Raw genomic sequence first — 72,089 nt, forward strand, 5'->3', positions numbered from 1 at the left:
ATTTGAAATTGTATAGGTCTCGATATTCATATTCCAGTATGGAGGGTGAGTGCTATTTGAAACTGTATAAGTCTCGATATTCATATTCCATTATGGTGGGCTAGAGCTATTTGAAACTGTGTAGGTCTCGATAATCATGCCAGTATGGAGGGCTAGTGCTATTTGAAATTGTATAGGTCTCGATATTCATATTTCAGTATGGAGGGCGAGTGCTATTTGAAACTGTATAGGTCTTGATATTCATATTCCATTATGGTGGGCTAGAGCTATTTGAAAATGTAAAGGTCTCGATATTCATATTCCAGTATGGATGACTAGTGCTATTTGAAATTGTTAAGGTTTCAATATTCATGTGCCTAATCCTGTTAACCAGGTACATGGTTTTTGCTTTAGTAAACAGTTCCTATATGTACTACTACTGTCAGTAGTGAATGGGGGCAATATGCGGACAATGGGTCTTACCTGGGGAATATACGGACAAGATTTATAAGGACAAATGGTTGGGCCTGTACAAGGACACGGGAAGCTGAACGTGTGATTGGCCTATATACGGACAATAGGAATTGAACAGGGGTGACTTCACGGTATTGGACACTGGCAACAATATTGTAAGTGGCAGACTTCATTTTGAACACGCAAAGTTCACGGCAGAAAAATGACTGTTAACTCCTGAAATGTTGCTCTGCTTGTGGATGAGTCATATGTACTAACAGTCCCAAGGCACACCTATGTCCAGCAAAGAAACGATGTCACATTTGTCACCAAATTGTGAACTTGCAACACGAATGCTACATTAAAAAATACCATCCCCAAAAGGAAGAAGAAGAGGATGCCCACAAAAAGAAAGACATTTTTATCTTTATCGAGTTCGAATGCATGCAAGAGACCAGCATTAACATTCCTATTTTCTACGTGGCTCTCAAGAAGTACATCCAAGAGCCTATCTTTAGTCATTGCCTTCGCTGCAGCAAGATTCCTGGAGGACGTGAAAAAAAAATCACTCGGGGACCTAACACGCTGACCGATTTTGCCCAATGGATCTTAGACCATATCGATGAAACGTGTTGTTAAGAGGATATCAAACGTCACGGAGATTGCCATCGTTATGCTACGTTTATGGCTCACAATTTCTCTGGGTACGATGGACAATTTCTTCTGAAATACTATACGGACAAAGCACCGAACGTCCTAAAGTGACTTTGAACGGAGCCAAACTCATCTCCATGCAAGTGGGACAAGTGCAGTTTAAAGATTCGATGAGTTACTTGGCCATGCCTTTGAGTCGAATGCCTAAAACGTGCTCAAATGTTATTTTCTGCACTTTGTCAATACCGAAGCCAATTAACACGCCGTTCTACCCAATGTGCCTGACAACATGCGCACCGAACTTGGTACCAAACTCACGCCTCGGACCCCTTCGACTTTCAGGAAGAAATTAAAGTAATTCGTTCCGACGTGGACATTTTACAGCGATGCTATGGAAGTATATAAAGTGTAGCGTTCGTCATTCGCGCCAGATTAGTATCGATCAAGAGAGCAGTGAGCATCACATAATTAGTAAGCGTATTAGATATGAAAGTAAATATTTCCCAACAAGCTTTGAATGCGATACGAGAGTTAGGCCTGAATATCGCCACAGAAAGGAACATTCGAGCTCAAGCAAGACGGACTACACCCTTGCTAATTCGGGAAGAAAATTCACACAGCAATAACTGGAGAAGTGGTCCTCAGGGACGATCGACGTACATGAGACCACCTAGCACCCAACAAAGGGAGCGAACGATGGATTCACAGATTCAACATGCTAGTAACGTCGATACCATTAGAGCCCCTACTAGAATTGCAACAACAGAGACTCAGCATAGCAATGGGAAAACAACTATGGAGGCCCGTCTCAATTTACCACTAACAACATCAACTGACCCTATGAACATTACTCAAGCAGAGGCACCCAAGAGGGACAAGGAGGCAAAATTTAAAATAACGCAATGGCGGTTATCCTGATCCAAGGACAAAGTAAAGAAAATATAAAAGAAAAATTCTAAAGATATAAATCAAGAACCAAGGAAAATGTCTTGAGTACTTCAGCATAAATCCTACCCATACCAACACCAACATCATCATCGACTGAGGTAAAACAAATTATCGCTATGGCAAGGCAAAACTTACAAGAGAAACCGAACCTCGCCTCAGTGGCAACAACGTTACAGACAGATATAAAATCAACAATAAAAACAACGACACCAGTCATAAATGTGGCACCAAAGAATACCATTACCATCTACACAAATCAAACCTCAAACATCAAAAGAAACCACAGCAAACAACTGAGCAACTGGGGCCACTGGAACCACGACCACAAAGAGAAGGCAACAAAAGAAAAAGAAAAGCCCATAAATTTTGCCTATTTCTCCAGATATTCCAGAACAGGCCAAGCCAAGTCAATTAAAACAACAACAACAACAACAACAACAACAAAGACGGAAAACCCAACATACAGCCAAATAAATTGCAGAAGTGGTCAACTACATATTTCATATTTGACGAGGCCGAAATAATTGGAATTGAATATATGATGACTGACCAAATTGCTGCGCTAAACTGTTTTGAAGACCTAGGACGGGTCGTGGACAAATGCCAAAAGACAGAGTGTTAAGGGAAATTCACTCTACCACGCGATTTACGTTTTCTGCGTACATCACACAGCCTCCACCAACTAGGGGATGAATTCCACCTGAATCTAACGCCATTATTGGTATTAATAACCAACGAACTGATTAAGGTACACAGCATGGACATAATAAAATTAAAATCACTGCCTGAACATGAACACCTGGCTCTCGGAGATATCATCTGCCCGGATATCATCATCGAGACAGAAGTCAGATGGAAGCTTATGCCGCCCAAACATCTGAGGAGATTACTGTTTCCGGATTTGGCTTGAAATCTCGACTTGATAATAATACTATTGCAAACCTAACATGATCCTTTGGCCACCGTTCAAAATTAAAACCATCATTTCTAACTGGACATTCAAAAAAATGTCAACGGTCTCTCAGACCTATTTCTTTGATTTAAATAGGAGAAATGCACACTATGTGTTTTTGGAATTAAATTAAGATAGGAAAATTTAAAACTAAAATCCGAGAATCTAATTAATATTGTGGCTAACACAGAATTGGTAATAGGGAACACCCATTACATAGACAACTGGGTTGAATTTGGCAATATAAAGTGTGCGTTTCAGGTACGTTTTGGCTGACGTTGGTGTCTTCTTCCGGGTCCATCTCCTCCCTACCTACTCGGACATTAAAAGAAGAGTGTGTGGGCCGATTCCCACTCGTCTGTAAACCAGTTGCCCCGAAGAGCGTGTACGCACGGAACCGGGGTGACGCCATAAGAACAGTGCCCAATCCTACGAGACGTCTTATCCTGTAGTATACAGACATTTATTTACATTGAGTGCGTGTTGGGTCCAATCCGTTCATGATAGGCTTTCATACAGGTCGAATGGGACTTATTGTCATACGACCTGTCGGCTAAATCAAACAGCACTCTGTGAGTGCATAAATGCGTTGGGGGATATGGTACCATTCCTTCCCCCTCGAAAAAATTAATCAGACCCTCCTCCCGTCCACGCCCGGTTTTAGGCATCTACCAGTGGTACATGCCCACATGGGCGAAAACGACTTACATCTAATGAATAAATGAATATTCGCGCCATTAGTCCTGTGACCTGAGGCTAAATTAACAACACTCTATTTGAGTGTATTAACGCCTGGGGATTTGGCTCGGATTCCTTCCCCTAGGAACAATTAACATCCTGTTGTGCAGGAATTAACCAGTGGCACATGCACGATTGTGCGAACGCCACTTTAATTTAAATAAACAAACAAACAAATTCGCGCTATTCAAGATTGAATAATCATCCATGGCAAGCAACATCGTTGGTAAAATTAACAAGTTACTTGAGGTAGTCGACGAATTTGGTATGGTGGAGGAAATGTTGGTAAGATTAAGATTAGATGCAGAATGATATAGCCCCCACAGAATCCAAATGGAAATAAACAATTTAAGAAAAGCAAAACAACGGCTGATGGACATGGTTAAAAAGGAAAAGGAGGAAAAGGAAGATATGGAAGACAAAGAAAAATTAAGAAGGCATAATGACAAAGTAACAAAGGAAGAGGAAAAGGAGAAGACGAAAAGTGGAGGAGGAAGAGGAGAAATAGAATAAGGAGGAGGAGGAAAAAGTGAGAAAAATAAGAAGAAAAATGTAATGAAAAAATTGAGAAGATTGTGGAGGAGTAGAAGGGAGGAGAGAAAATAGAAGATGAAAAAGAAGAAACCCAAGGGCCCTTTTCAGGGCCACTCCATTGCCTCAAAAAGATATATATTCTCTCAAGCCTCGTGGGGAGACATATAATGTAGCCTCTTGACTAGGATTTCCTTGTCTCGGTCCAAACCCCAACATAGATTTTATACGTTTCTAACCCTGTCTCTGACCACGTCTCTATGTCCACGTCTCTATTTGTCCCTAGAGTAACGCGTATTCAGGTTTGCCCCATGCCACACTGTTCCGCCTGACTGAGGTCAGCCACTTGCAACATTGCTGCCAGTGTCCAATACCGTGACGTCACCCCTGTTCAATTCCTATTGTCCGTATATAGGCCCATCCTATGTTCAATTTCCCTTGTCCGTTTACAGGCCCAACTTTTTGTCCGTATATTCCTTGTCCGTATAAATCTTGACCGTATATCCCCCAGCGTGTTTTTTAATGGTAAGTTTGTCATTGTCCGTTTATCACCCCCATTCACTCCTGCTGTCTTGTCACCAATTAACAACCATTTTTTTTTATTTGTTTAATTTAGTAGTAGTAGCAGCATCAACAGCAGCAGCAGTATTAGTAAAAATAGCAATAACAGCAGCAGTAATAGTAATAATACAAAAGGCACAACGACTTAGCCCTATTTTAATAATATTTACATAATTGTACCTTTGTATAGGTGATATCAGTTTGATCAGCCATGCTAGTAAGGTGATGCTGAAGATCATCTTGAACAGACTGAAACCACAAACAGAAGAAACAATCGCTGAAGAACAGGCCGGGTTCCGGAGTGGAAGAAACACAACATAACCAATATTCAATCTCAGGGGGACCGCTCCGATGGCCTAGTGGTTAGAGCGTCCGCCTCGGATGCAGGAGGGCGTGGGTTCGATCCCCGGCCGAGTCATACCAAAGACTTACAAAAATGGTATTAATAGCTGCCTCGCTTGGCGCTCAGCATTAAGAGGTTAGTGTTCGGACTAGACAGCCTGTGATAATGTGACTGGGTGGGACATCATGCTTCATGTCTGCGGCATGATGCCCCAGTGCTAGATATCACTATAAACTGTCAAACTGCAGACATCGTAGCGATATGACTGAAATTTTTTTAAAGCTACGTTAAAAATACAAATCACACACACACACACACACACACACACACAATCTCAGGGTTATGTGTGAAAAGTACTCGCAACACCAACATCTATCATGTGTTCATAGATTTCAAAAAGGCCTTTGACAGAGTGTGGCATGAGGCATTGTGGGCCATATTGAAGAAATACAATATGGGTCAAAAGTTGACCAATACCATCAAGCAGCTGTACACCAAGGCTACGAGTGCAGAAATTGTCCAAGGTTCTGTTGGGGACTGGTTCCAGACAACAGTCTAGGTACATCAAGTCTGCCTCCTGTCATTCACGCTTTTCAACATATACTTAGAGCGCATCATGAGCGAAGCCCTGAAAAACCACTGTGGGACAGTCATCATTGGAGGGCGTAACATCACCAACCTCCGCTTTGCAGACGACATTGATGGGCTGGCAGGCAGTGAAGAGGAGCTTGCCACCTTAGTGAAGAACCTGGATGAAACATCTTCCAGATTTGACATGGAGATAAGCACTGAGAAGACAAAGCTGATGACAAATAGTGGCAAACAAATCTCAGCCAAGATTAAAGTCAGATGACAGGAACTGGAAACAGTGATCCAGTTCAAATATATTGGTTCCATAATCACCGAAGAGGGATCAAGAGCAGAAATTTTGTCAAGAGATGCACAAACAACGGCACCTATGTTAAAGCTAAGACCCATCTGGAGAGACAAGAATATCTGTCTAAAAACTAAAATCAGACTATTGCGAGCACTAGTCATCTCAGTCTTTTTGTATTCATGTTAGGCCTGGACCCTGACAGCAGAATTGCAACGAAGAATCCAGTCATTTGAAATGAGATGCTACAGAACCATCCTTGGCATCTCTTACATGGACCACATCACAAATGAAGATGTGCGCAACACCATCAGGCGCAAAGTAGACCAATATGAAGACCTCCTCACCACCGTCAAAAAGAGAAAGCTTAAATTTTATGGCTATGTCACTAGAGACAACAGTCTATCCACCACAGTCCTGCAGGGCAGCGTCCAGGGTGCCAGAAGGAGAGGTAGACAGAGAAAAAAGTGGACTGACAACATCACAGAATGGACCAGGAGAAGTTTTGCGGAGACACAGGCATTGGCACATGATCGAGACAAGTGGAGGGAACTGGTCAGATGTTCAGCAGCATAGCACCTCGACGACCACACTAAGTCAAGAGACTGATGATGATGATGATGATGATGATGATAGATGATAAAAATTCTCGAGACATTGATTTAGTATTGATCTATGTTTGTAATCAAATGAGTGTTATATTTGCTTTCTCCAAATGTGTCTATGTAAACAAAATCTAGATTTGCCCCAAAACCAAACACCAACCCGCCCTCCACAACATTTGTAAGACTACCGATCGGAAGAGAATTTAACGTTTCATTCTTCCATTTATGTGTGCGACCTTTAAAAGTTTCACTTACGGATATAAACACCAGCCACCATCTGCACCAATCTGTTGTTTTTAGCTAAACTGTACTCTTGATAGCGAGACTACATTCACAGAAAAAGGCGAATACAATTGATAATAACATCATTAATGCAACTTCGGAAACCGCAAGCATATAGTGCATCAATTTTAAGTATGAGCGCATGCTATTATTATATTATCTACTGTCCTAATCTTTGCATTTCTTCAGCCACGACTCTTTGGAAAGAATACGGAAGTAGTTTGTTTTTTACAGTGTGGTAAGAGTACTACTATTTTGCAAATATCACATTTTGGTTAATGGGGTTATGTGTGGGTAATGCGTTTATGTGTGATAAATGTGGAGATTTGTGGTTAGGTTTGGGTAATGTGGTTATGTGTGCATAATTTGGTTATGTGTGGGTAATGTGGTTTTGTGTGGGTAATGTGGTTATGAGTGATCAATATGGTTAGGTGTGGGTAATGTGGTTATGTGTGGGTACACGTGGGTAATGTAGTTCTGTGTGGGTAATGTGGTCATGAGTGATGAATATGGTTATGTGTGGGTAATGTGGTTATGAGTGATGAATGTGGTTATGTGTGGTTACGCGTGGGTAATGTAGTTTTGTGTGGGTAATGTGGTTATGAGAGATGAATGTGGTTAGATGTGGATAGTATGGTTATATGTGGGTAACGTGGTTATGAGAGATGAATGTGGTTATGTTGGGTAATATGGCTATGTGTGGTTACGTTTGGTTAACGTGGTTATGTGTGTGTGATGTGGCTATGTGTGGGAAATGTAATTATGTGTGGTTAATATGCAGTCCTTGATAAGCAGTGTTGGTGGAATTTCCTAGCTTTGCTTGAAATGGTCCAAGGCGGAATTACAAATATTCAATAAGGACAACGGTCAAATTCTGGAGGCGGGTGGATAGAAGAATCAATTTAAATGGCCCAGTTACAAAAAAGATATTTATTGCAGACGTAATACTCAAAAGGGCAATACATTACCATTTATTTTTTAATTACCGGAGATTATTGGATTTTACAAGACTCATATGTCAAAGAATAGCTGCATTACAATTATATAAGCTCAGATTCTGAATTAGCTCCGGTAATGCCGCCTTTGTCACTGCAACATGTAAGAAATATACTTATCAAATATTTACGGTATAAATTGTCCTTTTTTGTATAGAAAGGAAATGGTTTCAGTGTGTATGTGTGTGTTTTACACGGTAGTCTTTTTCTCTGTATACCAAATGAACGTATCCATTTGTCTTGGAAAGCGGAAAGGAAGGAAAGGAGAAAAGATACATTTGTTGTTTTATGTTTATGCCATAATGAAACAATCTGTAGTATTAACTGCCCTTTTGAAAGTTGCGATTGTCTGCATTTGTCCTTTTTTTGCCATGAATTGTTGATTTAACTGATCCAACCCCTGCCAAGGCCCCGACAATAATGACTGTCCTGACTGATTCTTTAAATGTGTTGTTTGTTTTTTTTATTAAAAAAACGCAAACAATTCATGTGGCTATCAGTTTTCATCCAAATAATAATAATAATAATAATAATAATAATAACAATGATACTACTACTACTACTAGTTGTTGTTGTTGTAGTATGGATTTTGCATATGAATATTAGCTATTTATGAACTGAAAGAATGCATTTCAACATTTTGTTGTCCATGTTGAAAATTTATGCCTTTGAATATTACTCGCTGTCATCTCTATATGATTCATAATTGTGTATGTGTGTATATGTGTGTATGTACATACGTGTATCGATGGGAGAATTCCACAAAATTGAATTTGTACGATGAGGCTTTGTGTTGATTACCCTAAATTTACTCTTTAATTTTATTTCGATATTCTAGTTATTGTTCAACTTCTAACATAAATTAGTAAAGGTTTCGAATAGTTTATACTGTGAGAACGAAAACCTGCATTCTTTTCCGCAGTGAAATAGTTCTAGCATGAATTAAGTGGTAATAAATCGGTTGGAGTAACCGTATGAACCAGTCTGAAAACAACAAGATCCAGTCACAGGAAATACCGATTACGCATGTGCACATATCTTAGCAACGAATTCAGAAGAAGAGAAAGGCACATACAGCACCAAGGAAAATGGTAAATTTTAATGCTTTTTGAGGAATTATTATTACGTTCTTCTTAGTTTAGGAGTGTAGATATACCAAATTCTTAACGCGCACCGTCGATTCAGTTATGCCGGTCTAATAAACTTGTAATCACTTTCAAACTGACAACCAGAAACTTCAGTTCTCAACACTGAACATTTGCACACTTTTATAGGGTGCATTTGAGCGTTCGTTTTTACTCATTTAAACGTTTGATTAAGAAATTACTATAGCGTCCTAAATTCTTCTATTAATACTTTGTAATATACTTATTTATTCAATGTTTATAACATCCTGGTATTGCTTTTTTATACTATAAAGGAAGTCAATGTTAATGATGAAAACGTATATAGTATTCGTACATCCTTCGTTAGCTTGTACACCCCAACCGATTTTAAAAACGAACATCATCAAGGATATCATAAAAAATGCACAGAACTTAGTCATTTTATTCCTTGATTTATAATTTCTTATCTGATTATCGACAAGTGGCCGCTAACACTATTTACTGGCCTTTCAAAGCAAACGGAAGCTTTCTTTATGAACAAGCAAACACACTGCTCACTGTCCTTTTCTGGTGTTTAGAACATTCCATTTCAGTAAAAACTTTGTCATCTATATCCATTGTTCACAATATGTAGTTTTAATTTGACTAAAACAAACTTAACACATAAAAAGGAGGAATTCTTGTACACACATGTTCAGGGAGGTTTTACTCCCAAATCTACAGAACTACTGAGACTTTCATATTGTGAACCACATCACATCTATTGCTTCAGAGTATTGACACGTCCATGCAAATATGGTGACCATGTTACTCAAGAAACTCTTATTTGATTTGAAACACTATCAAGTTAACAATGTTTGTGACCCCCTGGCAACAATGAGGTTAGAACTTATAAATCAATGAATGAAATTGCTAAGTTTTGTGCAATTTTTTTGTTATCTTTGAAGCCTTTTTTGAAATTAAATTGGCTTGTGGGGTACAAACAAACTTCAGAGTTTGTGAATACTATAGCTAGGCCAGATCTGTTACCCCCCCCCCTCCATTTATTGTGTGTATGACTACAAATTTCCAAGACTTCATTTTCAGGGTTGATGTTTCTTGCTATACTGATTATAGTTTATGGTAAAGTTCAGAAAATTTCAAACCAGAAAGAAGACACTTCTCTGATTTCACTCTAACACATTTTCATTGTGGATCTTTTACTTCCATATCACTATTTATGCAGTGAAATTGTAAAACATGGCAGAATGAGCTCCCGCTGTATAGTCCTAGGAGAAGCAAATACTTTTATTGTACAACAGGCAAGACCTTATTTAATACTCAATTCACAGTTTACAGTTGTGATTGTAAGGTTTGAAATTTTTGTAAAAAAAAATAATCAGTTGAGAAGACACTGAGAATAATTGCATTTATTTTTTATGGAATTTTGGTACCTAAAGGTACATTAAAAAGCATGCCATTTTCACTTCTTCACACATTGTTGTGGGAGGGTTAAATACCTAACATTGAGGGTTAAACACGTAGCAACTTACCACTGCAGCTTATCATGTACATGATGTGTTTCAGGTGTTGGGGATGTTACTTATTGACATTCAGATAACAAATACATGAAGTCAACCCATGGAAAAACTGAATGGTCATAGTGATTTAGAATCAGTCACCAAAGGAAGAATTTTGTATATGCTGATTATATATTTTGAGCAACAAAAAATGTTCAGCACCTATTTGCCTTTATTATTGATGTAAAATGAATCATATGCATTTGAAATTCAGTTTCAAGAATGCCGCATGAGAATTTGATATCCTGATCAGTGAAGAGTAGATATCACTGACTTGTTCACTTTATTTGAAAGAAATTTGAACTTATTTATGCACAGATTTGATGAGAGACACATTTTAATGTTTATCTTGAGTACCAGTAATTTATTCCATGGTTACATTTTTAAAGTAATCAACCACTGCTATTTAAGATAAAGCAAAGAATAGAAAATACAGAATTTACACTGAAATGCAAACCACACGCCTAGTCGTACATACTGTCAATAACAGCATGTTCATGAGGTGAGCAATATAAACTCAGAAATAGCTTAGGTTTTATTGGGTCTACTGCATGCATATTATAACAGGAAAATGACTTTACAAATCAAGGATGTAACATTTATCAACACTGTTATGAAATATTGTAGAGGGTTGGCATCAAAAGATGCTGTCAGTTTCATATCCTAGCTTGGGAATTGTGTCATTTATTCTACACAAAGCCCTTTGATTTGATCAACAATACTGTACTTCATATCTATGGTAATTATTGAATGTGAATCCACAAGAAAGATGCTGTATAGAGCTATTCTTTGTGGGAAGACATGGCAGTTATATTGGAACCAGTCGAGAGAAGGGAAAGGGACTTTCTCTTAATCCTTTCCACATTCTCTCAAGTTACCCAAGAGAAATTACAATTTAGGAAAGTTGTACCATGTTTATGAAGACTGTCATGAGTAAATTGATCTCACGAGTCACATACTCAGTTAAGGATTATTGTACAGTTTCGCTTGCTTGAAAAAAATGAATTTGTTGGGATTGAAATGATGCTTATGTTTGCAATCAGAATAAAGCATTGCAAATATTAGAATAATGGATTACAAGAGCCATCTCTTAATGTTAGATGATGGATTTTATGGATCAGTTATAGAACTTCCCTAGATCTAGCGATTTCTATGTTTTATTCAAGTATTGATAATCATTACATAAGTATTCATAGTCTATCTGTTTTTTCCTCTGATGCAGGAAGTTAAGGTATGTACAGCACTGTATTCATAGCACATGGTACTTGGACATTTTGCAGTTTGGGACTGCTGAGGCATTTGTTGCCCCTTTTTTTCTTTGTGGATACATGCTTTTATTTTAGCTTTTTTCTCACTGAAAGTCAGAGACAATACTTTTTATGAATAGAGTATTTTACTCTCAGGTTTGGAAGTTTATCAGTACACCTCATAAACCACTTAGATGATTGCAATAAAACTTTGCATACACATTCAGCCCAAGGGCTAGTTGGTCTTAGATGAAAATGGACATCCAACATGGTCACCACATCAACCATTTTAAAAATCTTGTTATCAATGCTTCTTCAGGATGTCAACATGGAGTTTTCACTGAAAAAAACCTTTGTATGATGTCTTGATGCTCCCAGACAAAAATGGTGCAAATTTAACTTCAAAATGGCTGCAACAATGGCTGTCTTGAAAGTCTTATTATCGTTTTTTTTTCCTGAATGTTTAGGCATATTGACATGGGATTTCATCAGAAGGCGTCTTATGTGTAGTTCTTTCTGACTGAAAAAGATGTCTGTTTAACATCCAGGATGATAGTGATCTTGAAGATTTTATTTTTGCTGTCTCACCTTTTTTTTTTGTCTAGTTGGTCTTCATCTGAATGAATGGTCATGTTGACATTGGGATTTTCACCAAAAGACTTATCATGATCTCTACTTAAATCTGAATGAAAATGGTGCCAAGTGCATTGAGTATGGTGGCCTTAGCAGCCAATTTGAAAATCTTGTTACTGCTGAAGAATATCAGAGATGGTTTCAACACTCAGCAGTTAAATGAAGAACAGGTAGCCAAAATCTTTCTATTGCTACTCCTGAATGGATTGTGAACCTGGGGTTTCACAAAAAGACTTCTTACAATATCTAGTTGATCCTAATTGTGTCGATCTGATGCCCAATATGGCTGCCATGGCAGCCACTTTGAATATGTTATTGGTATAACTTTTAAATGGAAAGTCGTATCTACATAGGGTTTTCACCAGAATTTGTATAATGTCTGGCATGTCTTAAATGAAATGATTTCACTTGGGCATCCAGTACGGCCATCACAGTGGCCAATTTGAACATCATTACTGCTTCTGAATAGGTGATCATATCAACATGGGGTATTCACTGACAGATTTTTAATGTTGTCTAGTTGGTCATAAATGAAAATGGTGGTAATCTGACATCCAGTATGTCCACCATAGCCACAAATAATGTAAATTTTGTTATTGCTACTCCTTCAAAATGGAAAGTCATATCAGTATGAGATATTCACGTGAAGATTTCTTATGGTGTCTTGTTGGGTTTAAATAAAAATTGAGCTGATCTGATATCAAATATGGTCACCACATTAGCCATCTTGAAAATCTTGCAACTATTTCAGTCTTCTTATGGTGTCTTGTTGGGTTTAAATTAAAATTGAGCTGATCTGATATGAAATATGGCCACCATATTAGCCATCTTGAGAATCTTGCAACTATTTATCCTAGATGGAAAGTCATCAATACTAACTTTTCACCAGAAGATTTCTATCATGTCTAGTTGGTATTAAATAAAAGTGGTGCCAGTCTGACTTCCAATACGACCACCATAGCAGCCATCTTGAAATTCTTGTTACTGCTATTTCACCAAAATATGAGACATATTAGCATGGAGTTGTCACTAGAAGGCTAAATGTGATAACTAGTTGGTCTGGAATGAAGATAGTGCCAATTTGATGTCAATGATCATATAAAAACGTCATCATTAATTTTACTGAATGGATATCTCAGCATAGTATTTTCACCAAAAGTCTTCTAATGGTATACATGAATAGCTTGTCCCAAATGGAAATGGTGCCAATCTTACATCCAGCAATATGGCTGCCACAGCAGGTAATTTGAAAATCAATAGGCTTAGGAATAACAGATGGTTCCTGCGCTTAACAGTTAAAAAGTTACAATAATATTGAATTCCATGAAATTCTTTTCAGACAGTAGCTTAATTCCTTCCAGGGTCTCTTGTTTATGTCAAAAAAGTATATAGTATATTGTAAACAATGAATGAGAAAATTAACCATGCCTTGAATGGCTTAGTTTCACTATGTGTATACTCAGTTTTATGGTTTTATTTAAATATTTACTTGGTGATCGGGTACTGACGTTTCACGTGTGCACAGAACAGTGATAACCAGTCACAACATATTGTTTGCATGGATTGAGTGCACCATCATAAGACATGGGCCATGTTGTAGGTCATGAACAATATGCTAATAACTTTTGACTAAATGTCATCAGTTCTTTTGTGTATTATAAATGCTTTATAAATTATTTTTTAGTTTTAGTCAATTCATTTGCTTACAATACTCAGTTTCACTTCTTACCTAGAACTCTGTAAAGTTATAAGAAAATGCTGTTGCCTCACTTGATTTAACATGTAAACATTTATAATAATATATTTAAAACTTTGTACAATTTTATTTCATATTTTAATTTATTGATTTAATAAAAGGAGATAAAGGGAAAAAGAAAAGAAGTCACTCAGTTGTATGCATCTTGCATATAACAAAATTACTTGGGGAAGAAAACCTTGTCATGCTTGAAAATGGAATGTCTTGACTGGAAATATAATGTCTTGGAAGAATGGCACATCATTTACAAACATTCTCATGTGGCTTATTATTTCTTGATATAAACAGAAAAACAACAGTGGACACCTATCAGCAAAATAACAGCATATTATACTGGTACCTTGCAAGTTCTAAATATTTGTATTGTTTATTTGAAATCATCATGCCTTCAATGTTAAGTAGATAGGGCAAACAGAATTAATTTTAAAAAAGTATGGGGTAGGCTTTTAAACATATATTGTATGTAAATATAAGCCAGTAATTTGAAAAAGTGAGTTGAAGGCTTTTAAATCAAAATTGAGTCTATTATCAGATAACTAAATTTATACAGAGGCTTAGTTTTGTGAATGTTTTATGAACGCATGTATCTTCAGAACTCAGAAGCTCAAACAGCAGCAGACTTTTGTGAAAGCAGAATGAATGAGTTAGTTATTTTACCTGACCATCATTATACTGTAATGATAACAATTTTATTGAAAGGCTTAAAAGTGAATCTTTTTGTATCATATATACTCGCTTATAATTGAAGTCAAACTACAAGCAACAAAGATCCTGATCTGCTGTAACATAATGCACCTGCAGATTAGGGTCTTTGTTGTTTGTAAAACCGATTACCTGTACTCCTAACAAACTGCAGAGATCCAGATCTGCTAGTGCATTATGTGATGATAGATCTGGCTCTGTACAGTTTGCAGGTGGACTCATCTTATAAGCAAGTATAGATAGTTACTTTTAGTATAATGTATTAGTCCAGCATTTCCAGTGGTAACAGCTTGTGTTGGAATTAATGAGATTTTTTTAGTCAAAGAAAGTGTTGCATAGGAATTTATTGCTAGAGGGGAAAGACACCTTTGTTTCATCAGTTTATGTAGATGTATCATTGTTAGAAGGCTGGTCTTTGGATACATATTTTCCTAATTTATCTATGGCATCATGATCACTCTGTTTTGAAAGTACACCAATGCTTGGTGAAGGTCATAAGGTGTTGTTAACGCATAGTTAAGTATAATTGCACAATAATTTAGCTAGGATTTGAAATGATGGTTTGACTTTTGGCACTTTTTACAGTACTCAGTGTTGAATTAAAAATTTATACTGCCTGCCAGAATCACACAAGGGACACATGGGATATTATATTTCAGTTGAAGGGTGGGGGATTGTTACTGTTTTATCTACCTTAGTATCAGATGTTTGAACTGTGAAAACCTAGGTTGCTTTTGTGCCAAAGTTGAGTTTTATTTAATGTTTTAAGCATTCAGCATGGTTATTGTCATAAAAATTTGGTTCTTTAACCATTTACCTTCAAAATAAGTCAAAATAAAAAGTTCATAGTTTTATGTCACTAATTAAATTTAGGAAATGTGATAGCTAGGTAGAAGATTAGACCATAATTTTAAGAAGTCCATTTAAGGTAGAGATCATTCGACAATGATGACTGAATAGACTTTGGTTTAGCTGCATTAGTATTCAGTTCTATAAAAACAATTCATATTTGAGTAAATGGGTCTACATGATCATGCTGACATAGACTTTAACTAAATTGGTTTGTTTGTTTTAACGGCACTTTTAACATTTTACTGGCTATATCCTGCCAAGGAAATATGAGTGCCTCACCGAAAGACACACCAAGGCAGCATACCCAGGCTGGCCTAGATTGGTACTGAACCTATGACTTTTGGATTATGGTCTAATGCTCTACCTAGCTGTTGTAAGTAAATGTTTTAAAAAATGCTACTGGATGCCTACATGACCTGGATGACATCCTATTGATATATGGAATGTTCCTTGTTTTACTTCTTGGGCAGAAAGTTCAGGATTTCATCAAATTTAAAGACAGAAATTTAATAAATACCTTAAAGTAACTTTTTGGATAGAAATATTAGTATAAATTTTAATCTTTAAAATTCTATGTTCATTTTTGTTTTCTTTCTGCAGTCTGAAGTAGAAGAGACACTTAAGAGGATCCAAAGCCACAAGGGAGTGATAGGAATTATTGTGGTCAACTCAGAAGGTATAGAAGCTACTGTATGTCATGGTCAAACAGCTGTAAGAAATGGAGACTTTGAAAGAAATAGTGAATTAGGCCAAACATGTTTTTCATTGCTAACCCTACCACCTTTTTCCCCTATGGTAATGAAAATAACAAAAAAAGACACATTAAATATATATACATGTATAATGTTTTCTTTAAATTAAAAAAAAGACCTGTGTACCTAATTTTAAAAGCAGTGCAATAGGAAACATATTTTTTTGCAGCTGTATTTCTTGGGTACCTAATTTAGTATAATTTGTGGTTGCTACAGACCATACATTTAAAGATCCAGTGAACAGTCTATCCACCAGTTAAAATAATGTCATATTTAATTACCAATAAAAATGTTTGAAATCTGGTCTTGTGCAGTTTGCAATATGGATTCAACTTTGTGAGTACATATGGTTTGGCAGTTAGAGTAAAGCCTGTCTTGAAATGCTACTGCAGTGCTGTGAGACATGACCTGCCTTGAAAGACCATTTTCTCATTGTACATATGTTTTGATTATAAGATGTTATGACCTGTCATCAGAGACCACTTGTTTTGACAGACCATGATTATTTGGAAGAAAGGTTGGTCTTTCAAGACATGCTCTGCTGTAAATTATCTTAGCAAATATTCCAGTGTATTTAGGAAAGGAAGAATCCTAGGAAATATTCCCTGGTGTATATAGGAAAGGAATAATCCTAAAAAAAATAACATAGTATATTTAGGAAATGGAAAAATCCTAGGAAATATTACATAGAGTATTTAGGAAAGGAAGAATCCTAAGAAATATTCCATAGTTTATTAGGAAAGGAAGAATCCTAGGAAATATTCCATAGTGTATTTAGGAAAGGAAGAAGAAAACAAATAAATTACACAGTACTGTATCTTGTTCACAGTTAAATGATTTATATGTTTTCTTTAACTTTAAAACTTAAAGATGTTGAATTATTGAACAAATAGTGCTTTAAAGAAAATTTGTCTTTGTATGTACATGTTCAACATGCATTACACAACAGGGGAACAATTATCTAAACATAAAGATGAAATAAAGAAATATATAAATCTAAAGAATCCCAATCACCTTTTTTGAACAGGCTGAATGTGGCTCTAAGTCTAAAGATTATTTATTGTGCTATTTTCTTTGTGTAGTTCATCTAGATTGTGCTTTCTGCATTCAGCTTATCATCAGCAACATTGAGGAATAATACTTGGATGTTAATTTGCAGGTATCCCCATTAGGACGACATTGGACAACTCGACAACAGTACAATATGCTGGTCTTATCCATCAGTTGGCAGCCAAGGCCAGGAGTACTGTAAGAGACATTGACCCCCAAAATGATCTCACATTTGTCAGGATACGCTCAAGAAAGCATGAGATCATGGTAGCTCCAGGTAATAATTATAGCTGTATTTTTCTAGCTCACTTGGCTGAAGGTCAAGTAAGGCCTTGAAACCAGAATCTCTTTTATCACTTTTTGTCAAATTTTGTTCATTGGTATCTGCGGACAAGTCATTTAAAGGTTTTGTATTTTTAGCAGGAACTGTTAATGTGCAAGATTTGTACAAGTTTGAATGTTCTTCCTACAAGGCTGTCAAAAAATATAATGCCAGTTCTTAAAATAATAGACTCCTTGCACGGACTTCTAAAAAGTCTTGATAGAAGTTAGCAAAATTTGATGGAAAACATTCCAAGATAAATGCTTTTGAATTTTTTACAAATGATGCTATTGTATATGACTGCAATTGCTATGAATAGACAATTCTTGAAATTACTTCTTCTCACCAATTGCTAAGCAGATTGTGACTAACTTTAACAGTATGCAAATTTGTTGGAAGGTCTTCAGTTTTATTAAAATGTTCTTGATCGACTATCCAGTATATTACCACTCTTGCAGAAGAAAGCAAAATAAATGAAATCACTTTTTTTAAAACAAATAAAACTATAGAAAATGTGATCAAATTTGTTAGAAAGACTCATCGCATGAAGGCTTTTAATGTTTGATTCAAGATTCAGATGGCTGCCATTGCTTAAAATAACCTGTAAATGATGTATCAAACAACATTTCAACAGAATATGATCAAGTCAGAGAATATTTGACACAAAGGCCTTTTAATTTTAGTTTATACAAATGATGCTGCTTTTTCATGTAGTAAAGCTGCCATTAAGAAACTGAGAAAAATGATTTCTTCTCAAAGATCAATTGATCAAATCTGACAGAAAAAAGATCAATTGATCAAATCTGACAGAAAGCATCATGGCAGGAATTCATTTAAAAAATTTGATACAAATGATGTTGACATGCAGTCCAATATGACTGCCATTATTCAGAATAAAAAACCTCTAAATGACTTCTTAAAAACCCCGACAGAATTTGAAGATATATTTTACAAAACACATCCTACTGACCCAGAATTCATGGCTAACTGCTACTGACCCAGAATTCATGGCTAACTGCTACTTGCCCAGATTTCATAGCCAACTGCTACTGACCCAGATTTCATGGCCAACTGGTACTGACCCAGATTTCATAGCCAACTGCTACTGACCCAGAATTCATGGCTAACTGCTACTGGCCCAGATTTCATAGCCAACTGCTACTGACCCAGATTTCATGGCCAACTGCTGCTGACCCAGATTTCATAGCCAACTGCTGCTGACCCAGATTTCATGGCCAACTGCTACTGACCCAGATTTCATGGCCAACTGTTACTGACCCTGATTTCATGGCTAACTACTAATGACCCAGATTTTAGGCTAACTGCTGTTTGTGTATTTGTCTGAGTATGATAGTCTTGTCAGTCAGGTGAGTGATGTCAGGCTTACTGGATGTCTTGTCAAAATATATTTTCTTTTACTATTTTACCACTTTATTTTGTTTCCTTATACCTTTCCTGCTTAAAATTCATTAACATGCATTTATCTATTTTCATTATAGGTTGCAGTCATTCTGTAACTTATTGTTACATACAGATTTTAAAATTATTACTAAACCATAGATAATATTCCATATAGAATATTTGTGTTTAATATATTAATATGTCCTTAAATAAAGCTGTTAAATTCAGTCCTAATCACCAGTTGTCATCTTAATATCTAAGACTGATTATTGTACTTGGTCAGTTATCAGTTGCTAATTTCTTAAATGCATACATGGTTCCAAATCATATGTGGAATGCAAATGGATATGGTTTTCTCCTATTATTTGTTACAGCTATTTTTTTAAACAGATGAAAGCTGCTTCAAGATTTGAAATAATTCTTGGTATAAATATCCATTTTATATGCCCCACATGAGGCAGAATGTGTATGATACTTTCTCTGTGTGTAACCATTTTCATTTCCAAATAATAACTTGAGATGTCAGCCATCTATAGCGACAGAACTTTGTAAATGTCTTGTACATAGAGCAAGGAAGAAACCTGATGGTTTTGGGGTCCAAGCTAAAGAAAAATGGTCTCTGCCTGGCTGGCTTGCAGATAGGGTATGGAAGAACTACACCAATATCAGTGGCAAAACGGGAAAAGATCAAGGCCACTAAAAGAAGAAAAATGGTTTCCACACAATAACTCAAGTTCTCCGCCATCTGTTGTGAATGGCTTGCACTTTGGGCAAGGGAGAATCATAGCAGTTTGAGGATCAAAATTTAAAAGGTCAAGGTCATTGAGTGAAAGAAGGTCATGGTCACTGTGACAGAAAGAATAAAAAGGGTTGCTGCACGATAACAACAGTTCTACATCATGTACCTGAAATGTTGTGAATGTTTTTTTTCTACCTGGCATAAGGAAGAAGTCTGGGGTTCATGTTTGGGGTAAAAACCAAAGGCCAAGGTAACTGAATGAAAGAAGAGAAATGGTATTTGCATTACACTGTAAGTTATTAATCATATATCTTCACCAAAGTTTCTAGACGACTTAACGTATTAAGTAAGACAGAAGTCTATTGATTTTAAGGTCAATGGTCAGTGCCACTGCTACTAAAAAGAGAAAAATGGTTTCTACACAATAACTGCAGTTCCTTACCATCTTCATTACCAAACTTTGTGGATGGCTTGCACTTGGGGTAATGAAGAATTATTTCAGTTTTTTAGTCAAAAGGTAAAAGATAAGTTCACTGTTCAGAGAAGAAATAAAGTTTCAAAGGTGTGTCAGTGTGACTTAAAGAATATAATGGTTTCTGCACAATGACATAGGTTCTGCATCACATACAAGAGCCAAACTTTGCTGTAGAAGCCTATCAACTTAACACACTGAGCAAGAAATAAGCCTGTTGAATTTGGGTTGATACAGTCAAGGTCATTGGATTTTGCATAATAACTTTAGACCATGTACCATGACCAAAGTCAATGGAGGGCTAGCATTTTAGGTATGGAAGAGGCCTATTATTTTGTGGTCAAAAGGTCAATGGTAATTGTTATTGTGACTAGAAGAAAAAAGGGTTTTGCAGAACAACCTTTGGAGTAAGTTCCTTGACCAAACTTTGTGGTGGCTTGCACCTAGGGTAATAATGAAAGATCAGAGATTACAAATATGCTAAGTCTAATGTGAAAATAATGTTTTCTGCACATTATATTTAGTTCAGGACCACATGCCTTGGACTATTAAATTTAGGCATATACATATACCGTGCTGGGCATAGTACTCATATTTTATCATTGAATACATAAAACATTTCTTTTCAAGTCTGTAGTTTTATATATTGATGTTAATGAACTGCAGTCATATAATCTATTAACTATTATACACATTCTTACTTTTATACTAAAATTGTTTTCCGTTTTGTTTCTTTATTGCTACAGAAAATGACTATCTCTTGATTGTGATACAGAATCCAGAAGCTGCTTAGACTGGATCCGTATTGGACTTCTTTCCATTTCAGTCAGAGTTAGTGTCTTTTATTTAAACCAGTTTGTAGTGTTTTGCTGTACAGATAGAATTTGCTAAAGAAATGCTAACCACATTTTGTGTTTTGCTGCTTGGATTAACAGTTATTATCAATTCACTTAGCATTTTGCTTTAAGTTTTGTTATGTTGCTCTGTGTACAGGGCTGAACATTAACAATTGCACTATTACCTAAGGTAAGTGAAACTAAAAGAGCTTGTTTGACTGAGCAGGTTGATTTCCGGGTGTTTATTATAAAAATAATAGGCAAGAATTTTCTTAGACATTGCAACTCAAATGATTTGCTAAAGTAAATTAGTATTCTACACCATTTTGCCCATGTACTTGTTGTGATCCTGAGACTATAAACCCACATGGACAGAGGTGAGATGGCAGTGGTCTGTAAAAGTGAGCACTTTAGACCACTCAGCAACCTGTGCCCTCACCTCTTGATATAAATTTGTAAGTGGGCTTCTGGGTATTATTCAGGGTTACATATGTTTTGATGAAAGCACAGCAGCACATCAGAAACGAGTAGCCAGCTGCAAAAGAAAAGTCGGTCATTTAGTAGATATGACTTCATATGGTCACTGTATGAAAAAGATTTATCTTGTAAGCTTGATTTTACCACTGTGTATTAATGAACGATGTGACTGTAGTGTGAAATTATAAATTTGTAACAAGTGCTAAATTTTAGACCTTCTTAGTCTTGTAAACAAACTTGATGCCTCATTGTCAGGAATCAAGAGGCGATCAGAAGCAAAATATAATTCAGTTGCAGAAAACAACTTAAATGGTTTAAAAAAAGATCTATAATAACTGGAATAACTTGTCTACATTCATAATTTTAAAAATATTCTAACCAAAGGTAGTCCATTGAAAATGAGAAATACGTTGGAAACCAAAAACCCTGAGCAAAAAGGGTCACCATGAACTTTCTTATCTTATTTATTAACAGTTGTATACAGCCTTAGCCGGACCTGATCATACAGTTTAATGAACCCGTCTGTGTTCATGTTTCCCAAAGTACTTTGAACAGAAGATTTAAGAGTTTAGGATTCAGATGTTATTCAGAAAGCTGTTAGATTTCCTCACATGACATTATTGTAAGTGTGGCCACTCTCTTCTGACCTTGTACTCTGTGTTTTGATCTTGTATTCTGTGTTTTTTAACTTTGTACTCTTTGTTTTGTAAAACTTGTGTTATTGCAATGAAACTGTATTTTACTTGCTTGATCTTAACCTTGATATTCCATCCTTCCAGACAGTGTTGGATTTGGTTTGAGTCTCGTGAAGTGTGTTTTGAAGTCCCTGGTAGGGTTAGTGTGTGTAACGAAAAACATTGTTGTAAATTTCAGTACAAGTTATCCACTCAAATAAGCTTATTGAAAATTACTTAAATTCAAATCTGAATAAAATCAAATGTTTTCTTTTAAATGAAATATAGTTGGTATACTAAGCAACGTCAAATACAACTACACTCTCACCCACCCCCACACAAAAAAAAAATACAATTTTCTGTCTTTAAAATTTACTCACAGTGAAATAGTCTCAAGGGGTCAACTGTTTCACTTTCAAGAGGGGAAAGGAGCTGGGATTTTCTTTGCAGCCAAAAGTTTTTTTTTGCTTTTAATCTCAAGATAATTTTGTTCATCTATTTAGGTAGATAGAAAGATAGAATTAATTCATCTATTTAGGTAGATAGAATTAGTTCATCTATTTATGTAGGTAGTATTAATTCATCTTTTTAGGTAGATAGAATTAGTTATCTATTTAGGCAGATAGAATTAGTTCATCTATTTAGGTAGATAGAATTAGTTCCTTTTTCCACAAATCAGAGCATGAGCATTGTTTCAAAGCTTTTTGGAAGCAGGATTTTTCCCCAAACAAATCCAGTCCAATCCCCACCTGAAAATAAAGTGGTCAGTCCATAACCAGATGCCGACTTTATTATTCTCAGTAGTTCTGAATGGGGTTTGTAGATGATGGAAGTATCATTAGTACTCATTTTTGTACTCCTTAGAGATTGTTGTTCCAATGTTGCATGGTGTTGTTATATCAACAGATGTAGTACACTCCAAAATAACAAATGTCCTTATGGTGTTTGAAGCTATTGCCAGTTTAGTAATTTGTGACTTGGGATTGTTTATCTCTGACTACCTTTACCCTTAGATTGCCTCTGTGACAACTTTATAAACTGCCCTGTGGTGATATCTTTCAGTGAGCATGAAGAACAGCTGTTTACTATTATGCAGATTACAGGTTTTATGCATGTTTTGTAGCATCAAGAAAGGGTTCTTTATAGGATTACTCCAGATAGGGATCAAATGACGGATTTTGGAGTAAAAATATGTTTTTCTTATGACAGTTTTGGCAGGTATGCCTTTTACCCTCAGACCGCTAAGCCAATAAGCTTGTCAGCATCTTGATCCCTAATTAATATGGTGATTCGTTCTCCTTATGGCAGTTTACTTGAAATTAGGTGGAAGTATGTAAAACAGAACTTGTGATTTATCACATGGAAATAAATTGTTCACTGAAGGATGCTTGGATGGACATAGACACAAATTATACCTTATTAACCTTCCACTTTATGGCATAGAAAAATGTATGGAAAAATAAATTATATTGTCCACACTTCTCTTTACCTACTGACATATACCTGCCCCAAAACACACCAAAATGTCTTAGATTTTTATGCATTCATGCAGCATACAACAATGCTCAAGACTTTTTCTCTTTTACAATTTCAGACAAGGAATACTTGCTGATCTGTATCCAGAATGCAAATGAATAGGAGACAGCCATGTTCTTTCTGCTTTACATTACAATAAGAAGTTTTACATTTTTTCATTGGAACTATTATTGGTGATTTATTATAGACATATTCATATTTATCATTTGTAATTTTTTTTAAAAACTATTTGTAAAGGTGAAGATTAAAGCTTCCAAGAACTAGATAAATGTACATTACTGTATTACAAGTCAGTCTCCTAAGTTGATGAAAAAATAAAAAAAAGTGATAATCATCCAGCTTAGAATTGCAATGTATTGCTTACTGTTAAGATATCAGTCATATTTATGCAGTTCATCATATTTCTGATATTAAATTAAGGTAACATTATTTACATTTTTGTCTTTTATTATTGTTTCCTATTGCAAGAAGTGGAAAGAAAGATTACATTTTCATCCACCTGTCATTCTTATCTTCTAATTCACTCAATAATTTAATGAGACATTGTATACTTGCATAGCATCAGTTAAACATGTAAGTTGTGTTTTACTCAATCTGAATAAGATTAGTTTTGCAAAGAAATAAGCTATACAGCAATCTGATAGGTAGGCATGTGCTTTTTATGATGTCAGTACATCTGTACATGTCTGTAACATGGACACTTATATAATTTTGTAATATATGCATAAGGACATTAACTTGTTTTCAGAATTCATATACCTGGAATTTGACTGACCAATAGTAAAATTTCAAGAATATGACCACAAATGGGTGTCTGTTCAGTCTCTATTATTATTATAGTCTGTGAAAAGTTAAATCATATCAGTTTTTCACTGCTTTTAACTGTAGGTTCTCAGCATCAGTGTCTTGGGTTGCTTCTTGGAAAAATGACTCAAAAGAAATGTAAATGATGTAAAAATGTACTTAAATTTATTTGTATTTTTATAGTTGAAAAGATAGTACATGTTGGATAATGGTAGAGTTTGACAGTGGCACTGCATTGTATTTAGAAGCACCCTTGAATCTGGTAGTGAATGAGGAGTTGTCTTCCATATCATTCAGATGTATATGTACAGTTTGCATGCTTGAAGCTTCATAGAAGAATAACATTAACCTGTCTCAGACTAGGTCCTTGCTTTTTCATTGGTCAGTGGGAGTCGCATGGAAATCCAGTATAAGACCATAACAGGTTGGTAAAAAAACAAAAAACAAGTCTGTGTAACATTTCTTGGCATGCTTCAGCATAAAAAGGATTAAAAGTAATTTGCACACAGATCATCAAGTTCATTGGTGGAGTACATTCATTACATGCTTTGTTTGTGTCCTGGTATGGAATTATAGTCAGTGGAAAATGTACCCAGACTTGGTGCAAGCACTGCACATGGAAAGTTTATGTTGACTTGGTATCATTCCATACAGGGTCACTAAGAAACCATCCAAGTAATGATACCCTCCAGTCATACTCTCCAGTACTAAGCTGATAAAACATTTGCAACTAAGCAGCCCCCAGTATGGATGCATTCAAAGTGTACAGGTAACGGATTTAAGTTGCAATTTGAAATTGTGTACAAAATAATCTTTCCATGCAAATTATTTAATATATTCAGTTTTATCTTATTATGAAGATATAGAAATAATGGATTAACTTACATATTGGTTATGTACTATTGCTGGATAAGGGAGACAACCTGACCACAAATTCACAGAACTTGTAAGCTTTAGTACACACAAACTCAGATTATTGATATTTGGTAATAGTCATACTGAGCAACAAGCCAGGTATTTGAATTTTATCTAGTTGAATTTTTTAAAATAAATATGGAGGAATGGAATGAAATAATAAATATTAAGTAATGCAAGGGAACAACATTCCAATACATTTCCAATTTAATTTCCATTATTTTTCATGTATGTTGAACTTTATAATGTGTTATGAACAGTGTGCCTACAAAAAGATCATTGATATATAATTCATTGAATTTATAAGTAAAATCTATTAGTCTTGAATGAGTAATATTCGTTGTCTTCTTTTTCATCCTCTTCTTCCATGTGAATGAAATGTCCTATGTGACAGAATCTGGTTTCTGAAAATTGGTGGTAGCTCATGAGGAAAAAAGTAATGGCTTTGGCAATTTTTTTATTGCTGATGTCTTTTACAAAAAAATATCTGATGCAACAAAATTACGGAATTTGTCATGTTTTGAATAAAATTCCTAATACTTAATAACAATATACAAGATTTGCCTCTAACAAAAACATCGGTAATACTCTTGTACAAGATGCCTTTGTAAATCAATGACTTACACTGGCATTTGTCAAGCTCACCTTGGCAGAAGCTTGATATGATAAATCTGGCATGTGCTTGTCCATCTACTCACTCGATTAATCTTGATATTAAGGTTTTCATAAGTACTTCTGGCCAAAGAGTCATAGCTTGATATGTAGATACATCTTGATGTGTGCAGCACCAATTTACCAAAATCCTAGAGATGGAATCAACATGCAGGCCACAGAGAGCTTCTTTAAGGAGCTCATTCAGGGCAAAAGTTTGTAACAAATTATAAATTCATGTTAACATTTACATTATTACAATTATTACATAGCTTTTAAAATATAGTTCCCATCATTGATATGTTCATTATGTAGATCCTACAAAGGCTCATTTACATAGTAAAAAACTGCTAGTGGAAGGATGCTCAGGCTAAAGTTACATCAGACATGGATAGTTCTATTTCAAAATCTTAGAAAAATGCCTGTAACAAATAAATGTCTTGTGAACAGGCATAATGTAACATATTTATTTCTGATTCATGCAATGAAAACTGATGATAGCATCACAGAAACTAAGTGTATCATAGTCCTTGTGTACTTAAATTTTCTACATTTGCATACTTTTTTGGGTTGTGGGGCAGTTAGTTTCACTAAAACTTTTTGAATAAAGTCTTAATTTCACAAGTGAAATTTATAAACCAATCTAGCTCAAGTTGAAAACATAAAATTTTCCAGAATAATTTGGTATAATAAAAGTTGTAAGAATGAAAAATGTAGTGCCTTTTTCAGGCATGCTGACATATATTATCAGTTTGTAGATGTGAACATTTTGTCAATTCAAGTCAGATAACAGCGGACATCCTTTTGAAATCTACTCCTTGAAATGATGGTAAACTAATGTTATATATATATAATTTATGTATTATTCATTTACTTAAAGTCATGATTATTTTAAAATCACTATTCATAAATTTTGATGTTTGCTAATTAAATATAAACCAAATGTGTACTTCTTGGTGATCATTCTCTTTAACATGAAAAATATTTGCTGTAATTCACATTTGTCTTTAAGTTCATGAAACACTTGTGATGTAGTATATTAAAAAATTAAGTATCAAAGAATTATCCAATCAGCTAGGAATATTTTAATTTTGATTCCTCAAAAATGCTGATATTTTTGAATGATTATGGCTGCCATGGTAGACAGAGTAATTAGATTCCATTATGGCTACAATGATCATCATTTTTAAAATGTGCTTTTCAGACTTTTTCAAGTATCATCAAAAGAGATTTTTTTTCTGATTTCAAATGCAAAGCAAGTTCAACAAACAAAATATATTTAATGGTTTGAATCTCCAACTGATGTATTTTAATGCACAGTGAATTCTGCTGTAGCCACCAACTGCTTATAACAAACGTCAAAACACACAACCATCAAAACACGAAGGCCACCTGCATATAAAAACCACCATGCATATATACCCTGTATACCATCTGCACAAGATGACCATGTGTATATGAAAATCAGTACTTTATGTTCCATAGAATCATAACTAAATATTTACCTGTATGTATATGACGATCAAATGCCTTAGGTCCCATAGAAACATAACTAAATATTTACTTGTATGTATATGATGATCAAATGCCTTAGGTCCCATAGAAACATAATTAAATATTTACTTGTATGTATATGACAATCAAGTGCCTTAGATATTTAGCTAGATATTTACCTGCACGTAAAGATCACCTGCTCATAAATAAAATGAAAATTTAAAAACCATGTACAGAATTATTCAAAAGAAATTTTCAATACTCTAATGCTATGACACTCTATACCATTATCAAGACTCTATGTGTGTGATCTGGATTTTTAATGTAGCTTTAACAATTTTTCAGTCATATCGCTATGATGTCTGCAGTGTGACAGTTTATAGTGATGCCTAGCACTGGGGCATCATGTAGCATGATGTCCACCCAGTCACATCTTGACAACAGGCCAACCAGTCCTAACACTAACCTCTTAATGCTGAGCACCAAGCGAGGCAGCTGTTAGTACCATTTTTTTAAGTCTTTGGTATGACTCGGCTGGGGATAGAACCCACGACCTCCTGCATCCGAGGCAGACACTTTAACCACTAGGCCACTGTTGCAGTCCTATCAAGACTGCGAATAGTTGACAAGAATTTAAATGGTAAATACAGACATGAAATAAACATATCATTATCGTTCTTTGTGTATTCTTTCTGATTGTTTCTTCTTTGACTTGTACACTGATATACAGGCATCAGATATTTCATGATGGTGTTGGTTTTATATTATTCTAAATATCTGAACATTTTTGTTATTTTATTAAGTGGTCACAACCTGTTGTAAATAGGTTTGAATATGCTTCTGTATTAAATCATGTTAACATCTACAATTCTTTATTACATCATGTTAACATATACAATTCTTTATTACATCATGTTAACATATACAATTCTGTATTGCATCATGTTAATGTATATGTTTATAACACCGAATTTCAATGAGTTCTAAAATGCAAAAATTTAAATACAGTATTATAGACAGGTCATAACTTTGAGATATCAATTTTATTTGTAGACACCCTTAAGCCCCTTGCCAGCACACAGAGCTGGTTGGAAATTTGGAGACATCCTCTCATATTGTCAAAAGTAAAAGGCTTTTATGTCTGTCATCCCAGTCTTTCCCTTTTATTGATGTAATGGGAAATAAAGAAATCATATACAAATATTTAAAATTATACAAATAAATCCATTGCAGTGCAAACATGAATATACAAGTCATTTAGTTCCAGCTGTTCATAACATGAATGTATCTAACATGTATTAAGTAGATCATTGCCATTATGCACTGGAATTCTAATCCATTTATAAGTCACTTGCCTAAACATGACATTTACATTTGTAATAAAAATAATGTAAACTATACAACATAAGGTACTAAAATTCTTCCAAAAATATCTGAGGAAAATAAAAAAAACTTTGCAAATCACTCACCAGAATAGTTTGATTCATGAATCAAATCCTTTAATTAAAAACTGGCATAACAATAATAATGAATCTATAGAAATAAATAACATATTTTAACTAACATATTCAAAGCAAACAATAATGCATATGAAATTTTTAGTTCCTTAGTGGTGTTATGAATTAATAACTGTCGGAACATGCTTAGACTTTTCCACCAACAATCAGAAAAGCACCTCAGTAAACACCACTGCATATACATGTACCTTATTTACCAAATGACATTACATGGTGTGTTACACATCATCACAGCACATGTACCTAGTTAACCAAATGACATTACATGGCATGTTACACGCCATAACAGCACATGTACCTTGTTTACCAAATGACATTACACGGCATCTTACACACCATAACAGCACATGTACCTTGTTTACCAAATGACATTAGACAGCATGTTACCTATCATTACAGCATATGTACCTGGTTTACCAAATGACATTACATGGCATGTTACATACCATTACAGCACATGTACCTTGTTTACCAAATGACATTACATGGCATGTTACACACCATTACAACACGTGTACCTTTTTTACCAAATGAAATTACATGGCATGTTATACACCATTACAACACGTGTACCTTGTTTACCAAATGACATTACATGGCATGTTACACACCATTACAACATATGTACCTTGTTTACCAGATGACATTACATGGCATGTTACATACCATCACAACATATGTACCTTGTTTACCAAATGACATTACATGGCATGTTACATACCATCACAACACATGTACCTAATTTACCAGATGACATTACATGGCACGTTACACACCATCACAGCACATGTACCTTGTTTACCAAATGACATTACATGGCATGTTACACACCATCACAGCACATGTACCTTTTTTACCAAATGACATTACATGGCATGTTACACACCATTACAACATGTGTACCTTGTTTACCAAATGAAATTACATGGCATGTTATACACCATTACAACATGTGTACCTTGTTTACCAAATGAAATTACATGGCATGTTATACACCATTACAACACATGTACCTTGTTTACCAAATGACATTACATGGCATGTTACATACCATTACAGCACATGTACCTTGTTTACCAGATGACATTATATTGCATGTTACACACCATCACAGTGTATGTACCTAGTTTACCAATCAGCAATATATGGCATGTTCCATACCATCAAAGCACAGGTACCTTTTTTACCAAATGACATTACATTGCATGTTACACAACATCACAGCACATGCACCTTGTTTACCAGATGACATTACATGGCATGATACACATCATCACAGCACAGGCACCTCATTTACCAAATTACATTACATGACATGTTACCTACCATCACAGCACATGCACCTCATTTACTTAATGACGTTACATGGCAAGTTACAAATCATCATAGCATTCATTATTGGCACCTCAGATGACTTTCTTTTTCATGTATGAACTTGAGAGATTTTTTTATGGAACTTAAGCAGATAATTCCATAAAGTTATCTTAATGCCTGTGACATAGTTCTATTCTGCTTGTTTTACTTCAGCATGTTATTGAGTTCTATGCCACTTTTTTGGCAGTTTCCTTCTTTGTAAAACGTAGTACTGAAGTATTTCAAAGATGGAATTTTGTATAAAAGCCATGAGGTGCTCCAATTGCTAATAGCTTTGCTGCATCACATAATGTAACTGTAACAAATTTAAATCCTTACAAAAACTTTGCAAAAAATTATAATTAATACAGATCACACATATTTGCTTTTGCATAACACACACTCAGATCTGCTATTGCATTATTTGATGGCAGATAACGGTGACTGTACTATTACAGTATCAAGCAATAAGGTCAAGTACAGTATCAAATGCTGCCTCTATGTAATGCTAAAAAAGGCCAATGAAAAGAAATCACATCAATAAAGCTGAGGCACTGCCTGCATTTTTAAACCTCACAGATAAAGTTTGGACTAGCCTATTTTGATTGCTTGTTAAAAGTTCCAAACTTTGATTGTTTTCAAAATAACTGCAAGTGAGCAATTAAGAAGTGAAAGAAATTTAGTTTATTACAAATATTTAACGTCAACCCAGAGAAAAATATCTGATTTAGAGCTCAACTTGTCATTAGTATGATGAAATTACCTGCCTTGCTCACCACACTCAGTTGGTCATGCTTTCAATCTGAACTTTCTGAGAGAAATAGGGGAAGTGATAGTGAGAAAATGGAAAGAGAAAAGTAAACAGAAAAATTGTTGGGTAGGTATTTTGGAAGGTAGAATATGCCAGGTCATAAGTTTGGGCTGGATTTGCGTGTGAATGATAAAATATCAGCAGGACTGAAACAGAATATCAGCATGACTTCTACAAAATATCAGCAGGACTTATACAAAATATCAATAGGACTTTTACAAAATATCAGTAGTCTTCAAAGTGTTTATATTTTCTTGCATGAAACTGTGCATTAGTTTTTATATTCCATTAAACTAGGGCAGGCAAAATATGGCCCATGTGCCAGATCCAGCCCATTGATCAAGTTTTATGTGCTTATTTACATCCTTGGGTGTGACTTTATAAAAATTGCTTACCTGGCCATTGCACTGAAGGAAGTCACCCATGCCTGCTTTAAACAGTAGATGCAATGTAACAATAGCAAAGAATGACTTAATATACACAAATGGCATTGTACTGCCTTCTTTAGTACAGGTCTTTTCTGAGTACTTGGTAGCAAAATTTGTTCATGTCTTAGGATGAAAGGGAGACAATTAGGGCTAACTATTTCCAGTACAACTTGCATGATGGAAATAGGATTTAAATAAATTATTGCTAAACATTCAGGCTGAAGGAAGTACAGGAAAAATATTATTTAGAGTTATAATCATCATCATTATAATCATCACTATCATCAACATCTGTATGGTCATATGATGTTCAAGAAAATCCAAACACAATATACCAAATGGAGTAAGGAAATTGTTTGCTGTTTTTATTTTATTTGAGCTCTGTGATCATTACTTCAGTGATTTTCATGATTTTCTGAAGCCATGTAAAAGATTTTTTAAAATTATGGAATTGTCTGATATTTGGAGAAATATAAACACTTATCACAACTTGTTCTATGCACTTCCACTAAAAATCTACATGAGAGTCAGCATCCTCCATTTATTCTACTCCTCCACATTAATAACATTGCTATTATTATTGCTCTTGTCGCTGTCAGTATTTTTTCATCTCTATTATATACTGTAAATTCATTATTTTTCACGAGGTACCAATTTAAAAACACAATAAACAGTGATCCCTCAGTGGAAACAATAGCAACCCATCCCAAAACAATGGACAATGATCCCTTTTGTGGATACAGTAGGTTTAGATCCTGAGTGAAAACAACAGAACCCAATCCCAAGTGGAAATGATAGGACTCCATTCCAAGTGAAAACAATATGACTCCATCCATAGTGGAAATGACAGGACTCTATCCTGAGTGGAAAAGATAGGAGTCCATCCTGAGTGAAAACAACAGGACTTCACCCCAAATAGAAATGATAGGAATCCTTCTAGTGTGGAAAAAATGAAACCCCATTCCACGTGGAAGTGATAGGATTCCATCCTGTGTGGAAACAATAGGATTCTATCTGAAGTGGAAACAGAAGGCCATCCAGGGTGGAACTGATAGGACTCTATCCCAATACATGATTTTATGTACCAATCAAATTGCCATTTTTTTCTTCTTCACAAAACCATGAAAATTGATGCCAATGAAAATCAGTGAATTCACAGTAATAATTTTTGTTGATGTAGTAATTTTATTAAAAAATGCTTTCCTGAATATATCATTTAGTGATGAATTTGGCATGTACCATAAATACTCACTTTTATGTCTAGTCCAACTGCAAACTGCACATTCACAGATCTTCCTTTGAATACTGTACAGGCATATATAGCTCTCTGCAAGTGACTGTTTTGCCTGTTTTTGCTTTGTCTATATTAAGTATGAGTGATGATGTCATTTTTGCATAAAATTATGTTCACAAAAGATCAACAGGCAGTCTCATGGATGGAAATTTTTCAGTTTTCATACAAGATCATTTAATTGGTCAAAGAGTTGCTTTCTTTATATAAAAACATTTTGGCATTGCCTCCATAAACACTATATTCTGTGCTTTTGTGGAAAGCATACATCAGTGTTACACAGCCTTGCTTGTAATATACCCAGTTGTGATGCGACACCCTTTTTCATGACATACCCCACTGTAACTTGGTCTTTCTTGTAACTTACTCCACTGTAGCACAGTCTGGCTTGTAACACTCAACATTCTAACAAAGCCTTACTTGTAACAATTCTTGGTTTAATAATGTGGCCTGATTGACAAAACTGGTACACTTTTGTCACTTCTATGAACTATGTTATGTTTTGAGATTACTGTGTAAATGGATGTTGTAACTTTTTAAAATTTATAAAATAATTATCTGTAGTGGAACAAATATCTGACTCTTGTATGAAATCTAATCTTTCTGCACTCTGAATTTGCGCTAATATCTGCTAATGTGTTTAATAAACTTTATCAGTATGTTGCTGTTATAACTGTTGCATATCTGGGAAATATGGTAGAGGTCTAATTGTGACATACACCTTTTGGATAATATTTGGCATAACTGTAGATTTTTTTTAAATTTTAATTTATCGACTGTATCACACTGATTAATTAACTGACCTATCAACTATACCTTTAACATTAACACCTTTACATACTCATTAACTTATCAACTTCTGTAAAAATTAACATTTTGTGAATGCACACATGAACGATACTGCTGAATCAACACTAAACATTTTGTCAGAACTGAAAAAACCCAAAAGTTATAGCAATATGAATTTGTAAATATTGCATGGGCAGAAATGTCCTAGTACCAGAGTTCAGTCAGCAATGGCTTTGACAAACAGAGTGAATAATAATTATGCAGCAATTGTCAGCTGACTTGCAGTCTAATTGGTCAGCAGTCGACTGGGATCAACAATTAGCAGTATTTGATTTACAGTTGCTGATTGCACTAATGTAATTTGTCTTTTCTAATTAAATATGACTGAAATGTAGAATTTAGATATTTATAAAATACTAGACATCTATAAACTTAAAAATTAATGATTAGTGAAATAAATCTGAAATCAGTATAATTACCCATTTGCCTTTTAATTCCTGGAATTCTCCAGTTGAATAGTTCACAGTTGTCATACATACTCCAATATGACAGTTCCATGCAATTACTAAAATGCTGCATTTAACCTCATTACAATTAAGATCGGGGCCCCGAGTGGCCGAGTGGTCTAAAGCGCTCTCAGTTACGGATCACTGCCATCTCACTGCTGCCTGCGGTGGTTCAAGTCTCGGATTCAGCCAATGTGGGTATGTGAGAAAGCTTGCCAGTAGCTTCTCGTGGGTCGGTGGTTCTTTCTGGGGTTTTCCCGGGTTCTTCCTCCACCATTAATACTGGCCACCATGTATAGCCTATCGTGTGCTGAAATATGGCTTTAAACCCCACAACAACAACAACAACAATTCAGGTCACTGAAAAATGATGATTTTTACAAATAACTGATTCAAAACAAATGACTTAACATTAGAGTGCACTAATAACAGACCTGAAATACAATTTAATGCTGCAAATAACATTTTTAAAATTATCCTCTAATTAGTATTTACAGTATGCTTCAATGGACAGCATATAATTTCCCTCTCTCTTAAACCTTGCATACAGAATATAAACTGAAACTGAAATCTTTACACAAAAGTGCCCTATACACTTAAAATATTGCAATAAATCTTGGTTAGAAATATGGCAATAAATCTTGGCTAGAAATATGGAAATAAATCTTGGCTAGAAATATAGCAATAAATCTTGGCTAGAAATATGACAATAGATCTTGGCTAGAAATATTGCAATAAATCTTGGCTAGAAATATAGCAATAAATCTTGGCTAGAAATATAACAATAAATTTTGGCTAGAAATATGGCAATAAATCTTGGCTAGAAATATGGAAATAAATCTTGGCTAGAAATATAGCAATAAATCTTGGCTAGAAATATGACAATAGATCTTGGCTAGAAATATTGCAATAAATCTTGGCTAGAAATATAGCAATAAATCTTGGCTAGAAATATAACAATAAATTTTGGCTAGAAATATGGCAATAAATCTTGGCTAGAAATATAGCAATAAATCTTGGCTAGAAATATGACAATAGATCTTGGCTAGAAATATTGCAATAAATCTTGGCTAGAAATATAGCAATAAATCTTGGCTGGAAATATGGCAATAAATCTTGGCCAGAAATATGGCAATAAATCTTGGCTAGAAATATAGCAATAAATCTTGGCTGGAAATATGGCAATAAATCTTGGCCAGAAATATGGCAATAAATCTTGGCTAGAAATATGGCAATAAATCTTGGCTAGAAATATAGCAATAAATCTTGGCTAGAAATATAGCAATAAATCTTCTGACTCTAAAATTCATAACCTTAAAATTGTGTTAATACAAAAAATGCAAAAATAAAAAATGCACCTTTGTTTTCTTTCCTTTCTTTCAATGTTTTCTTTTTTATTTTTGTTATATGTATATACATGAGAACCTGTTGATACTTCACATGTTCATGTTATAATGTGTTTATAATGTGTATGAGTAATCAAAGATAGAAAGATAACATAGTCAGCCACCAAATGATGGATTAGTAAAACACTGTTTCTTATATACCAAACCGATATTCATAGATCAAATCATAGCAGGTGAATTTTTGAGATTGTTTCTTAATTTATAAAATAATTTAAGTTTTTTGATTATCATTACCAAATGCAATGTGAAATTCACAGAAAACACTGCATCAAAAATGTGTTTTTGTATAAGCCATAACTATATGCAATGTGAAATTCACAGATAACACTGCATCAAAATGTGTTTTTGTATAAGCCATAACTATATGCAATGTGAAATTCACAGATAACACTGCATCAAAATGTGTTTTTGTATAAGCCCTAACTATTATTATCTAGCCCTCATTATATTACATTCCATCTTAATGCAGATTTGTTGTAACAAAATATTAAGCATATAAATTGTATCAATAAGACTCTTGATGAGTTTGATTTTCAACTTTCCAATTCATCATTTACAAGAGTTGTGGCCCTTTACACCACATTTTCCTAGCTTTTATTTCCAAATATTAATTTAATAAGCATTGTTTCATTTTATCTAAATTTGGCATGCAGCATATACTGATGAGACCACCCTGAATTCATTTCCAGCAATCAACACCTGTCATTTACAGGAGTTATGGTCCTTATATGCCTGCTTCTAAACTTTGGTTTCTGCAGTTTACGTATGCAAAGGATTATAAGATGGCAGCCAAATCTGGAGTGTAACTTCATACCTAAGATTCATTATAAGGTTACAACATCATAATTACTGGAGTAATTGCCCATTAATTCCATTTTGGATTTTGCAAAAGATCATTCAGAATGTCAAGCATCTTGAGTTCTCTAAGAGAATGGCAGTCATATACAGTGATAAGATACATGGATTATTTATCCTTAAAAAACTCATTTGAGATCTCTCCTTGTAATACATGTACTGTGAATGCATTATTTTCATGGATGTCAATTTTCAAAGTTTTGTGAAAATATAATTTTATTTCCATTTGAAATTTGCTTAAATTAATGGATTCATAAAGTTCATGCTATAGTTATCACTGAAAAATGACTGTTTAGAGTGTCTTTAAATTTATGGTCAGTAATAACAACAAATTCATGAAAACTGATAACCCAGTGAAAAATGAATTAATGTTAAACTTGATCAAGTCTCTACTATCATTTTTCCTGTGCATTTTTGCCTTAACTGAGATAGCAGAGCAAAAGAAGCTGATCATTATAGATATCACTTTTTGCTAGCATGGAGGCCAGGCGTGCACATCAAGCTTATGATATTTTACAATATAATGAAAGAGTACTGTGTGTGTGTGTGTGTGTTTGTATATACATATACATACATACATATATATATATATATATATATATATATATATATATATATATATATATATATATATATATATATATATATATATATATATATATATATTTACAGAGAGAGAGAGAGAGAGAGAGAGAGAAAATTGATAACAACAAGCTTCAGAATGGTTTTCCCAATGTTTTGGGCTAAACAAGCTCTTTGTCATGAAAAAAAAGAAGTTACATATACTAAACTAATACTTCAAACAAAAATCTACAAAATAAATCTGGACTCCTACATATTTGGATATACATATATACATTATAAAGAGAAAGTACTATACATCATTACATGGAAATATCACTACAAGGCATTATCCTGTATAACTCACAACAGACAGCATTATATGATATGAAGTAGAACTGTATGCATGATGTACTTCATTATATGGCAGTCTCAGTATAAGGCAATATACTCTATGGTTCCCATTGATAGCATTATAATCAGGGAGTACTGTACTTCATTATAAGGCAGATTTACTCAAAGACAGTTTGTTCTATGGTAGATTTGGGTGCAACAAAAGCTTTTTACCATGGTATCTCTTAACATAGTGTGTCATATACCAAGGAACACTGCAATCATATTAGGAACCAACAATTTAGTTTTATGTGGCAGGAGACCAGATTTTTTAAAATAAAATTTCTGGCTCTCAAACAGATGGAAAATATATCTTGTCTGATTTATAGTTAACTTGCACATATATCCATTACGTTATTTCAAGGATTTTTTTAATTATTTTGAGATAAAAGAAGATATCTTGGCTTGAAAGGAAACTGAAGCCTCTCCCCACCAAAAATTTAAATGGTCAGTACCTTATAGGAGATGATTTTTCTATGTGTGTGTTAACTGTTGTATAAGTTGTAAATTAAATATTGTAACTAAAGTGGGATGATTAAGTGTACACTATAGCTGTAAAAGACATTGTGCTGCCATTAGAGGAAACAAAATAAGTATTGACACTGATGTCAACAAGTTACTACTTACACTGTTGATTTAATAAGGAAACTATGACTGGATGCCAACGTCTGGGCAAGATATTTATAAACATAGATTACAATGACACAACAAACAAAAATATATAGTGGACTAGAAAAATTACATCAAATTCAAACAAAATTCAGTTGCTCTCCTAAAAGTCCATGGATAATTCTTGGTCCTACTCAGGAGTACATGCACTTAACACAACAACATAAGCTAGTAAAAACTAAAAAAATGATTTTTTTTTCTTTCCTTCTTTTAATGTGAAAGTTTTCCAAAAATTGGATTGGGTCTGAATAAGTTTCACAACATTCATTTGGCCACCATCATGGCATATGTGATACGTGAAAAATGTGATTAAAGGATAAATATAATTATATTATTAATATTCAAATCAATCTGTCATAAATACAAGAATTTTGTTAAAAAATACTTAATTTTCGGAATTATTTTGTCATGAGTAATGAAAACATAATATTAAACATTAATACCTTTGTAACAAGATTACTCAGGAGTTTCCATATGTGTTTTTTTTTTTATGGAAACTAACCAAGAAATGGTACAATGAAAATGTACCATGATAGGATGTAAAAATGGGGGAAAAATATAGCAGTAGTAAACTAGTATACCAGTAATATTGTCCACCTCTACTCTATTGTTCCCATGAACAGCATTATAATGAGGGTATGTATGATGTACTTCATTATAAATACAGTCTTACTGTAAATTGGTATACTCTATGGCACCAGTGGGCAGTATTATACCATGCATGATGTTTTTCATTATAAAGTTTGCCAACTTGTATGTTAAAAAGCATTAACAGTATATCAATATATCAAGTATCAGCATCCAGTATATCACACATTTTATAATCACATTATTTGTAGAAGAAAATCTATCAGTCTATACATCTGTTGTATATACTCACATATACGATGGATTCAACTACAAAACTGAATAGACCCAGATCTGATGTAGCAAAATGCACTGGCAAATCTGTGTCTGTGCAGTCTATTAAGAAAAAAAAGAACAAATAAAACAGTCCCCAATCAGCTGGTGCAGCATGCAATGGAAGATCAGTGTCTATGTTGTTTGCAGTTGGACGAGACTGATAAGAGAGTATGTATGGTAAATATTAGCATAGGATAGGTTGCATATGTTTTATACTTCTCGCAGTACATCATCTGTAAGTCCATTTGCCTCTGCAATCCTGTCTAACAGTTTGTGGTATGTGTTGAGATCTTCCATGAAAAATGGAATCCGTGTGTTTTTAATGTCGGTATAATCTTTAAGCATGTTAATGTCCTCGAAGGCAATTTTTCCAAGTCTGACTAGCAAGTGAAAATCCAAAACTCTACGATGTTTCAGAATCTGAAGTGCTCCTTCCAAGTACACCTGATCCTTGCAGAAAGCACCTGTTAAAGATATTCATTTATACATGTACTAACATGACACTCAAAAAGAAGACATCTTGTTACAGGATAGCACGACATTAAACAAAGTTCAACACCTCATTCTTTGTGTAAGCATTTCTTCTAATGTGTACCAAAATTTATTAATAACTTTCTTTAGTCGATTTCTGAGAGGTTTAGTAAAGAAAAGGCCCAAGCTGGCATAAATTAATTCACCTGGCTGACAAGAAGTGACTTCAGTAGCAGCAGGTCAAATAATCTGGCTAAGTTAGTAAAAGAAGAACATCATTATTTGTATAAACAGGAGAGTGCTTGATACCATGATGGTCACTCTCAGATTTGGTCCAATTCTGTTAAGCTCTTTTTAGAAAATTGTTCCATTTTTAGTAACAGTGATTATACTTAGCAGCAAATAAACATCTTTTGTTAAGACTTTAAATGTCTTGATACTAGTATGCTTTCTATTAATTTGGTCAAATTCTGTAGAATAATTATTAGGTTACTTACACAACTAATTTCTTAAAACATTTTTCGATTAAAAAAAAGAAGCAAATTTGCATAACGTAAAGAGCGCCCTGATTTCTGCCTCCATCCGGTTCCTCACCACCTGCAGTTACTACCAATAAATATGAATGTACCAACTGATTTGCTCTTAAATTCATTTTCCACTCTTGCTATCTGCCATCCACCAAGCCTAATCAATGTACAAACAAATTAATTTTCTGCTCTTGCTATCTGCTATCCACCAATCCTAATCAGTGTACAAACTTAAATTCATTTTCCACTCTTGCTATCTGCCATCCACCAAGCCAAATCAGTGTACTAACTTAAATTCATTTTCCACTCTTGCTATCTGCCATCCACCAAGCCTAATCAATGTACTAACTTAAATTCATTTTCCGCTCTTGATATCTACCATCCACCAAGCCTAATGAATGTACTAACTTAAATTCATTTTCCGCTCTTGCTCTCTGCCAGCCAACAAGCCTAATCAATGTACAAACTTAAATTAATTTTCCACTCTTGCTATCTGCCATCCACCAAGCCTAATCAATGTACAAACTTAAATTTATTTGCCACCATTGCTATCTGCCATCCACCAAGCCTAATCAATGTACAAACTTAAATTCATTTGCCACCATTGCTATCTGCCATCCACCAAGCCCAATCAATGTACAAACTAAAATTCATTTGCCACCATTGCTACCTGCTATCCACAAAGCCTAATCAATGTGCAAATGATATATAAATAATTAATCACAGATGTTGAACATCTACTATATTTTTCTACAGTAAACATGATTAGTATTATTTGAACTTGGTTTCTACTTATCTACAGAAAATAATAGTGCATGGCACAGTTCTTAATAATAGTGATTGTCTCAGTTGACAAGACCATCCATGATAATAGCCACTGTAACTTAATGCAAGCAAAAAAGATCAATCACTATGCGAGCAGTTAGATTAAAAAAAGCCAGTGTAACCTGAGTAAAACCATCTTATTATTTTCTGCAAATTATTATGAAGCTTAACTCAATTAAACTTCATTATATTGGTCCATGTCTCATTTTTAGTTAGCCATTGATTAAATTTACTTGTGCTTATTGATCTACAAACAAGCCTCAATCATATGCCACCCTTAATCACCAGCATTTTTCATAGTTATGTGAAACTGGGTGGGTAATCAAGGAAGCACTGTATTATAATTATCCCACAATAAACTGAGCCTTTAGAGTTAATTACCAGATCATCTCTATCTCAAGGAAGCACTGTATTATAATTATCCCACAATAAACTGAGCCTTTAGAGTTAATTACCAGATCATCTATATCTCAAGGAAGCACTGTATTATAATTATCCCACAATGAACTGAGCCTTTAGAGTTAATTACCAGATCATCTCTATCTCAAGGAAGCACTGTATTATAATTATCACACAATGAACTGAGCCTTTAGAGTTAATTACCAGATCATCTCTATCTCAAGAGCACTGTGCAATAAGTTGGTACCAATATCTCAAAATGATACTCTATAAAAGGTAACAAAGACACAGTGCCTCCTATTTGTAAACAATTATGGTATTCAATTTTGCATTACTAAAATTGTCTGCCTAATATATACCTGACAGAGATGTGTCCTTTTGGCCCCTTTTGGCCCTTATACAGTAGTCCCATCTCACATTAGGGTCACTGACAAATCTTCCAAGGTCTCTGAATAGCTCCTAGAACAAAATACAGGAAATATTCTTCTTTCAGGAAATAAAGTGACATGGCTGAATAATTTTTCAAATTAGATGGTATAGCCATTTATCTCTCTTCATTCAGGAAATAAAATGAAGGGAAAAAAAAGAAACAATCTTGGTAACCCAACAAACTCAGTGGGCCACATAATGGGCTACATAATATAACTGCCATCTAATACTGAACTGTAAACTCTAAACTCAGTGGGCCACATAATATATCACTGTCATCTAACTATCTGAATTCAGAACAAGCCATGATATCATTTAGTAGTCATCTGGACAACCTGAATTCAGAACAAGCCATGATATCATTTAGTAGTCATCTGGACAACCTGAATTCAGAACAAGCCATGATATTATTTAGTAGTCATCTGGACAACCTGAATTCAGAACAAGCCATGATATCATTTAGTAGTCATCTGGACAAACCTGAATTCAGAACAAGCCATGATATCATTTAGTAGTCATCTGGACAACCTGAATTCAGAACAAGCCATGATATCATTTAGCAGTCATCTGGACAACCTGAATTCAGAACAAGCCATGATATTATTTAGTAGTCATCTGGACAACCTGAATTCAGAACAAGCCATGATATCATTTAGCAGTCATCTGGACAACCTGAATTCAGAACAAGCCATGATATTATTTAGCAGTCATCTGGACAACCTGAATTCAGAACAAGCCATGATATCATTTAGCAGTCATCTGGACAACCTGAATTCCAAACGAGCCATGATATCATTTAGTAGTCATCTGGACAACCTGAATTCAGAACAAGCCATGATATCATTTAGCAGTCATCTGGACAACCTGAATTCAGAACAAGCCATGATATCATTTAGTAGTCATCTGGACAACCTGAATTCAGAACAAGCCATGATATCATTTAGTAATCATCTGGACAAACCTGAATTCAGAACAAGCCATGATATCATTTAGTAGTCATCTGGACAACCTGAATTCAGAACAAGCCATGATATTATTTAGTAGTCATCTGGACAAATCTGAATTCAGAACAAGCCATGATATCATTTAGTAGTCATCTGGACAACCTGAATTCAGAACAAGCCATGATATTATTTAGTAGTCATCTGGACAACCTGAATTCAGAACAAGCCATGATATCATTTAGTAGTCATCTGGACAACTTGATTTCATAACAAGTAATAATAATATGTAGTGACCCCATGAACTACCTGAATTCAGAAGAAGTTATAATATGTAGTAGTCTTCTGGACAACCTGAATTCAGAACAAGCCATGATATCATTTAGTAATCATCTGGACAACCTGAATTCAGAACAAGCCATGATATCATTTAGTAGTCATCTGGACAACCTGAATTCAGAACAAGCCATGATATCATTTAGTAGTCATCTGGACAACTTGATTTCATAACAAGTAATAATAATATGTAGTGACCCCATGAACTACCTGAATTCAGAAGAAGTTATAATATGTAGTAGTCTTCTGGACTACCTGAATTCAGAACATGTCATGATACCTAATAGTCCACTGGACTACCTGAATTCAAAATAAACAGCCTTGACCCAGCATTCTGGTATCCTTGAGATCTGGGCACATGAACTGTCTGATTCCAAGTGATAAAAAATTCTTCTTCAACATGCATATTTGTCTCTAAAGAAATTTCTATGTCACCAAAACAATCAAATTCTGCCCCCATTTTTACCTGCGTAGCATAGTGTAGAATGGAAGAATCTGGGCAGTATAAGGGAGAATGCTAAGTAGGGGCAAGTACTGTCTTCATTCATGCATAATATGCACCTAAATGCAAACAGCATAGACCTGGATCTGCTTGTATAATTGAAAATTGTATGTACTCTCTGTTGTGTTTAATCATACATAAAACAATCAGCTTACATCCAGAGCCACCAGTGACCTATATGATGGCAAATCTGAGTAGATCTACTGGTTGTTTGTTAGGTTGTGTGCATTTTATCCATGAGGAAAAATCATCAAATTAGTATTTTTAAAAATGACAGGAGGAAAAATCAGGTCTGGTAATCATAAAAGTCAGAATTTACATTAAAATTTTGAATTTTAGCTTCCCCCATCAACCAATCAGAAACAAGCTTTAAAAATAACGTCATTTGTAATTGGCTGAAGGAAAATAGCAAGTTATATGGTTTCCGTACCAGATGTGGATGAAAGAAGCTGTTGAGGAAAGAAAAAAGTCCCTGGAAGAAGGGCTGTATACTTAAGTAAATTAAGTACAAGCATAATGCAAATAATTTTCATAAACATTAAATTTCTTCAACCACAGAATGTGGCATCAAGGTTTCATTTGTAAAATATATGATCTCTTTAAATAAAGACAAAAGAAAACAAAATATTTATGCTTGGGAAAAATTCTGTATGCTAATGTTTATATACAGGTAATATTAAACTGCACTTTGATAACTGTTACAACTGCACTTTGATAACTGTTACAACTGCACTTTGATACTGAGTCAACTACTAATGATTTCAAAATTATTCAATCCTACACAGAGTAGAATCTCTCCCAAAAGATACCAGGAATTGTAAGTCACCATGGTTGAAAAAAAAATTCATGTTAGAGACCAATAACTTAACCAGTTTGGGATGGAATGTAAAAACTGTGTTTTATAAGTACGTATAATGTACATACTATCTATACTCACTTGTAAGATGAGTCCAACTACAAACTGCACAGACCCAGATCTGCCATTGTATAAAATGCTGGCGGATCTGAGTCTGTACAGTTTGTTAGGAGTAATCAGTAGAACAAACAACACAGACCCAGATCTACAGGTGCATTAAGCTATGGCAGATCAGGTTCTTTGTTGTTTGCATTTTGAATCAACTTATAAACAAGTATATATGGCACACGTACATAGAATATACTAATTAACATATTAAAACAGTTTTAAGTGTCTGCTTAAACTTAAGCTTGTTAATTACTAATCATCAAAAATTTACAAGCTTAATTAGCAAGAAAACTGAATTCCCAAAATTATAAGGACTTAATTGTGTAGCATATGATTTCATTGTGCCAAAGTTGTGTACTTCACATCCTGCACCATTTATGCAAAGTTTTAAATTTTTGCACAGCTCTCTATCAGACATTATTCCTGTAGTAGTAGTAGTAGTAGTAGTAAATTTATTATCTTTAATATTTTATGAAGTTTTAATAAGTTGTTTTAATTTTCGATCATCAAATGAATAAAAATGGAAAGAGGAAAATTGAGGCCTAGTGACCATATATTATGTTTGATGTTCAATGTTTGATGGTGATAAAGCAAGCTCTGAGCTTGAGTCTGAAACTGAATTAACACCATCAAATATTGAATCAGAAATCAGTTCCTATACTTGTATACTGCAGTTTTATGATAGGTGATACATTTAGGAACTAAATTTTTCCTCACAATCAAATATACATCCCACAGCCCCACAAACATAGCCTACCAAAGACTATCATGCAGTATGGCATACATTTTGGTCAGCATCACTTTCATAACATTTTAGATGGTCAGTATAACTTACATGCATTTGATCCAAGAAAATGTAATGATACTTGTTGGTACAACTCTAAATGTTGGGTCACCTTTGTTAACTGCATGTCATTATGATTTGCAGTCAACAGAGGTGACCCATGAATTATGTTTTAATGAAACAACATGTAAAATTATATCAGGTACAATTAGGAACTGATCTACTTTCTAGAACTATACCTTAAATGAAAGAAATGCAGCCTTGTATGCTGTATAGTATAGAAGGGCAGCCCGCCAAAGACATGGATCTTTTCTGAAGAGGACACTGTGCAAAGAAGCGAGACCCTCCTCTGTAGGGTTGAAATTCATGAGACCCATGTCTTTTCTTATCTTCCAGTTATTCCAGGGATATTCCTTATTATTACAGGTCCTCAAGTAGTGAGTCCCTGTGCAAATGCAATGCAAAATTATATGCCTTGCAAGCTTTCTGATGATGTGATGTAAATAATAATTATAACACAGTACTGACCTGTCTATAATGAAGATATATAAACATATCACATTATTTGCCTTTGTATAATAAAGATACCTAATCATATCACAGTATTTGCTTGTGTATAATAAAGATACATAAACATATCACAGTACTGACCTGTCTTTAATGAAGATATATAAAAATATCACTGTACTGACCTGACTTTAATGAAGATACATAAACATATCACATTACTGACCTATTTATAATGAAGATACATATCACATTATTGACCTGTCTATAATGAAGATACATAAATGTATCACATTACTGACCTGTCTATAATGAAGATACATAAACATATCACATTACTGACCTGTCTATAATGAAGATACATAAATGTATCACATTACTGACCTGTCTATAATGAAGATATATAAAAATATCACAGTACTGACCTGTCTTTAATGAAGATACATACAAATATCACAGTACTGACCTGTCTATAATGAAGATATATAAATCGTATCAACATTATTTGCCTGTGTATAATGAAGATACAGAAACATATCCTGTATTTACCTGTGTATAATGAAGATACAGAAACATATCCTGTATTTACCTGTGTATAATGAAGATACAGAAACATATCCTGTATTTGCCTGTGTATAATGAAGATACAGAAACATATCCTGTATTTACCTGTGTATAATGAAGATACAGAAACATATCCTGTATTTACCTGTGTATAATGAAGATACAGAAACATATCCTGTATTTACCTGTGTATAATGAAGATACAGAAACATATCCTGTATTTACCTGTGTATAATGAAGATACAGAAACATATCACTGTATTTGCCTGTCTGTGCAGATGAACATACAAATGCTTGTAGGAGGGACTTTCTGTAAAATCACTTTCTTAAATATGACCATCTCTTCTGGACTGAAAAGATGTCATTATAAGAATTGTGCTTCTCTTCAGATGAGACAAAATGAAACAAATTTACTATTTTTGTGTTGGGCATGATGGCTTCTTATCAAGGGGTGGCCTCAACCGAGGAATGAAGATCATTAGTTACTAATATTTCTGGAACATTAGTGGAGGTGGTGTATGCACCTCCATTTCATATGTGTTTATTATTACTGAAATTTATTCTGATAGATTTTTGATTTTTTCAGATTTACACATAGAAATTAAATTTATAAGCATAATGTATAAGTGTGTGTGCGTGTGTCTCATTTGGATTTTTAACGGTGCTTCAACAATTTTGCAGTCATATAATTATGATGTATACAGTGTGGCAGTTGTCATGGAATTGAATAAATCTCTTTATTTATTAAATACATGTACTCAGATTTCATTTTTTGTGTACAATGATATCCAAGGGTGATTTATATATATTGTACAAATATTTCGAAACAGTGAGTTTGGTTCATCCTATGTTGCACATGCAAAGTGCTTTTAATGGAAAAAACTGATATTTATCAGCAGGGCTACATCATCTGTGCATAAATACCTCACCGTAGGACAAAATCTTTACATTACGGAATGTCTCATCAGTGAGCAGTCTACTAAAGGACTTGCAAATCTTCTGCTCTAGAGGTATGTGAGTTATTTATTAATTTCTTTTGTATACTATAGGTTACAACTATTGTACTACCACATTTATTTTTGTATATTTTCTATGTAACTCCAGCATGTGTAGTATAATGCAAATATTTTCTATTCTTGTACATGACTTAACAGGAGATCAATATTAGCAATAAAGTTGCATTTTATAAAGAAACATTTAGTATCATAGGATTCTTATCAGACACAGGTAGGTTCACTTCTGAGCCTGTTTATTGCTTTGTAATTTTGTGCCAATAATGTAATTTGTACAGCTTACCATATATAACGTCACTACATGTTATCGTATATGCCCGTCACTCTTAGTACACAGTGTTAAATTTATTTTCAGCTGATCAGAGCTGACCATGGTGATCAGAGCTGAGCATGGCAACTGTGGAGCTGACCATGGTGGTCAGGGTTGATGGGGTACCAGCTGTTAGCACAGAAGTTGGCCATGATGGCTGTGGTGCTGGCCATAGCGGCTGTTGAGCTGACGATGGAGCTGGTAATGGAGCAGGTTGATTGGCCGCCGTGCAGCTGCTTGAACGGTGTGTTGCTGGTTGAGTAGCAGGTGATTGGGCACTGCTGACCGATTGGTGGGCACTGACTGACCAAGGAATTGTATGGTGGTCGGTGACTACCTGTAATGCTGACTGCTTGATTTACCAATGTGACTGGTAGCCAAGTATTCTAGTGATGGAGTGTTTTGTGTAACTCCACACATGTAATCTTTTAGCCGTGGGCTAATTTTGGGGTTTGTTACACCCAGTATTTTGGGGCTGTAAAGATATTTTGTATGATATCTATCCCATTGTTTCATCATTTTACTATTTGAGTAAAGTACCTTTTTTTCTCTCACTATTTGAGTGAATACATTTTACGATATAAGTAAAGTACATCATTTTTACTATTTCAGTAAAACACATCATTCTCTTCATCATGTGAAATTACTGTGAATCATTAACCTTTGTCCTTGTGCTGTGTAAGGTCATTTACTTGTATTCACATTTATGTTACATTATTAGGTTCATGAGGATTGTGTTAATTTGTCCAATATTTCAATCTTATGCACACATATATTAATCATAAGTCTTTTTCCATTCAAGTCAGTAAACATTGTATTTGTATCACCATCAAAAGTGTTCTGTTATAAATCTGAAATCCAACCTGGTCATCTTGTTACAGTGGTTTATAGTGATTTATAGCACTGCTTTCAACCCTTTCTTTAACGAACCATACATTATGCGACCGATCCAGTGGCCTAGTGGTTAGAGCATCCACCTGAGATGCTGGAGGTCATGGGTTCAAACCCCAGCAGAGTCATACCAAAGACTTATAAAAAAATGGTTCTAACAGCTGCCTCACTAGGAATTCAACATTAAGAGGTTAGTGTTAGGACTGGTTGGCCTGGTGTCAGGATAATGTGACTGGGTGGGACATCATGCTACATGTCTGCAGTATGATGCCCCATGCTAGGCATCACTTTAAACTGCCACACTGCAGACATCATAGCGATATGACTTAAAAATTATTAAAGCTACCATAAAAATCTAAATCACACACACAGTCATGCTCAGTAAAGGACACACTAGAAAAGAACTATACCATTGGAAGAAGACCAGTGAGCAGAGCTGTTTTGGTAGGCTATAAATATGACCAACCTACTCATATCTTACTAGTTATTTAGCATGTGTTCTGCATTTGCAAGCACTAGTGATATGGTGACTTTATACTTTGGATATCCTTAGCCATGCTTTTTTACTTATAACTCTAACCTCTTTCATATATAAGTCACTAATGGTTAAGTGCTGCAGGTCAGTTACCATAACCTAACAAGAACCATGGCAGAACAGCTTACAATAAGCAACACTGACACTGATGCACTACTAAATGAACTTTAGTCTATATGATAACGTACTAAGTAAGTTAAACAATGAGACATAGGCTTTATTAACCGTACAGAATGAGAAGACTATCACATCTAGCTGTTTTGGGCATGGCTAACCTCTAAATGGATTTTTTAAACCTCCAACAATTGTTGTAATGCAGGAGCATGCTTTGTCTGAGCCCTTTGACATGTATAAACTAAACAATGCTGCATGTTACCATTACCACATTATATAACACAGAGCCAAGATTCAGTCTGTTTTCCCCTTTATATAACTGATATTTTAATGGTAGAACACTCCCTTTCCTCTGTTTCTGGAGGAAAAAAACCACTAAGACAATTTGTTACACTTGACAGACTTACCAAACCTTAATCACTGACATAGATCATGGCCTATCATTTTCATAATAATGGTATCATACTTCATCAAAATAAATGTTTTATATATATACTGTTTCCCCTAAGGCCTGCATAGGGACCTGGCAAGCCCATGGTGCATGCCAAGTGTTTATGGCTTGTTTAAGGATAATCAGGAACATGTGAGAATGTGGTGCCATGATGTACTGCTAGCCCTATGCCTTTAACTCACACAAGTTGACCTGTTTGTCTAGGTACAATGACCTGAAAAATCAATTAGAAATAATTTAAGAAATGTAAATACTGACCCATTCAACCGTTACACTTATGTCCAACATTAAACCTACGCATAACTTCAAAAACTTATATCCAGGCAATGTAATAACAAGTTCCATTAGGAGGGGTTTTCAATTTGAATTTTATTCCATCCATATAATTATTCTTTTCATATGTTTACAGTAACAGCTATATATCTGAACAACAATACAGGGTTTCTTTCATCTTCACATTTCAAGTATGGAAACCTTCTATATCAGAATGAAAGTTTACTTTAAAAAGACATATTGCAAATACTCAAGTAGAAATTCATTCAACCTCAAAGCAACATGGAGCTATATCCTTACCAATCTCATGCCTTAATAATCCCTCAACCCAATTTTCTCTCAGGTTGATGATGCGTACATTTAGCATGGCCTTTCCTCTCACTCTAGTCATTGAGCCACGAGATAGAATCTCCTCAGACAAGTTTACCCCAATCTCTCGTTCCAGATTTTCACGTTTTAAGTACTGTTGTATGATAGCCATGATTTGGGATCGACCCAGAATTTTGCCACCTGTCTCTTCCTCAAATTTTTCATAGGTTCCATAGTTGTCAATTGCATTCTCCATAATCAAAATAGCCTGTAACACAGAAAACAGGAAACAGATGATTTGTGGTGGACTGGGGTGTATTGTAAATTTTGTCAATAATATAGGGAAGAGGATTAAAATCCTCGTACAGTGTATATCAATCTATGTGTATTAGTAAAAAAATTCTTGACTGTCTAACTGATTGATTGATTGATTGATATATTGATTGATTGACTGATGTGTAACAGCAATCAATACATGAAAGCTACTGATTGCTTAGGCAATCTGAAGAAAGTGCAATTGTCTGTAGATGTAACATATTGACCAAACCAACATGGGCAGGGTTTGAACCTGCACCCTTTTGAGCCATGAGTCCAGCATGCTAATCACTGATTGCCAAATTAATGTGGGGGATAGGTTCATCATCAAGTATGGTCTTATGTTAGAAAAATCAAATCACATATACAGATTCAGGATTTGAACCCACACTCTTCAAGTCACGAGTCCAGCATGCTAACCACTAAATCACTGCAACATAGTGCAAGATGGGCCTATCATTAAACATGAGATTATTCTGGAGAATAATAGTCATATGTCCAGATTCAGACAGATTAAATCACAAATCTTCTGAAATACTTCCAATGATAACATATCAGCTTCATTATAATTATTCCCATGAACACCACCTGCTGACTTGACTGGTTTAATCTGATTACATTTATATCATACAGTGTGGCTTTAAAAATCAATATCCAACCTATCTCCTGTGATATTTCCAATATTTTCTTGGAGAATCTTGGGAAATTAGTAAAATTCCAAGTCTGCCAACAACGAGACCAAATCTGTGTTTGATACTTCAGTACTTTGTGAGACTTTATGACATATCAGCTATCAGGGTGTAAGTTTTCTTGCAGTAAAAGTTGAGTTCATGATCAAAGGTTCTTCTAAAGTGACAAGAGTTGGATAAATCTGGGCTGGAGGAATGCATTTGTTTCACCATTCATCACCCTACTGTCAGTCACAGTTAAGGAAGAAAATAAATATTTTGCCATAGTCTAATGATTTAGCAATTTACATGTATGTAAAACATTCAGCTTAGTACATAAAAATAGGCCTGCGTTGGTTCGAGTCTAAGATTCAGCCAATGTGGGTATGTGAGAAAGCTTGCCAGTAGCTTCTCGTGGGTTGGTGGTTCTTTTCGGGGTTTTCCCGGGTTCTTCCTCCACCATTAATACTGGCCGCCATATATAGCCTATTGTGTGCTGAAAAATGGCGTTAAACCCCACAACAACAACAACAACAACAACATAAAAATAGCAAAACAAGAGCTATTTAATAACTTTCGTGTAACTTAATGTTGTAGGTACCAGACTCGGAAATAACATAATATTTGTTGTGAAATCTTATTCCACCACCCCTCATACCCCAGTAAAAAAAAAGCTTGGGGAAAAATAAAGGTAGCTCGTTACATCCACGGCTGCATAAGAATCACAGCTAAGACACTGGGATATTAATATACCGGTAGGCCACTTAATGGCCACTGTTACAAAATAAAGGTGTTTGTTGTTAATTACAAATTTTGAAGAAATATACTTGAGAAAGGTGTTTTTGGTGAATAATAATTTGGACGTAATATAATCTATATAACTGTAAACCTCATGATTTAATCTGAACACTATTTTCTTATTTTCTATGAGCTACAATTATATTTTATTATCTTTTCCTGCTTTTACCTCACTTTCTTTTCTTTATATTAAGTATGGCTTGATTTACATCTTGGCATGCGTTTGATTACGACCACTAATTCCTTTTAATTTAGGATACCCAGACTTTTAATACACTTTTTAAAAAAATCTCAATATACTTTTAGCATCTTTCAGGTCTTAACCTGTGCTTTCTTTTAGTTACCTGAACTCTAAATTGGCTTTTAAAAATTGTTTTTTTTTAAAGTGCTTTGCTTGCTTACAACTTATGTTCCATGCTGTGTAATTTGTCTCATTACATTTATGTATTATGGTATGTTTTTATCTCATGTAAATCATACTGATTTAATGTCTTTTTTACTTTATGTAATGTTGGTAAGAAAAGCTTGTCATAGCTTTTGTTTAATCATTGTTTTAATCATGCAGACTATGAATACATCTGATCTTATCTCACCTAAGTTTATCTTATATTTCAGGTTACATATCGTCCCTTCTTGGGCATGCATATTCAATACTATTATTTGTACAATTACATGTTGCTTGTATCTTAATAATTATCAATATCTGCCTGGGTAGAAAAATGGACAAAGGGTGTCTCATGTATTGATATCTGCTTGAGAAGACAAATGGGCAAAGGGTGTTTTATTTATTGATATCTGCTACAGAAGATAAATGGGCAAAGCGTGCCTTATTTATTGATATCTGCTTGAGAATACAAATGGGCAAATGGTGTCTTATTTATTGATATCTGCTTGAGAAGACAAATGGGCAAAGGGTGTCTTATTTATTGATATCTGCTTGAGAAAACAAATGGGCAAAAGGTGTTTTATTTATTGATATCTGCTTAAGACAAATGGGCACAGGGTGTCTTATTTATTGATATTTGCCTGAGAAGACAAATGGCACAGTCTTATTTATTGATATCTGCTTGAAAAGAAAATGGGCACATGGTGTCTTATTTATTGATATCTGTCTGAGAAGACAAATAGGCAAAGGGTGTTTTATTTATTGATATCTGCTTGAGAAGACAAATGGGCAATGAGTGTCTTATTTATTGATCATCTTACCAATAAGCTGAAAAATTCACTTTAACATTTTTAATTCTTTCCTAGATTTTCTTTTCTTTCAAGGATAATTCAGCATTCTAAACTGATTTAAAGTTCGATGAAAAATGTTGATTTAGAGATATATGTTTGAAAGATATCTCTGCACAGCAAATCTTGATCTCTCATGTTTGTACTTTGGAATTATCAGATGTATCATCTTGTCCATATTTCAGTTTTCTCTCTAAATAACAAAAGTTGAATGCTTGTATAAAAATATTGCACAGTATTAATAAGACACAAAAAACAAACATACACATTGCTTCATATGTTAATGATTTCCATCATGTTTTACCTAATTTTGGACATTAAATCTTTCTTTCATACTTAAGGGTACATATTAAATTATATCAAGGACGGTTCATCTTCCTAATGATCTCTGCCAACATTTTGCCTCAACAGTTTTTGTACTGAGTAAATTTTACTCAGCTTGGATAGATAATTCTTAAGTGTTGCTACACCTTATACAATTCTACACAAATACCTAACAAATACTGTATAATATATGCACACACACACACACACACACACACACACACACACACACACACAGAGTAAATTTAATAATAATAATAATAATAATAATAATTATAATAATGAGTCTTCCACTAAATTCAGCCTTGGAATCATCAGCTAAAAATAATGGATCAAGAGATTAAACATCTGAATCCTCAAGTCTTTAAAGTCAAAACTGTTTGCAAAAGGAAAGAAAAACTCTTTGATAGTCTATAAGGTCAGTCAGGTTTCCTATACTGAAAATTGGTGTATTTATGTGCATATAAATTATTATGGTTTTGGCAAAAAATGACATTTCAATACGTATTTTTGTGGATTAAAGAGTTCTTTTGTCTTGTAACAAATTCATAGGGAGAGTAAACTGGTTTGTAGAAGCTATAAAATCCATTCAAATTTGTACCACATAAGAAGTCAATTCACAGTACTGTATATACTTTTGTATAGGTTAAATCACAGATGCAGATCTGTTATCATATAATGTGATGGTATATCTATATCTATACAATTTGTAAAGAGTAATCAATAGAACAAACAACATAAACCCTGATCTGTGCATTATGAAATGTCAGGTCAAGATCTATGCTGTCTGAACCCAACTTAAATGTGCTATGCATGAAACATCACATGTGCTTTTCATATGCATCCATGTCCCTATTAACCATAATGACCATATTGAAATGCATAGCAACAGGCAATCACATATGAGACATCTTAATGTGCCACCAAATGTAACATGAAAAAATTATGCAGAGCCATACTGGAGGTCAACTCTAAACCTCCTGAAAAAGCAGGGCAATCTGCCACCTGAGCTATCACATACACTAAATAATGTTCAGACCTTAACTTCATTATTGTATGAAACAAATTCAGCCATTATACTATCAAAATTGATTCTCATTTTGAAAGATTGACTCCTTAGTGACAAAGAACAACATGATAAAAATTAAGAACTGAAGAAAAACAGTAATAAGACTTGAAAATATTATTGATTACAGAAATAAGGATGTGTGTAAGAAACATTAATATTACAAAATATCTGATATTGCTGGCAGTTTGGCCCCCTTCTTTTGAAGTCCCTCCCAAGAAGGGGTGGCTGGCAGTTTGGCCCCATTAGTTTGAAGTCCCTCAAGAAAGGCCAGTCTTGATAGTTAGAATGCAACCTTCCATTTTGTGATATATTAGGGATTTACTTTTATTTGCTTGTACCAGCTTATGTGCAATTCATGGTTGCCACATACTACAAATGAAATATTCAACATACAATGTATTTGCCATAAATGCAATATATATATATATATATATATATATATATATATATATATATATATATATATATATATATATATATATATATATATATATATATATATATATAGGTGTAGCTTTTTAATGAAAAGCTTGATTATGGACAAGTACATTCTGGTACAATTTGGTTGTTTAGTTTTGTATTCCACAGCATCATATTATGGTTATATCATGCTGATGCAAGTAGATCAAATTATTTTGCCCAAGCAGGTGAGCACCAGGTTAATCCAATGCTGAACCTGCTGACATGTCAACCATTGATCCAATGGAGTTCCTTTCCAGGCAAGTAGACCTTTCAGAATTTTCCAGTCATACAGAAGAATTATCCACGAGTTTTGATACCAAAAATGTGCATTACTTTCACAAAACCTTGGTTACCATGAACATCACACTATGTGACTGCCACATGTTTGAAGGGCGTCAAAGTAGACAGCAGTAGGGCTTGGCTGACTCTGGGCATTTCTCATCAATATGTCTCAAGGTCTGCATTTTTAAGATAAATGTGCAGAAACCATTATTTTCTTATCAGACTTACCATGACTAAAACTTTTGACCCTTTGACCTCGGAAGCTTTTTTATTACCCAAAGAGCAAGTTATCCACCATGCCTGGTCAAAGAATTCACTCAAGAACAAACATTATTCTGAAAACCAATTTTTCTTTGAGCCACAATGACCTTGACCTTTGACCATATGACCCCAAAATCAATATGCCTCTTTCATATGCTAAGGGCAGGCCCTTCACAAACTCTGGTCAGAGCAAGTTGCCTACAATTAAAGTTATGATGCAAAAGTAATTTTTCTTCTTCCATCACAATGACCTTGACCTGTCACATTTTGATCCTGAAATCAATAGGTTTCTTTCTTACCCAAAATCAGTAATCCACACACATGAAAAAAGGTACGTAGTCAAGATATTCAGTTTTGCGCTAAAAGTTTTCCTTCTTTCATTCAGAATGACCTTGACTTTTGACCCCACAATCAAAAGGTTTCTTTCTTATTCCAAGTGCATGCCATGCATAATTGTTGGTCCATGTCTGTGATGTAGAACTTAACCCTATTGTGTGGAAACCATTTTTCTTCTTTTTTCGGTCACATTAACCTTGGTTTTTGACATTTTTGACACCAAAATCAATAGACTTCTTATCAGAAAGAACTTATCTTTAAGGTTTGGCAAAAGTAAAATAGGTTAAGTAGAAACGAAGTTAACATGCTGAAAAAGAAAATCTGATAAACAATTGGATGGGTGGACACATGAATAGAGACAGACAGGGTCAGAGCATAATATGCTCTGCCAAGTGGCAGGTGTATAAAAATTGATGCCCATGACAATAAATTAATAGCAATTACTTATAGAATGAGGTCTACATTGCCTCTCAATTTAAATTAAACCACTTGGCAAGCACTGCACATTCTGATTTTGTGGTACATGCATGTAAAACATGGGTTGATTAAGATAATGTTAGTATGTATTGTGTAGGCTGGTGAATTTAAAGTGTCTTTGTGTAGGTTTATTTGTTGATCAGTGCAGCTATAATTAGGCTTTAGAACTGGCATTGTGCAAATAATGACAAAAGCAGCATACAATTACATGATAAAGATGATAACAAACAATGCTCTTAATTTAAATCCTGACATTACATGTTGTTGTCTTGATAGAGCATTACATGTATTTCCAGCATTCTTTCTAACAAATGTTGGAAATCATTAATTAAATATACACCAGTGGTTTTTTGTTTGATTTTTAAACAACTGGTCTTATTATAAAAGAAATACTGTTTACTGTGTTGGTCCAATTCACATAGCATTTATAACAGGACTATAAGAAAAGATGCAAATTTTAGGAATGTGGTAGAAGAACTATATATTCAACCACAACCTGGGTCACGTAAACAGCATACACATTACTGTATCAGTAAAAGTTATAATGCGAGCAAATTAGATTAAATAACTAATCTTAGTTTCATGACAGCGAACTGGACTGTCTCTTTTTAATATTGAAAATAAGATTTTATTTGACATTCTAGTGAATAACCAAGACTTCACCAGACTATAAAATGAATGTAATATAGTCATAACATTTTTGATCAGCTACAGTTTGGGCAAAGGAAAGTAATAATACAAATCAAACATACTACTGCCTTGCCAGTTAAATGTTATTAACAATTTCAGAGAATGGAAATATTTAATACTATATATATTCACATAAAATTTCCAATGTGCTGTAGGCATTTTTCTTTACACAATTATACATTTTCTAAATAGCTGCATAAATGAAGTTTTTGATAAAAGTTCAATCTGCAGTAATTGTTAAGAAATTAATATCTTTATTAAATAAAATGGAATTTCAGAATGATCACAATGCAAAACAAATAAATAATCAATATTCCATATTTCATATGGAAAAATGAATTAAAGGTATCAATAATTGGTATCTATCCTATATTTTGCTTATCTTGTAGCAAAATCTTACATAAGAAAATAAAATTAAATTAAAAAAGACCAAATTTCAATATTGTCAATAGATGCATAATTACCTGTGTCATGTATTTATCTGATGGTTTTCCCAAACGTTCCAAAATGTCCAGATCTGCAGGAAAGCGGTACAGAAACAGAGGATTATAATTATAATTAGCTCTCATAAATCTTTCTCGCTCTGATTTTTCATTCTCAGGTTTTATAGCTGACAGGATGGGCAATTTTTTTCGCCTTTCATGAGCACCTGGAATTAAATGTTGTGGCAGTGGGTTGGCAAGTCGACTAGGTGGAAGAGATAGAGGAGTTGGAGATCTTGTGTGTAGCACTGGCAGTTTCGTACACATTGATCTGTCACTGTCTGTTCTCTTCAGTGAATTCAAATTTGTGTCCTCACTTTCAAGTTGAATAATTGATGTCATGGATACATAATGTTTCCTCAGCTTGTATTTACGACCTTTTTTCTTCTTTTTTCCATTTGACTTTCCATTTAATGCACATTTTGATGAAACTGCTCTTTTGGTATTTTCTGCATTATTTTTCCCACTGCAAACTTTATGTCGTTTTTCTAGCATTACTGGCATAACTATGTTGTTATTCATCTGCACAGGGCATTTGAATCTTCAATGTCAAGATTTAAAATAGATAAATTACAGATGTGCCAGTGAAGATGAAATGCATACATTATCTAGAGGCAGAAATTTTGGTTTATACCTCATTTTTATGTATACCTAATCAAATTGTACCTACTGCAGTAAACAAACGCATAAAAGTATGATTATATGTAATGATCACTGCACGAAGAAAACAAAATGATGAAAAACTTCACGAATTAGACCACCATATTTCTCTTTAGCTTCAACTTAAATAATTGAAAAATCCCCAAGCAAACTCTATCAGCAAGAGAAACTTGAGCACCTATGTGTAGCGTGAACTGGTTGTGCACTAAAAATAAAATAATCAAACTGTACATAACAAAAGTCAGTTCCATTAGTTAATTTAATACAATTACTGGAACGATTCTGTTAAGAATTATAAGTTTTTTGGTAGAAATGCAACCATAACTTATGGCTGTTACACTCAGATTTGAAACCTTCTCCAATTATCAAAAATATCATGCCCAAATTATTTGGCCGGATTTCGAATTGCAAGCACGATGCAGTTTTAATTCTGTGCCGAAATTGAATGTACCTTATTAAGCTTGTCTTACTCTGATGTGGAAATGATGCAAAAACGCTGGTTTGTAATATGCACCTGTCTGAAGTTTGCTGCATACAGCCCAAGAATAATGTCAGTCGCTTTTTAAACTGCCTTCACAAATTAACGGTACGACGCTCAACCTTGGCAACAATCAATACGGAAGAGTCTTCCGGTTTAACGAAAGACTGTAAGAGTTGTCTCCCTAAAATCATTTCGGCAGACGCGCGTTAAATTACGGTGATGATGATAATAATAATAATAATAATAAATAGGACTTTGTATAGCGCCTAATCTTTAGAAGCGCTAAGCGCTTTACAACATTAGACAATACCTATAAGATAAAAAGCATATAATTATATGATTACAAAAACAAACACCATGAAATTAGAAAACATAAAAAAACATGCTGAGAATATTTAAGGTAGGAAACATTATTAGGACTTTTAAGTTTGTTCTTGCAGTTGAAATGAAATAAGTGAGTTTTGAGAGCACTCTTGAATGGGATCACTGTGTCTTTGTGTCTAAGTTCAGTGGGCAATTCATTCCACGTTGCTTGGCCCTGGTATGCAAAAGAACGCTGTCCATATGACTTTGTTTTCATAGTGGGAATAATGAGTATATGATTGTCAGAAGAGTATCTTGCTGGTGTATACATACGGGTGAGGTCAGATAGTAAGTTCGACTAGAGTCCGACAGTGAAACGTAGCACAGAGAACAAATTTTGTGTTTGATTCTGGATCGAATGGACAGCCAGTGTTGGGTACAGAACAGCGGGGAGGTGTGCTTTGATCGTGGTACTCTAAGTATGATCCGAGCAGCTGTGTTTTGAACTTTTTGAAGTTTCTGGAGCAGATATTGAGATGAAGCAGACGGAATTGAGTTACAGTAGTCCAGTCTTGAAAGTACTAATGAACACACAAGTGTTTAAGTGGCATCAACTGAAATATATTTGCGAGTTGAGCTGATGCGTCTCAGCTCAAGATATGCAGCCTTGCATATGTTCATGACATGTTGGTACAATGTGAGAGTACTGTCCAGAGTAACACCTAGGTTTCGTACTGATTGTGTGAATTTAATGTTGGTGTTGCTGATATTTATTGTTTGAGGTAAAGGAAGTAAATGAGAAAGTCTTTGTGTTGTGATTAGAATGGCCTTAGTTTTATCATCATTCATATGTAGCTTGTTACAAGTCATCCATGATTTCACATCATAAATGTACCTCTCTACACCTTGGATGATAGCATCAACTTCAGTTGGGTGGCTAGATTTGTATATTTGGGTGTCATCAGCGTACAATTGGTGAGACACTGGATGATGATCTATGACACTTGAGAGCGACTGAGTGTACAGAATGAAGAGAGCAGGTCCAAGAACAGACACCTGTGGAACACCACAACATAGATCAACTGGGCTGGAGTGTATTCCATTTGCAGATACAATTTGTGTCCTGTTGACCAAGTAGGACTTAAACCACAGTAAGGCTGTATCATGAAATGCCAAATACATGCTGGAAATGGTGAAGTAATATATCATGGTCTATTGTGTCAAATGCTGCAGACAAATCAAGGAGGGTGAGGATTGTAATCTTTCGCTATCCAACGCAGAGAGATTGTCATTAACAACTTTTAGAAGAGTAGTTTCAGTACTGTCTCAAGGGCGATATGCAGATTGTACATTGCTAAAGAGACTGTTTGAATTCAGATGAGATACAAGCTGGGATAGAAAAACCTTTTCTAAGATTTTTTTATATGAATGGGAGATTAGAAACTGGGCGGTAGTTCTTTATATCGTTATGGTCAAGTGTTGGTTTCTTCAGCAGAGGCGTTACAATGGCAGTTTTGAAAAATGATGGAATTCCCTGGATGAGAGAGAGGTATTAATAGCATCAGTTAGTGAAGGCAATACTGGATCTAAGCACTTAAGCAGCAATGATGTTGGAATTGGATCAAGTTCACATGACTTTGGTGCACTCTTCATCAGAATTGTACGTATGAAATCCATAGTGACAGGAGTAGTGAATGGGGATAATATAGCCTCTATAGCATCTTAATGTTAAAATAGGTGGTTTGTACCATAGCCTTTATGGAAATTTAACATCGGGTAAAGTGAGTTTGTACTATAGCCTCAAGGGGAATTTTACATTGGAATATGGGATACCGTAGCTTCAATGGAAATTTAACATGGGGAAATTTTACTTTGTACTATGGCCTCAAGGGAAATTTAAAATGGGAATAGATTGTGGGACTGTATAGCGTCAAGGGAAATTTAACATGGTGGGACTGTATAGCGGCAAGGGAAATGGAACATTTAAGAAAAAAAAGAAATGTAGGCATGAAAGGTAATCTCTTTTCGAGGCTTTGGAGTGGCCCTGAAAAGGGTCTTTGTGTTTCTTCTTCTTCTTCCTCCAGTTCTTTATCCATCCCCTTATCTTTCCTAATAATCCTTTCTTCTTCTTTATTTCTGACTCTGGTAACCAGTCAGGATGGCCCAACGCTCTGAACTTGGCCTGTATCTTCATCCATTACTTTTTTGAAGTCTGGTGTTCATTCTGTAGTGTTGATCAATCAGCAAGGGTAACCAGACTGCCGAGCGTTTTTTCAATTTATATAACCTCTCAAACTTTTCCTTTTCTTTTTGTTTTCCTTATCCTTTCGTTATTTACTCCATTTCTCTTTGATCTTCATGACTTCTTCCTCCATCACTTTTCTCATAAGATCTTCCGCTTTCTTCATCTTGTCCATCCCCCATTTTACGTTCCTCCATTCCGTCCAGTACAATATGTTTTCTAGGAAGCACCGGACTTGGATGACATGATCCAGTGCTTCCTTCAAACTTCCCACTCTGACATAAGGTGGGTCAATCAATCCTCTCAATCTCTTTTCTTCCTCTTCCGTCATTACTAGTACTATCTCTTTAGCTACCTTTAGACTATTAGCATAGTCCAGGCACTCTTTTATCTTCCATTCTTTCTCTGTCTTTTCCATGACATAGGTAACATCCACTGTCCAATAATAGATGCCTATCAAATAATTTAACAGCTCCGTCGCAGCCACCATCTTCCTTGCGTTTATTCCGTAGAATAGTGCGAACGATGAATGCTGTAAGTTCTTCTATAAAAAGCGCGGACGTGAAGGAAAAGATCCCTACTTTTGTCATCTCATATTATATACTATCCACACAAAGGTGATGAGTCATATAATCTAACCTCATTATATAGTATCCACACACGCAAAGCATCAAAATCAAACCACAATCTACAATCCACACAGGCAAAGCAGCATAAAACAAACCCAAAATATACTATCCACGCACGTAAAGCAGCAAAATCAAACTCTAAATATACTATCCACACACGTAAAGCAGCAAAAAGCAACATGACCATAATTTACTATCCCCACATACCTACGTTAGCGCTTACAATCACACACACACATAAACACATACAATCACACCAGGAAAGGAGTGAGTGTTTATATTCACACTACTCCTCATTCACACATTGGCAAATTGATTACTTTTTCTTTTCTAGAGTATTGGTTAGCCCTGAAAAGGGCTTTTTTTATGGAACTCCAGAGGTATCTGTTAGTGTTGAAACCTTCCCGGCCTGGCACCGCACAGGCATCTCCTACTCCAGTCACCTTCCCAGTTTACTCTTGTGACTGGGAGCGCAGAGGGAGGATGATTTGCTTCAGCACCCCAATCCTCTGTCTCTGGAATAGTGTTGATCCTTCTCTCTCCTCTTCTGTTTTGCACTCTTGGATGCTGAATTTGCGGTGCTACTATTGCTTGTAGCATCCTTACTGGTATTGGTTGTGGTGCTGGTTGAGGCTGCGGTGCTGGTAGTGGCTGTGGTGCAGCTACTGGTTGGGGAGGTGTCCTCAGCATGGGTTTGACCTCATACATAGGTCTCATCATTGATTGGGCCCTGATCTCTCTTTTCTTTTCCTCCTCTTCTTCCTTCTTCTTCTTTTCTTCCTCTTCCTCTATCTTAGCTTGTTCTGCAATGGCCTCCATGGCCAGTTCGTCCAGAATGCGCCTGGCATATTCCAGATGCATCTGGAGTTCCATTACTTTTTTGAAGTCTGGTGTTCATTCTGTAGTGTTGATCAATCAGCAAGGGTAACCAGACTGCCGAACGTTTTTTCAATTTATATGAAAAGCACGGACGTGAAGGAAAACATCCCACTAAGACACAAAACTTATATTACCTAGATCATGACCAAAAAACGCCCGGACCTAAAAGAAACACTCACTTTTTTATACTACCCATCACTATTCTAAAAAAAATTGACAAGCCGCTTAAAGAAAATACACACACACACACACACACACACACACACACACACACTTTCTAATCAAGATAAAGAATTCATGTGCTTATACACGCACTTCTATTTTTTTCTAACTTATTATTGGCAATGGATTGTTATTTCTTTTCTAGAGTATGGGGTAGCCCTGAAAAGGATTGTTTTTTGTGTGAACTTGAAACTATGGCAATCTTTTAGGGTCTAAGATGGCGACCTCCTCTGACGACAGGCTTTCTCACAGGATGAGGTCTATTTCTTCGGAAAGAGAAGAAGAACTCTTTGGTGTCGATACGACAGTCGACAAAGCTTCTGTCAGGTTCAGGTTGCTTCTGTTGTTGTTGTTGTTGTTGTTGTTGCTGTTCTCTCTGATGTTTCTGAAGTCTGTACTTCTCTGTCCATTCTTCTTTCTCCCTGTTAATTTCTTCTCTGAAGAGCTCGTCTATCAGGTCTTCAGTGACTTTCAACATTCTAACATTCTCTATCTCTTCCGGCTTCGGTATCAGACTGTGTCTGACCCTATGCAAATTCACGTAGGCTTCGTTGAGCTTAGCTAGTCTGGAGCACATCTTCGTAGGAGGATGAGTCGATAATGGATGGTTAGACTGGAGACTATCCCGGTTTTATGGTCAAAGCGCGGACGTGAAGAAAAACATCCCTACACGGTTTTCGAGTCGGAACGTTCAATGAGTGTCATGGGAGGGATAGAGAGAAGTCAAAGAGCATGAATCAGGATACCTATAGCCAAACAAATCACGAAGGCATTTTTTCTTCAAAACATAAAATATTTATTCAAAATCACTTAACCCTAACAAATAACCATAAAATTTTAACATTAACCATTTAATATCACATTAAAATTTTTTCAAATAACATTTTTTTCTCAAATCACTAACACTATTTTGGACAAGACTGACAACGTTGTGAATTAAATTGTGATTTCCACTGTTGGAAGTTATTAGGCCATTGATAGACACTACGTTTCCTAGCTTGAGACAAAAGATAAATATAATGGTCACAAAACCATCGATCTACTTTCACATCGTTTCTAGAAGAAGAACGAGGATCAAAATGAGTCACTAAATGTTCTAAAGAATAGTCCAGACTGCGATGATGCAGAAAATCCACACAATATTGTCCACACAACAAGGAATCTGTGCCTTGTAATTTCACATTATTGAATCGTGTGGTCTGGGCATTTCTTCTCATAAAGTCAATGATATCGTCTTCCAAAGGAGGCAATCCATACGAATCAAAATATTCCACACATCCTTCTGGAGGAAAGTAGACGGCTACTCAATGGGTTCCTGGGAGATGACTGTTGTCCGTGTTGATCACATAAGCTTGATGGTCTTGAGGTTTGCGATGAGGGTGTTCATCTTTAGCACATACGACATGACTCCAAGAAGCAAAGGTCGAACTGTGGTTCAAAAGATAATAAAGTTCCCAGGTATCCATTTTTTTGTGTTTTTTTTTTCTTCACAGGTAACGATAAGTGATCAATTCGATCCTGATTTTCTCTTGGCAAATGTCTAACAAGTAAAAGGCGTTTAGCTCCGACTTCGGACCCTGGTTCACGAGAGTTTCGATGCGACGGATCTCCAGAGGCGTTAATGGAGGAGAAGAATGTTCACGCAAGCCTTTATACCACTGATGCAACACGAATTCTTTCGAGATGAGACCCCAAGCTTTTTCCAGATACTCGTTCAAATTTTCTTCTTGACTCAGCATCAGGCATTTATCGTGTTGAATTTGACTGGATGATCGTTTTGACATCCATAGCAATTTTTCTTGATCAGTTCCTTCATTTTATCTCCCAGCACTGTAGCAAAACAGGAGACTAAATGGGCTTCTTGTTCTGGCCAACTCGACTTCATCATGATGACTTCTTCGTTTTTGTCTTGGGATTCTTCTTTCACAGTCTCCTCACATTCCATGTCCAAAGTTTCTCCACTAGGTAAAGAGGGATAACAGTCTTCCATGGCTTCTAATAATCTAGAATGACGTCTCTCAAACTGTTGATTTCTATCGTATTGTCAAATTCTGCATACAGGAGGACGTTCATTGTGTCAGGTAGAGGATTAGTAAACTGAAGTTCTATTCGAATCTGGCCGGATTTTATAGGGTGGAAATGTCCCTCGTCGCTGCCTTGTCTGGAGTGAAATCAGAAGCCCACAAACCGTAGCCTCCTGTATAATCCTCGTATCATATGCCGTGACTGGTTCGTTCCTAACTGTCCGGTGGCTTCGTACAGGGACAAGTACGACCTCAAGTAATTCCTGTCACCAAACGTAGACTCAAAGGGTGGGGTACACAGTGTCTTGCCATTGCGACTGACTTCGATCTTGGCTACGTTGTAATGATGAAACAGGAAAGAATTTTCGTTGTGGACTCCGTTGAAGACTGAATTCTTGACGATACCAAAAATCAAACGCCTGGGTAACTGACCTTGGAACAGATGATCTTCGATCATGGATCGCTGTCCAGCAGGAATAGTGAACGTTTTCACTTCTACGCGTCGTATCGGATACTTGGCGGTCGTTCTGCTCAACGTATGATGATGTTGTTTCCCACTTTGGGTAACACTTCCACGCGTCGCACGTAGAGCCTGGCTTCTTGGATGATGGTTTTGTACTTGTTAGCATGGGCCATCAAATGGAAAGCGGTACTACTACGATTCAGTCTCAGGCGAATATCCACCCCGTTCAGTAAATACTTTTCTTGTAACCACATGTCCAAATGCAGACGATCCATCAGTTCTAAGCTACGTCCTTGCAGAATTTTATTTCTACGTGTGTTAAACCCCACATTGTGAGGATCGTCATCTGCTGTGAGGGTTGTGTCGTTAAACGTGTTATCACCCGCCGTGTCAGGTTTCCATACCACGCAAGCATCCAGATGAGTATTCTTGGCTTCTTTTCCGTACGTCAAGAGATTTTTCAGGTAGGCACGATAAGGGTAAGTATCCATGCTGCTGCTGACGAGTTTGTTATTCAAGTACAAGTCCACTTCGCTGAACAAGGAATGCATGAAATTGTTTACAGGATCTACTCTATCATCGACTTCTGGATTGGTGTTGTCCGTTTTGAACACTTTGACTTTCAAATACAGGTAACTGCTATTCAGATCGATGTAATCTTCGGGCTGACCTTTGATATCAAACTCGATGGGAGCTGAATCCGTCAAAGAGGAGACGGGATGAAATTCCACCCATTGGGATTCTTGCATCGTCATCATGGTGGGTGGCATGGCAAACAGATCCAGTTCCGCCTTGAAACAGGCGCAAGACTCTCGGTGCATCATTTGTTTTCTGTTTCTCAATACTTTAATAATCGAAAACGTCTTAGTCTCGAACGGTTCTTCTTTTTTTTTTGTCTTTCTAGCTCTAGAAGTTTGAAGTCCGGTAAAAGGATGTTTTCTTCTTCGTCTCTTTCTGCCTTGTCCTTGCTGTCTGGTCAGGGAAGTTGGAATGCCTGACTCAGTAGGGTTCAGGGCATTTATAGGAGTTTCTCGTCGACCGAAAAGGTCTTTGCACGTTTGCAACAAGACATTTTTGCCTGCTCTCAAGAAACCTTCTTTTGGGTTTTGTTTGTCGATGATGACATTTTGGAGAAATTCTTTGCCGTGTGTCAACGCCGCAACTTTCAAGCCGTGCAATCCGCGTGTCACCATCGGTTTCAACACCAGAGCCACCGAACGAAAAGCCGATTTTAACATATCTCCTAAACCGTGTCCTCGCTGTCGAGCAACGCCTTGGTACACTGGATACATGACTTACAAGTCGTTAGAGAACCGTTTTCGAAAATGGAGTTTCACCGTGACTTTTCCTTTGGTAAATGGAATATTTTGCTCCAGATCTCCTTTTATAGCAATGTTAACCGTGTCAAAATATGACTTGATGACAGACAAATAGTGAGGATGTACAAATTCGCGGTGTACGTGATAAGTGTTTCCACCTTCCTCGTCAGTGACCGTGGCAGAATCCACTTTGAAAGGAATGACACGCAGTAACGGTACGAAGATGTGTCCCGCCACGTTATACTCCATCACATCGGAGTACACAAAGATCAAATTCAGTCCTTGGTTCAGTTCTACTGGGGAATGAAATAACTTGGTAAAAGAATCGTTGTCGGAAATGACTGGTAATTTGTTTTTCTTGATCATGGTCTTTCTCATGTCCATGTCCCCACCCAACATGTCAAACAATTCAGGACAAAATAAAATAGACATGATTTTACCCCCGTCAAATTTCACCAGGAAGCTCAGAGCTGCTTTGTGGTACCGCAGCGTGATACTTTTTCTGACACTTTCCAAAGCTTTAAGAAACACGACATTAAATCTGGAGGTAATGGTGCTGACCAAATGTTGACCAAAAATAAAATAGTAGTCTGGAAGAACGAACAAGTGATAGGACCACTTTTGAGTTTCTGAGTTATATATTTTGTTATCATATTTGACATGGGTATTCAAGTACGTTTGCAAATGTTCGTCATGAACTTCCACTGAAAAATATTTTGATTGGAAAGGACATTGAGGACTTGGGTCGAGTGAATGATTTCTACCAAAGCCACTTCCCAATGGGCGTCGTGATCTAATTGGATGGTCTGAGGTAATTTGACCGTGTAACGGCACAAAGTATTGTTGGGAAACACCTCCATGGAACTGTCACTGGGTAAGGTTAAGTAAAATTGGTTATGGTGACTCATAATTCCAGAGTTCTGTGGCTGTCCGAGGGGTTACTGGAAGTCAGAGGAGTGTCTCCGCTCAAAATGGGGTTGTTGTTGTTGTTGGAGTGGTGACTGACACTGGCAGTGGAGACAAGGTTCCCGTTGTTCCCGTTCGAGGTGAATTTCAGGGAGGGATTGGGAAGCAGGTAACCGCTGCAACTGCTTATTAAAATGGTCCACAATTGTTTGTCTCCTTGTTGCAAACTCAAATTGGCAATGGCTGCACCGATGACACAATACACCACGAAGATTTGGCAGAAAAAGACGATTTGCGTTTTAGGCACACGTTCTCCACACCACACCCACAAGGGCTGTTCCTGTAAATCTTGCAGAGAAGAACTGGGTGAAGGAGTGGTCGCATTAGCTGAGTCTGTGTGAAAGGGCATGATGGTCACTTCTTTTTATAGTCGATGAGTTGCGAAGCGTCGATCCAAGAATCAAAACTGGGTGGATATCCTTTCCAACGTACTTTGACTTCTTTGACACGTCGTTTGCCTACTTTACGGGTTCTACGTTCGAGAATGCTTTCGATGTCATACACGTCGTCTTCATTTTTGGTGACACGTTGTAACTCGGGTAAGTAAAACGTTCCTTTTAACACTTCTCCGTTCATGTCTTCCAATTTATAGACGGCAGGATGATGGCCATGCACTCGTTCAGTGACACGAAACAATTCGGTAGTCCAGTTAGGTAAGTAACCTTTGTCGAAAGTCCATTTGGTTTTGCCAATGCGCACCCAATCTCCTACGGCCAACACTCCACTTTTCTTGGGGACAGTCCTCGTCGGGGACGTACCAAACAGGCGATCAGACACCAGCACTTCGTTGTCGAGAGTGACCTCTTGCGGGACACGTCCAATGCTTCGATGGTAAGATTGGTTGTACGCTTGCACCAGGTGCGGTAAGATGTCGATGTACTTCAGAGTGTGGTGATGCGTAAAATATTTCCACATGTGTTCTTTCAAAGTGCGTTGAAAACGTTCCACGATGCTGGCTTTGGTTTCAGGATTCTCGGTGGTAAAAAATAAATGTCACGTTTCTTTAATTCTTTTTGGAAAGCTTGGTTCAGAAATTCGGTACCTTTGTCCGTTTGCCATCGAAGAGAGTGACGACCTCTTTGTTTCAACACCTGTTGAAGGGCTCGCACTAATTCACTCCTCGATTTGGAAGTCAATGGTATGTACGACCCAGGCAAGTTTGGAAAAGACGTCGATGACACAAAACAAATATTTGTAGCTGGCCATATTAGAGACATCGGCTAAATCGGCTTGCCATTGATGATCGATTCCTTCCACTTGGGTGCGACTTCTGGAAAACTTGCGTTGAATGGGTTTGTGTAAAGTGTAGGTAGCTTGTTCTTGTAACCATCGTTGCACTTGTGGTAAACGGAGACGTTTCAGTCGAGTTTTGGTAGCACGATACAATGTTTGAACTCCTCCGTAACCTGCAGGATGGGATGGGTCGTAGTAAATGCTGGCTAACACCTTTTCCATTTTGTTTGTTAATAAGGCACCACTGTTGGAGGATGCTACTTGGAATGGGGGGAAAGGGTGGTTTGGAAACGGATTTACGTGTCCGATGGGCTATGGGAGTAGAAGTCAAAGGTAGTGGTGTAGGTGGCAATGGAATGGCTTTGGTCTTCTTTTCTTTTTTCACTTCTGGTTTCCCTTCTTTCTTTTTCACTTCTGTCGAAGGAGGAGTGGACATCATGTTTTTGACGCAAGCTTTCATTTCTTCTCGTTGGGGTGTGGGGGAAGGGGTCAACAAGGATTCTGCAATCTTACTAGAAATGGGAGCTGCTGACGGTGCTTGAAAAAGTTCTATCTCTTCTTCCTCAGGTCTTCGTGAGGTAGCGTCTTTGGTGACCCCTGGGGATGGTAGTAGTGGTGGCGGTGGTGGCAGTGTGAGGGATGGACTTTTCATCAAGGTCTTAAAATCTTTTAGAGTGGGAAGAGCTGTTTCGTCTAAAGCTTTTTGGTTAAGGAGTTGCAATCGTTGACCGTACTTTTGCGATTTGTCTGTTTCGGACAAATCTTGGCGATCCATCAAGGACTGCAGTTCGTGTTGTAACTGGGACATCTCGCTCAAATTGGGATTGGGAGGTAAATTCGGGGTCCTTTGTTCTTGCCAACGATGGTATTCCATCCATCGTTTGTAAGGCACTAAAGCTAGTTTTCGTCCTTCCATTGAATGTCAAGGGTCACGTATGAGATCTTGGGACTTCAGAGATCCTTTTTATCTTGCTCCCAACAGTCTTCCCAACATGGTTCCCAAGACCCCTTTCAGCAATGGGCCTAACAAGAGGGATAAAATTTCTTTACGTTGGACCAACATCTTCTTTTGATGAAGGGGGATTTTCTTTTGAACCATTTGACGAAGAACGTGACGATGTTTGCCTAAGCATTGTTTCTGGTGTTTGGACAAAGGGATCGTGCCTTTCAAAACGTTCAAACAACATTCGCACACGGTAGCGATGACCTCTTTGGAGGCTGTTTGAATGAGTTTTTTTCGTACGGGTGGAGAAGCCTTGGACAGGACAGATAACATGTCCCCATGTTAGACTAAACGAGGAGGCAGTCCTTTCCTTTTCTTTCCTTAGGGTTTAGAAGAGAGATGTTTTCTGGAGGGTGACATCTTTGAGTCTTCAGGAGCACCAAAACACTGATACCCTACTTTGTCACAGACCTTTTTTCTACTGGAACGCGTCGCCACTGATTGTCTTTGCGTCGACGCTTGACTAAGCGCTTTGTCGGATGACGAGCCTGTCTTTGTCTCTTTCTTTTTTGACGATAGTGACGGTGTGCACTTCTTTGAGGTGACATCTTTTGGGTGTTCACTGATACCCCTACTTTTATCGAAGCTTTTTTTATACTGGAACGCGTCGCCACTGATTGTCTTTGCGTCGTATCAACTTCAGGACGGGAATGACACGTCGTGCAGGGGTACCTAACGGACTAAATTCAGCCAGTTCTTGCTTGGACAAATCCAGTAAACTCTGTAACATGCCCGATCTCTCTTGGACTTTGATTTTGGGAGAAGGTACTTTGTGAGCAGCGGCCACTGCCGCTAAAGAGGAGGGTCCTGCCACTGGGGAAGTTCTTGGTGTCATGAACGGAGAAGTTCTTGGTGTTATCAACGTCTGCAAGTACTTCTCAGTTCTTGGTGTCATCAACTGAGAAGTGAATGAACCTGAGGCTACCGGAGACGTGATCACCGTCCTTGCAGGTCGTTGTTTGCGAGTGTAAGATTGTGTCCTGGCCGAAGTACCTCTCTTGCGACTAGTTTTCTGTGGGCTTTTCTTTTTGTGGGGACTTTTTCTGTTTCTTTTTCTGGAGGCTTTTCTTTTTCCGGGGTGGTGACCGGAAAGAGGAGGGTCCCGCCACTGGACAAGTTCTTGGAGACACGGGTCTCCTTGGGGACCTGGTCTTGACACCGTGGCTCTTTTTCTTCTTGGGGCTTCGTTTGGCTTTTTTCTTCGGGAGAACTTTGGGAGCATTAGGATCCCATCTTAAGAGAGAGCGAATGATGACACCTCCTAGAGTACCGCTCCCTCCAGGTTTCAAAATGATTTTTTTTTGTTTGAGTGTCGATTTTGGGCATCAGCCAGTTGGGTCAAAGCGACTTTGTTTCGATCAAAAAAGCGTTTGGTTTGATGAGGAATGTGAATGATGCCTTGTGGTAATTGACGTGCTGTCACCGTGAACTATCGTAAGACTTCTTTGAGACTTGAGACTTGCTTCTAAGACACGAGCCCGTATTTGTGGATTTTTTTCGCGACAGGTGCCATACAAGGCACGAATCAATTTGACGGAAAGATGCGACTGAAGGGACGTCATGTTGAGACTCTGAGACACACGAAATGTGTCTACGGTTTTTATAGATTTTTTTTGGGTTAAGTCGAGGACGGAGACGTGTACAGGACAGGCCCTCCGTCTTGGCACCAGTGGTGAAACAATTGGGTACGAAATCGCAAATCATCAGGGGTAGTGGGTTTCAAATCGACGAGTAAATATGTGTATGGA

The 72,089-nt window shown here is 35.9% G+C and overlaps 2 protein-coding genes across 3 annotated transcripts; one reads left to right on the forward strand and one right to left on the reverse strand.

Moving 5' to 3' along the window:
• The first annotated feature begins 8,907 nt into the window (after window positions 1-8,907).
• On the forward strand, window positions 8,908-26,075 carry LOC149787310 (dynein light chain roadblock-type 2). 2 transcript variants are annotated; one of them, XM_089977844.1, is made up of 5 exons: window positions 8,908-9,006; window positions 16,371-16,446; window positions 17,682-17,849; window positions 21,253-21,337; window positions 24,088-26,075. In XM_089977844.1, exons 1-4 carry the CDS (start codon window positions 9,004-9,006, stop codon window positions 21,297-21,299), a joined length of 294 nt encoding a protein of 97 aa, XP_089833970.1. In that variant the 5' UTR covers window positions 8,908-9,003; the 3' UTR covers window positions 21,300-21,337; window positions 24,088-26,075. The 2 variants fall into 2 exon arrangements, with proteins under 2 accessions (XP_089833970.1, XP_089833972.1); XM_089977846.1 differs by lacking the exon at window positions 21,253-21,337.
• Window positions 26,076-37,579: 11,504 nt separating this feature from the next.
• LOC149787311 (putative tyrosine carboxypeptidase MATCAP2) lies at window positions 37,580-59,157 on the reverse strand. The gene is made up of 5 exons (XM_089978369.1): window positions 57,900-59,157; window positions 50,512-50,788; window positions 45,793-45,998; window positions 41,957-42,056; window positions 37,580-39,839 (listed from the first exon to the last, which is right to left on the reverse strand). Exons 1-5 carry the CDS (start codon window positions 58,437-58,439, stop codon window positions 39,586-39,588), a joined length of 1,377 nt encoding a protein of 458 aa, XP_089834495.1. The 5' UTR covers window positions 58,440-59,157; the 3' UTR covers window positions 37,580-39,585.
• Window positions 59,158-72,089: the final 12,932 nt, after the last annotated feature.

The sequence above is a fragment of the Sinohyriopsis cumingii genome, chromosome 12, assembly GCF_028554795.1.
Source record: "Sinohyriopsis cumingii isolate HCF-2022 chromosome 12, ASM2855479v2, whole genome shotgun sequence".
Classification (NCBI taxonomy): Eukaryota; Metazoa; Mollusca; class Bivalvia; order Unionida; family Unionidae; genus Sinohyriopsis; species Sinohyriopsis cumingii.

What these genes read in the sequence shown, in the direction of transcription:
- LOC149787311 (XM_089978369.1), bottom strand. Translation starts at nt 58,439, where the DNA reads ATGAATAACAACATAGTTATGCCAGTAATGCTAGAAAAACGACATAAA. An exon ending in CTGCATTTCTTTCATTTAAG is followed by an intron (nt 42,057 to 45,792) that starts GTATAGTTCTAG and finishes ATTTTGTTCTAG; the next exon opens with GAGCTATTCAGAGACCTTGG. An exon ending in AAAGGACACATCTCTGTCAG is followed by an intron (nt 39,840 to 41,956) that starts GTATATATTAGG and finishes TATCTTTAACAG; the next exon opens with GTGCTTTCTGCAAGGATCAG.
- LOC149787310 (XM_089977844.1), top strand. An exon ending in TATTGTGGTCAACTCAGAAG is followed by an intron (nt 16,447 to 17,681) that starts GTATAGAAGCTA and finishes GTTAATTTGCAG; the next exon opens with GTATCCCCATTAGGACGACA. An exon ending in TGAGATCATGGTAGCTCCAG is followed by an intron (nt 17,850 to 21,252) that starts GTAATAATTATA and finishes TTATTGCTACAG; the next exon opens with AAAATGACTATCTCTTGATT.